Genomic DNA, 70,334 nt, shown 5'->3' on the forward strand with positions numbered 1-70,334 from the left:
TATTTCTACTCTTTATCATTATTATTTATTATCTTATACTTCCAATTACTTTAATTTGACTTTTCTCTATTTATTCTCTATCATTTATTCTAAAAACACTAACTTTGGAAAATAACAAATGAATCGATGCTCTGTTACCTTCTGATGAGCATATGTCACTTTACAGATCAATTCATGAATTAATATTAAAGTAATGACTTGATTTAGATTATTTAATTTAACTGATTTGTGACATTGTGCTGTTTTCACCTTTTGTTTGTATGTTCATATGTATTTGTTGAAATATTCTGTAAAATTAAATAAACAGATTTGTTTAAATTTCATCTCAGAGGGCAGAGAAACGTTTTCAGACTCATTGAACCGTTGCTATTCAAACTGAACCGTAAAACACTGTAGACGTTGTGAGATGTGAATTGTTCTTTTGAAAGTTTGACATAACGGTCGTGTATTCATGTTGGAGGGCCGGTGAAAATACAAGCTGCAGTGTCAAACAGCAGCCTGAGAAATCTGGGCCAAAGATCATCATTCCTCTCAGCTTATGGTAAACTGGAAAAGTGGCAGAAACAAAACGAACTGAGACGGGAAGAAAGTGTGCAGAGGGAAAAAAAAACACACCGTCACGACCAGCAGTTATCAAAGATCTCCTTCATTGTTTTAATAGTAGACATTATGCCACAAAAATGTCATGTCCGCAGCCACAAATCACGTGCCGAGATTACTAATTCCAGCTATTTATCAGGTCATTCACTTCGCTTGCCTCTCTACACAATTTGCAAATCACTTCCTACATTTATGTATAAATATATACAGTTTATAGATTATTCTCGAGCTGGGATGGTGATTTCTTTTCTCTTTCTGTTGTGGTTGTGCTGTTGGTTGAGAAACATTAGCAGAGAAAAACACACGGCTGACGTCACGTCTCCCAATGTAGCACATGCTTATTGTATCATGAACACCAGCAGAGCACACAGAGCCAAATATATATATATACAGGAATGTTAACTGCTATCATACAAAGTGGATTCTTTAAGAAGTCACGACTGTGGGCACATGAGGGGAATACGCCAACAATACAAGAGCACCGAAGGCATAAATATCATGTAAATCTCCTGCCACAAAGGCACTGGCACATCATTTTTAGGGGAGACTCTGAAGTTGGAGCAGGTGACGTTATGGGAGTGTTTCCTGGGCGTAGTTTGGGCAGCTTTCACGGCTGCAGCTGACCACATGCACCACAGGGAGCATGTGGTCAGTTCTAACATGCATGATGCCGGTTTAAGCATGTGCTTCATTTGAAGTGCTAACTAATTGATATATCTGAGGAGATTTGGGCCAAAGTCGTGCTGTCGTCCACGGCTAAATAAAGACAACTTTGTGTTCTTGTTTTTGTTTTTCAGTTTTAGAAAAGTGACTCATTTAACAAACTCAAAGGAAGAGCAGGGCAAACAAAGACAAAACCAAAAAAAAAAAGAAGAAAAGCTGTATACATGTGTTGTCTTTCATTGGTTAACTTCACACACTGTTAAAAATTGTATACATTTTGTTTTTCCAGTATGAGAGTGTTTTGGTAAAGTAAGAAAGAAAGAACCGCCCGGTGTGTTCTGTGGGTATGGATGGGCTTACCGTCCTATTGCTGACTTTGAGAAGGTGGGGTGGGAATCTGGTGTTGTAGCTGCACACACAATTACAAACCGGTCCACTCAAAGTCTTCCTCTTCCTCCTCCTCCTCCTCCTCCCTCTCCCTCTCTCTCTCTTTCTCTCTCTGGTTTTCTTTCCCTGTGGAGCATGGTAACATTGAGACTGGTCGTGGGCTCGGGGGTGGATTCAGGTCGTGGCTATTTTCGGGTCTCAGCAGCAGCCTCCGGACGAGGTGTTGACTGGCTTGCTCTGGATCTTGACGTTGGACTTCTCTGAGGAGCCGGCCGTGGCCCCGGGGCCCATCCTCTTCTTGATCTCGGCCGCCATGGTCATGAAGGCTTGCTCCACGTTGGTGGCGCTCTTGGCGCTGGTCTCCAGGAAGGGGATCCCCAAGTTATCGGCAAATTCCTGGAGCACGAAAGAGAGTACAAGGAGGAGTTACGATAAATTAAACTCAATGACAACAGGGCAAACTCCATCTGCTGAGGAAGACCGTGTGAGAAGACTGAAAGCTCCAGAACTGCTGCTAAATAAACCTTGTGGTGAGACTGTTCTGTCTATTACTATTGTTTCGAAGGTTTTCAATCTAGTTTAAGAGTTAAAAATCTCTGGTGTCCACTTGCTTTTTCCAGAGCTTTCAACCGAATCTCGCAGACTTCTTTAGTGGATGGTGCTGCGCAGTTGTCATGGAGAGCAAACTGAGCTAAACTGGGCGAGAGGAGTTGAAAGCTCAAGAAAAAGGAATAGTTTCCAGTTGTCTTTATGCTAAGCTAAGCTAACTGGCTGTAGCATCATATTTACTGTAATGACATGAGAGTGGTTTCAATCTTAAGAAACTCTCCGCCTGAAAATTGATTTCTTTTTTTTTTAATCAAACTACCGTTTCTAAGTAATGAAAAAACAAAATGGTGGAAAGAAGAACAAAGAGTCTAATTTAATTCATATTTAATATTTAGGAAGAAGTTACCTCAACTTTTCCAACTGGTCAGTCACACGCAATAATTTTAACCCTTTAATGTAGTTTTCCTTAAACTTCAGATCTCCACTGGAAGTTTAAAATAAAGTTCTGTGGGTTTGAACTAGGTTTGGCTTCATGAGTCTGTACTAAGCTACTGGCGGGTGACTGTTTATTATGGTTAATGAAGATATAAAACAAACTAAGGCAAGGTAATCTGAGTATATTTGACGTATAAAATGAACAAAACTGGTCACTATTGAAATTCACGGTAACCAACATGAATTCAAGCTGACAAAGTTTAAGTTCTGTGGGAGGAGATAACTACAAACAAGCAGAGGGTAGAAAGTTTGATCTTTGGGTGAGTATCACTTTATATCAAAACAGAAAATCACTGTCGTTGTCGTTAATTATAGAGTTATAAAGTTATAAAACATGGAGGTTGTGTCTGTGCTTCCTATAAGCAGAGTAGGCAGATGGAGCCTTGCACATCTGCTTAGGACCTGGAGTTTAGATTCTGTGTCCTTTAGAGAAAATACGAATTGAAATGGCTCAGTGTGTCACTTTGAGGAGCCACCTTCACCCCATGCTTTGCCTGGTAAACCAGAGCAGGTGTTGTCACAGTTCAGCCAGCTGTCTGAGCAGCAGCTGGGCGCTCAGTCGATTACAAGTTTATGTTTTGCACACTGACGTCTCGCGGCAGAAGCTCATCAGATTCTTAAGGTGGTGAGCAACAGTAGACTGCTGGCAAAATGCTGCTCAGTCAGCAAACGCTTATTTCATTATCCTGTTAGCTACGGACATTGGGACGACGTGCCGTCCACTTACCTTGGCTGTGGTGTAATCCACAACTTTCTTCGTTGTGAGGTCACACTTGTTGCCTACTAGCAGCTTGTTGACGTTCTCGCTGGCGTAGCGGTCGATCTCCTGTAGCCACTGTTTGACATTATTGAAGGACTCCTGAGGACGGGAAGCAGAAAGACAGCAGCCATAAATACAAACACTGATGTCTGCTTGAATTCAACAATTCACTCACACGATTATCTCACTGACATCCAGTTTGCAACAAAACATAAGAGGTGCCGACAGGGCAGCAATGCCTCTGTGGGCTCCAGCACTTATTTCCTATGAATATATCATAGATGTCCCTGCTGTACTGAGATGAACTGAAACCAGCGGCTGCCTTGAAGGTGTGAAAACGTGTCATGCTCTGAAAGATGCTCGGCAGTAACATTTCCAGGCTTCTAAAACATCCCAAATGTTTTGACTTTTACAGTTTTCTTTGACTGCGGGTAGAAAAATGAAAAGGTACCCCGAAGAGCTTTAGACCACCAGTAGCGCTATGGAGCAATGTTTTTAAGAGCAGGTCCCCATTTTGTTTGTTTCTCATGCATGCACACAAGGAATTCGGCTTTGCAAATGTTTTATGAGGGAGGAAATGCGTTCAACATGTTTGTTAGGTCTCACGGACACAATGAAGGTGAAAAACACTGAATGAAAATATAACCTTTGTTTACAAAAACCTCCACAGGGTGCCTTTAATGTCACTGTGATTTGACAAATTTATTAGAGCCTGATCGATAAATCGACCACCTGATGATGATCAAATGTCAGCTGATCTGAGCACTGATGAGTTTACTTTCACACTGTAAAATGTTACGCTCACTACATGTCACAATTCTTTAATAATCAAATATGAGGAATCCTTAAGATGTTTGTTTACGTAATGATTTAACTCACGAGCCTACGGTATCGCTCAGGATATAATATGTATATACTACACTAATAATACTGACAAACTGACACTCAAAGTTCAGAAATGCTACTTTTCATCCATCATCAGTTGACGATGACAAGAATGTGTCACTTTGATCAGAAATATGAACAAACTGCACTACTGGCTGAATTCTGTTACTGATTCTTTTTATCAACTCAGTTGAATTGTGGTTGAATAATGCACATAAAGCACATTTATGTACACTGGCCCACGACACTGTACTATATACAGCTTTCTTATATTTGTATGTAGGTTTAAATTTGTACTTATGGTGTAGTTAACTATTTCTTGTGCTGCTGTAACACTTAATCTTCCATAAATGAAGTATCTTATCTTATTAAACATATTAAATTATGATTAGCATTACTGTGTGACTGGATGATGACTGGGTGTTGTAGCTTTTCGAGGACCTGGGGAAAGCCAACATTAGAATAAAGAGAAGCACTGACCTGATCCGTCACATCATAAACTACGATAATGCCGTGAGCTCCTCTGTAGTAACTGGATGTGATGGTGCGGAACCGTTCCTGACCAGCCGTGTCCCACTGAGAAGACAAAGCAGAGCTCGTCAGTCCAACACTTTATCACTACTTATCTGTTTACAGCCCTATTACACCACGTTCTCCTTACAATCTGGAGTTTTATGGTCTTTCCGTCCAGCTCGATGGTCCTGATCTTGAAGTCCACACCAATGGTACTAATGTAGCTCTCTGTGTACGTGTCATCCTAGGATAAAACACACACACACACACACACACAGGTGGGTCAGGGCGGTAGATATGATACCTGCAGGGTCATCAACCACCACAGGGCTGTCAGGGAAGAAACATATAAGCCCGTTAAGACACTTACTGCAAACCGGAGAAGGAGACAAGACTTGCCGACACCAGAATCACCGATAAGGAGCAGCTTGAATAAATAGTCACTGTGAGGATAGAGGAGGAAAAAACAAACATCACAACACCTGCAAGACACTAAATCACAAAACACTGATAGACTCTCTGATCCTTCTTCTTTGATCAGATATTGTTTCATATAAATAATCATTTGCTTTATAATAATTCATTTCCTATAATCTGACATTTGGTACAGTTGTTAATTATTGGATTAATAGTTTTGAATTTGCTTCTGATTTATCTGTCATTTGCAGCTTTTCTTTGTTTTCTGTAAATTGCAGATCTTTGGCTGGTCAACACAAGCAGTGTGAGGACGCCTCCTTGGGCTCTGGGAAATTACCATGGGCATTTCTCCCCAACTCTCCTGACATTTCATAGAGTGAACCACTAATCCATTAATAGAAACAATCCACAGAGTGATCCATAATGCGAGTATTCGTTAGTTGCAGCCGTGTAGTGAAGTAACACAGAGACTGGCATTACCTAACTGACTCCACATCAGGAGCAAATGTAGTAACTTCCTGTTTGCGGTGGATCGATTACACAGAAATGACCACTACACCTAACGTTACCCAGATTAGTTGAGACATTAGCTTTGTGACCGTGTCCTGGACTCTGAAACTGTCATTATGTGTCTCACTGAGCAACTATCTCAACAACACAGTCCTCAACAGTGTCAGGTAACGCTACGTAGCAATTCGGTTAGCCTACTAGCTACTAATGCTACTTCCATTTAAGTTACTATAAGTGAGCTAACACACGTTGTCGACGAAACACAGATAATTAGTCGATTTAATCGGTGCCGTGTTGACCGGAAGATGTTGTCAAACACGAGTTTCGTGATAAACATCAACGCTGTCATTTGATAGTGCGTACACCCAACCGCAGCCCGCAGCTCGCTAACTTAGCACCGAAGACAAAGCAGCTGACGTTCATTTTGTACACAGCCTACCGGTCCGCCTGGCTAGCTAACGTTAGCTTAGCTTCCCCGGCTAAGCTGACAGCTCAACCGGACCTGTCAGAATCGACATCAAAATTCCCACTTACTATTCAGGATTCATCGTTGACTACCGGTTATAAACTGTTGTTACTGAGAATGCAGCTGGATTTCGTCGCAGATTAACCTTAAAGCCTCGTAGTGAAGAAAAGACACCGTTTTTTTTTTGTCAGAGACTGGCTAAACTGGTTGTCGCAGCAGGAACAGCATAATCGAATCAAATATGGCTGTCAGCAATACCTACCCGGAAATACCAGCGGAGAGGAATCATGGGGAGTGTAGTCCTGTGGAAATGGGCGTTTACACTGCTCTTAGTTTACAAACTATATGGTTCCTATTGTGAAAGGTGGTAATATGGCTGTCAAACTTGAGATATTAGATACAGAAATAAGGAGTAAACTGTGTTAGAGAGAATTTATATTTTTAAGATTTATCTTTTCTATGCCGTGTGACCAGGTTTACCGCTATGTTACTGTTATAATATGAATTAGTTACTGAGAATTATTGATAAGGGTCAGATAAGATAAGATAAGATACTGTATTGATCCCCAGAAGAGAAATTCACATGTTACAGCAGCACAAGAGACAAGATAAGAGGTGAAAAAAAAAAGACAAATAAAGAGCTTTTTAAATGAAAAAAAAAAGATTAGACTAAAATACATTACATTAAAAGCTACATACATTATATACTTACAGTGTCTCATAATGTATAAATATGCACATAGAGTGCACATAGATTACAAGAATAATTATTTTGGTTATTTTGGGTATCATGGTGATGTAGAAGCAGGTAGCTATAGGCTATGTGCAATATATAATATAAATATAGGTATATAAGCATGAATAATTAATAAATAATATGAAAGAATATCTACAGTAGTGTTATATATTTGTGTAACTAATTAATGATACATGGGTATGTCGTATCTAATGAGCATAATCATCCCATCGAGGTGTGTTTGTGTCCACCTGAGAAAGCTCTGGTTTGGTCTCCACCAACTCTGGAGAAAAATATCTGACTCTTTAACAACTAAATGCTCCACTGTGTTCACCTGTGAGTCTCAAACCGTCTGTCAGCTGTTTCCTGCTGAGCATGTCGTGTACAGTTGGTTAAAAACACCTGCTGCTGGAAACCCTGAGACTGAACCAGACTCTGCAAACAGTCATTTCATCCATTAATATAAATGTATTTATTAGTGGAGATTTAAAGTAGTACACACAAAACAATTCACATCCAAGATTTTCCCATTTGCTTTTATTCCTTTTTTCAAAAGTATAATTAATGTGAGAAACACAGATTGCAAAATTATATTGTACTACACTTGCATTTGTGTCAAAATCCAACATTTGATATTTGACTTATTTTTTACACTGATCAGACACTTCAAAGTACACTGTAAACCCCAATCCATCCACGACACAACATTTTCAACACATTATTAGAGTTGCTGCGTTATGAATACAAAAATGTTTTGCTTTCTTGACATAAAACTGCAGCAGTTTTCTGTGTTTTTACCAACTTCTGATTTTCTAGTACACATAAATTAGTAAACATGAGTCGGAACTATGTCAAATCGAAAGGCTGAGTACACAAAATTTTTTCTTTCTTTACATAAAACTGCAGCAATTTTCTGTGTTTTTAACCAACTTCTTATTTTCTTGTACATAAAATTTAATAAAAATGAGTAGACAGCTTTTTCAGTATTTAGTTTAAAGAGAGACAGTTTAGATTTTCCCCTTAAGAACCTTTAAAGTTCCCACACTGTAAAACACAGCAAGACACATTTCGCAGTTTGCATTTTCTAACACATTATCAAAGCTATAAGAAACTTATACTGAGTGAAATGTGCAAACACAGGACCCCATGATTTGTGACAGTGAGCAACAGTGGGATACATGAAAAATCAAATAATTAGTCTACTTATTGCGATTGATAGGATTGATGATCAGAGGGGCGGAGTTTTTACCTCCATCATTAGGACAAGGACCAAAGTACAGGAAGAGTTTCTCAGTGAAGGAGCAGCCAGTAAAGGAGTAGATAAGAGCTGCAGCATCTACGTCATAAAAGGAGACCAGACCCTCCTCGTAATCCACAAACACCCCCACCTTCTGAGGCCGAGACTTCAGTGAGAGACGGACTGGAGGGTCACCAAGAGCTTTGTACTCATTTCCATTTCTCAAACATACAGTCCAGTAGCCATCCTCGGGGCTCGGTGAGATGTTCTCTTTCCTGTTAATCGACTCTCTGGCCACTCCTAAAGTCCATTTAGTTTTCCCTTCAACTTGAACCTCGTAGTAAAATCTGCCTGAAGAGAAACTCTGCTTTCCTAAAACACAGACACAATTAGAAAATCTCTGTGTGTTGTCTGGGAGATTCTTCTTTACATCACAATGATTGACTTGTTTCCCATCATCAGACAGGATGAGGCTGGGATGTGCTGTATCAGGATCAAGAGTCACAATTATGGTATACTGTTGGATTCTCTTCAGCTCTGCTTCAAGCAGCTTCTTCATCTCTTTACTGAGTGTCTCCTCCAGCTGAGACACAGCTCTCACCACAGTCCCCTCATATGATGGTGGAGGGACGCTGACCTCTGTCCAGTCCTTCGCTGTTGGAGCAGCTTGCAGGGACGGGAAGCTTTGGAGAAGATGGAGATGGTCGTCAGAGAGTGAGAGCTGCTCCACCTCAGTCCTGCTCTTCATCAGCTCGGAGATTTCCTGTTCCAGCTCTTTGATAAAGTCTTCAGCCTGTTTCTCTATCATACTCTGGTTCTCTTCAACTATATCAATGAGCTCGTTCATGCCTCTCTCAACAGACTTCATCAGAGTTGTGAAGATCCGAACACCTTCTGCTATCTCTCTGTCTGCATTTTCCTTGCTGAAGTTGACCGACCGATTGATCTCCTGAATCTTCAGTCGTCTCTTCTGGATCATCTGCTGGATTTCAGCCTCTGTCTTCCCCAGCTCGGCCTTCTTTCCTTCATATTCTTCCTTCAGAGGAACAACATCATGCATCTTGTGGTCTAAAACAGGGCAGAGCATGCAGACACACGTCTGGTCGGTCTTACAGAACAGCTCCAGAGGTTTATCGTGCTTCGTACACATCCTGCCTTCCAGGTTCTCCACAGGGTCGATCAGCTGATGTCTTTTCAGGCGTGAAGCCGTCAGATGAGGCTCCAGGTGAGTCTCACAGTAGGAGACCAGACAGTCCAGGCAGGACTTCAGGGCCTTCAGTTTGGTTCCAGTGCAGACGTCACAGGGAACTTCTCCTGGTTTGGACGCTTGTCGATCTGAGCTGCTGCTGCTGGCTTTCTGTTGAGCTGACTGTCTGAACTGAGCGACCATGAAAGTGTTGACGTGCAGCTCAGGTCTTGTGATAAAAACCTCTTTACACATGGGACACAGGTACTGGTCGTTAGTATCCCAGTGTACAGTGATGCAGTTTTTGCAGAAGTTGTGTCCACATGGTGCGCTGACAGGATCAGTGAACACATCCAGACAGATGGAGCACAGAAACTGATCCTCAGACAGCAGATAGTTTGCATCAGCCATATCTACACTGAGAACAAAAGTGAAAGTGTGAGTGAGAAAAAAAACAACAAAAACTTTAACGCATGAAAGTTTTATTTATTGTACTGTGCTGTTTTTGAAAAAAAGTAATTTAGGATTATTTATATAGTCATATTTAACATAACTGGTGTGTCTTATTTACATTATTTATAGTGTCAAGCCCCCCGCAACTTCATCTGTATTCCATCAAGATCTGTCATATTTTTGTGTCTTTACACATGCCTCAAATCGATGCAAATTCTCATGAACAGATGTAGAGAAGTTCTCCTTCCCTGAAGAGTTAATATTTTCATCTATGTGACTAACAGTTGTGTTTGCATGTGTTTACAGATGTTGGTATACAGATGTTGTCTAACTCCCTGCAGAGTGAGTCAATGTGATCACTGACTTTCCCCTCCCCCCGCAAGCTCTCTGTGCCTGCTGACAGTTTTAGAAAAGTCTGTTTCTTTAACAGAGACCTTTTTATTAGACATATAAAAACTTACGGGTCAAGCAAAAATGAACACAGTCCGCTTTTTATCTTTCCTTTATTGTTTCACTTGTACAAGTATAAAGTATGTATCTTGTAATGTGTTTCTCAAACTTGCCTCAGCATCATGTAGCAAAAGAAAGACTAAATTAAATTTCAACAAGAAATATGCCTGTTCCTCCTAAACTTTAAGTGCTGGGTAATTTGAATACACACTGGTGAAACCATGTCTGTCTTGCTGAGAGAAATGTCTCAGAAATCCAAACTTTTATGTGATTCCACAAGAACCAAGAGATGTGTAAATGCAAATGTTTTCATTTATGAACAAAACCGCCAAATTGTAGTACAATCACATATTAAAGGCTTTTTTCAGGACAACACATAGCAAGTGCAGCTGAAATTACCAATACACAAATCAAATAATGCAGAGAAACGCTCTATCAGGAAAAGACACTGTGCAACAAAGGCTAGTGGTGCATGAAGCTATAAAGAAAGGTACCTAGTTCACAATAATTAGCTGATTAGCAATACAGAATATTAATTTATGAACAATATTCTCCTAATGTTAATAACCACAGTTAAATATTGACCTTTCTCATTGATGACATTTTGACTTTTGACAGGTGGTGGTACAAAGGCCTTGGACAGGTACAAACTGGCTCACTGGTATCAGTATGACTTGCTGATAGTTAAAAGGAATGAAGCCATCATTGATGCCCAACACCTGTGATTTTCTTTCTATGACAAGTCAAAATGTCTGCTGGAACATAAATGATAATAACAAATCATGCCATGAAGTTACAATGATTCATTCAAAATTGACACAGACCCTAAGTGTGCCAACAGGTTGGCCAAAAATGTCCTGAATATCTTCTCTGCCTCTTGTGCTGTTGGTCCGGCTAAGAATCTTCTTCTTTTAGCTTGGGAAGGGGAAGTCTTTCAACACAGAAGGCTAATTTCAAAGTGAAGTCACGGGACATTGGATGGATTTCGTCAAGTTGAGTATGAAATCATCAAACCCATGACTTGATCTTGAGTCCAAGTTATGTGCCAATAGTCCACACCCATGTTTGCTATCTTACATAATACTGAATATTTTTATAGACAATAAATGTATTAGTCTACTTAGTGTGATTGACACAAGAGATTATTAGAGGGGCAGAGTTTTTACCATCATCATTAAGCCCAGGGTTGAAGTATGGGAAGAGTTTCTCAGTGAAGGAGCAGCCAGTAAAGGAGTAGATAAGAGCTGCAGCATCTACATCATAGAACGAGACCAGACCCTCCTCATAATCCACAAACACCCCCACCTTCTGAGGCCAAGACTTCAGAGAGAGACGGACATCAGGGTCATCAAGAGCTTTGTACTCATTTCCATTTCTTAACCATATAGACCAGAAACCATCCTCAGGGCTCAGTGTGATTAGTCCCTTCCTGTTGATCGACTCTCTGGCCACTCCTAAATTCCAATCAGTGTTTCCTGTAACTTGAACCTCGTAGTAAAACCTGCCTGAAGAGAAACTCTGCTTTCCTAAAACACAGACACAATGAGAAAATCTCTCTGGGTTGTTCGGAAGCGTCTTCATAACATCACCATGTTTCACTCGTTTGTCTTCATCAGACAGGATGAGTTCAGGATGTGCTGTATCAGGATCAAGAGTCACATCCTCTGCATACTGCTGGACCCTCTTCAGCTCTGCTTCAAGCAGCTTCTTCATCTCTTTACTGAGTGTCTCCTCCAGCTGAGACACAGCTCTCACCACAGTCCCCTCATATGATGGTGGAGGGATGCTGACCTCTGTCCAGTCCTTCGCTGTTGGAGCAGCTTGCAGGGACGGGAAGCTTTGGAGAAGATGGAGATGGTCGTCAGAGAGTGAGAGCTGCTCCACCTCAGTCCTGCTCTTCATCAGCTCGGAGATTTCCTGTTCCAGCTCTTTGATAAAGTCTTCAGCCTGTTTCTCTATCATACTCTGGTTCTCTTCAACTATATCAATGAGCTCGTTCATGCCTCTCTCAACAGACTTCATCAGAGTTGTGAAGATCCGAACACCTTCTGCTATCCCTCTGTCTGCATTTTCCTTGCTGAAGTTGACCGACCGATTGATCTCCTGAATCTTCAGTCGTCTCTTCTGGATCATCTGCTGAATTTCAGCCTCTGTCTTCCCCAGCTCGGCCTTCTTTCCTTCATATTCTTCCTTCAGAGGAACAAACTCATGCATCTTGTGGTCTAAAACAGGGCAGAGCATGCAGACACACGTCTGGTCGGTCTTACAGAACAGCTCCAGAGGTTTATCGTGCTTCGTACACATCCTGCCTTCCAGGTTCTCCACAGGGTCGATCAGCTGATGTCTTTTCAGGCGTGAAGCCGTCAGATGAGGCTCCAGGTGAGTCTCACAGTAGGAGACCAGACAGTCCAGGCAGGACTTCAGGGCCTTCAGTTTGGTTCCAGTGCAGACGTCACAGGGAACTTCTCCTGGTTTGGACGCTTGTCGCTCTGAGCTGCTGCTGCTGGCTTTCTGTTGAGCTGACTGTCTGAACTGAGCGACCATCTCAGAGATGAAAGTGTTGACGTGCAGCTCAGGTCTTGTGTTGAAACGCTTTTTACACATGGGACACAGGTACTGGTCGTTAGTATCCCAGTGTACAGTGATGCAGTTTTTGCAGAAGTTGTGTCCACATGGTGTGCTGACAGGATCAGTGAACACATCCAGACAGATGGAGCACAGAAACTGATCCTCAGACAGCAGACTGCTAGCACAAGCCATATCTACACACTGAGAACAAAGTGAAAGTGTGAAAAGACAACATTTTTATTGCAGAATAAAATGTTGAAAAATGAATACTAACTTCATTATCAAATAATTTCATTAGCCTACTAGCTAGGGCAGTAAAATAAAAAAAAGTGCTTTTTACTCTTTGAACACAGTAATTATTGAGCAATTAAATTGTATAAGGCTGTAAAATTGAGCAATACTCTTTTTCTACTGTGCAAACAAAGGTATGCAGGAAGCAAACTGGTGGTTGGCTTGTTTGGTTTTTGGTCACAGCAGTAAAAACAGTTAAAAACAAGGCTGCACCCCAGACAGTACAATCTTCATATCAATCTGGCTAATAAAACAGTACACACAATGACCCATAAGCCCTTTGATAACCTTGCTGTTATGATTGTATTTGGTGATATCAGGCCAAGAAATCATAATTTACCGAGCTGGGACAATCTTAACAGCTCTCGTCTTGTCTATAAGATTCGGCATGACCTGCAAAAGGCAACCCAGTATATCTTCTTTTGTTTCGCTGTAACACCACTTATGCAGCCCTTAATTACACTTCCTCATAATTCACAATCTGTTACCACATTTATTCCCAGACTTCTTGTTTTCTTCTCCAACATTTACATTATTGAAATAAAAAATATGGAAGTTTCTGAGTAGAGGAAAGAAAGAAAAGAGAGTTGTTGTTACTGTTGTTGTTAGAACAGTAATGATTATCAGCTTTACTTACCAGTGTTGACTCTGGTCTGTTGCTGAGAGAGTCTTGATAAACTTTATTTTTTCAGACAGAAAAAGAGACAGTCTTACTTGCAGCTCTGCTTTTGCTCTGACAAACTTACAGTTTCATTTTAGGATCGTGACGTTTCTAGTGTTGCCTTGCCTTTGGTTTCTTTGGCCATGACTCATAAATTAATCTTGTGGCCAAAACACAGAAACAGAAAGTGAGTCATTTCTCAGCATGTTCTTGTGATCATTAAAGACACGATGTGTGATTTAAATGTAAAAAATAAAGATTTCATACTACTTGATTTGAACCTGCTATCAGGTTTTTCTTGAGGGACAAACTAACAACTAAATATGTTATTTATGTGACAAAACAATTCCAACTTGCATTATCTCACTAGATTTTTCCAGAGCTGATGGACTCACATGTCAACAGATCCAGCCCCTTAAACTGGGCGAACTCCATCTGCGGACAAGGATAGAGTGAGAGGATAAAGTCTCGATAAAAAAGCTTGTCAGTGAACTTTGTGTGTGGATTGTTTTGTCAAACTAGTATTTCCAAGATCAAAAATTAGTTTTCTCTTGCTGAGTGTTCTTCTGTGGGTTGCTTCCCCATCAGACTTTCTCCCAAACTGATGAACACAAACAACTCTGTGGCTTAGAAAGTGACTATCGGCCCTACATTAGGTTCAAGACTTAACTTTTATATCAGCTATTATAGCATGATACAATATTTTACTAATATTTACTAATGTATTAATTGCATGTAGTGCAAAATATTTGTCAGTGTCAGGCGTTGCGGTGATGATGTTTGACCCCCTCCCCTCTGGCAGGAGGCTGCGGTCCATCAGGACCAAAACCTCCCGCCACAAAAACAGTTTCTTCCCCTCTGCAGTCAACCTGACGTACACGGCCAAAGTCTTGCACTGACCCCCCCACCCCCCCCCCACACACACACAAACACTAGTTATACGTTATATTAACCTACACCACCCTGTCCCCCCTGCGTTACATTGACGCACGCACCCCCTACTGGTCAATACTGGACACTTTACATGGACACTTTATTTTGGTCACTGCACTGTTTGTTATTTATCTTATCTTATTCTTTTATCTTTTACCGTTATATTTTTACATGCTTGTTGTCAGTCAGATTATATGTTATATGTTAAAAAAAAACCCAAAGTGTAGCACCATCAGACCACGGCAAATTCCTTGTAATGTATGTTACTTGGTAATAAATAGTTTTCTGATTCTGATTCTGATGCCTTTATTCTGAAGGAGTCACACCTGAAGTGTTAGGTGTGTTGCTTCCGGTGGGTTGGTTAGCTTGACGTTAGCTTGTGTGCAGGCAGAGGGAGGCTTCTGCCGGATTCAGGGAACAAAAATGGACAGCCAAGGGAGAAAAGTCGTGGTTTGTGACAATGGAACCGGGGTAAGTTTGAGAACAGGCGGCGCTGTTGAATCTCACCCCGTGTCGCTCTCGGTACTCCGGCGGTGCAGTTTGATAAGAAAATGGAGACAACTGGAAACAGGAAGTAACAGCGCTAACAGGCTAAAGCGTTAGCTTGTCTGGGTGGGTTGTGTTAGGAATGTGTCTGTCAGCTGGATTCACCTCATTCATCTGCAGCAGGGCCACAGATGACATTCACCGGGAGATTTTTGCCCAGCCCCTGTTTATGTTTAGCGTTATCACACTCTCGTGTAGCCAAGAAAGTCTCTGACAAAGAGACTTGTTGGACCGTGTAGCTAACTCAGATTGGTTAGTAACTTTGACAGTGTAACGGTATGCACTGACAGTTAGCTTCTGCACAGTTAGACCGGACCAAATAAAATCCGCCTATTCAAGTGAACACACCGCATTGAAACACCATTTCTGAGTAGTCTAATTTTTTAGGTCATGACGCAAACTAAACAGACTTTCGAACCTGTGGTGGTAGCGTTACATTCCCAGGTAACGTTAGCCACGTTAGCTAGCTTCGTGTTAGCTTTGTTTATGAAATATTCATAGTTTGAAGCAAAACCACCAGACACAAGCTGAAGGACGAGTTAGAGTTAAACAGATTGATCATTTTCCCACATCGGAGTCACCATTTTCCGTGCTTCCTTTATTTTTTCAGCTAATTAGGTTAACGTTAGCTCAGCAGCCAATTCAAACGGCCCCGCCCTCGTTAAAAAGGGCAGCAGTCACCTCACCCCTCTCAGCAGGGCAGCATCTGATCACACACATACCATACAGTTGCAAGCATGTCTTTAACGTGTCGTAAATGCTTATGGTCTGGTACATTTAGATGTGTAAAATGAATTCAAACAAATCGCCCAGTAAAAGTGAAGTAAACCAGTGCGCATGCGTGAGACATTGGTTGCGGAAGTTGAGACAGTTCTTCCATGTAAGGAAACTTGTCAGATCTGCTGCAGCTCTCACCAGACTGAACACATCCCCGGTCTGAGTGGACATTTATACAGCTCTATGGATCATGTTGTACCTTTAATGCATATAATGACACATCTGATTAATTTTCAGGGGAAAAAAACATTACACAACTGGGCTAAAATACTGACTGCCATCTCCTTTTAATAACATGCACTGATTTATTTATTACCTTATTAAGCTTGCAGGCATTGGCCAGATGTAACTGATTCCACATTAAATACAGTGTTCTGTTCTGCTGAGCTCATTTGCTCAACTGGAGACAAAAATAAACGCTGCAGGGAGCTATGTTGTTTGATAGGCTGGGTTTGGTTCGTGAGGAAAAGATGGAGCCATGTACAAGGCATCAATTCATAAACCTTCGAAACAATATGATTCAATTATTTACGAGCCTTATAGGGATGTTCACCATTTATAGTCAAGAATTGATGTTTAGTTTCAGCCTCATATAACCTTGAACATGGAAGAATGATCTTAAGTAGCTGCACAAAGAGAGAGTTCACTGCTTTTAAATTTGGGACTAAAACGTTCACTAGTCTGGGATTGGTGTTCAGTGTTGGCAAATACCCTGACTTTCTGTATCGAAATCGATACTGTGGAAGAAACAGTTGAAGAGTTTCATCCCTATTGAGTGTGTTCTTTACCATGTTTTCAAGTGTTTTCCCTTCTTTTCTTCTTTCAATCCCGTCCTAGTTTGTGAAGTGCGGCTATGCAGGCTCCAACTTCCCCGAACACATTTTTCCAGCGCTGGTTGGCCGGCCAATCATCCGCTCCACAGCTAAAGTTGGCAACATTGAAATCAAGGTAATGTTGCCTGCCTGAGTCTGTTTTCATTCATGGTGCGTTTCTCACAGTGCAGCTCCACCTTGTAACCACACGTACTTCTCTGGATGTATCAGGACGGCCGGTGGAAAGTAGAAAAAAATGATATATCAGAGACTGTTGGCCATGTTATATGGAGTCCTAAGATTTAGCAAGTTTAGATCTTAACCAAACACTGCAGCAGCTAATTTCGATGATTTACTTCTCTTTAGTCAGACAGGAGGGAAATAATTTGATAAATCAGCTTCTGAAATGAAAACAAAAAGTGGCTGTGAGCTCCTGTTAGAGAGGAACTTCAGGCAAACATAGTGAAGAAAAGCGGCAGGTAAAGAGTTAACGTCCGCTGGTCCAAAGTATTTCTCTCAGTCTGCTGAACTGTTGACCTTCGACCTCGCGCAGGACCTGATGGTGGGGGATGAGGCCAGCGAGCTGCGCTCCATGTTGGAGGTGAACTACCCCATGGAGAACGGCATCGTCAGGAACTGGGACGACATGAAGCACCTGTGGGACTACACCTTCGGCCCTGAGAAACTCAACATCAACTCGCGGGACTGCAAGATCCTTTTGACCGAGCCGCCCATGAACCCCACCAAGAACAGAGAAAAGATTATAGAGGTGGGCTGTGGCAGAATCAAATGCAGCATTCCAGATGTTTAATTTTGTCCTGAGAGTCTGGGGCAGCGTGTCCCTAACTGTAAGGACAGGGATCCTAATTCATTATAAAACTACCCATGAATATCACAAAGACATAAATCTGAGTTGTGCTTTTGTCTTCTTATGGAATAGTTAACTGATACTGTCTGTTTTTCTCCTGCCAGGTGATGTTTGAAACATACCAGTTCACAGGAGTTTATATCGCCATCCAGGCCGTCCTCACGCTCTACGCTCAAGGTGCGTAACGCTGCTCATCACTGCTAAACTAGAACTAGAAAAATCTGAATTCTCTGAACAAAATCCATGCATGTGTGCTATTTTAGCAAAAGCCACTAGCTGAATGCTAATAATAGGGTGTAGCTACATAGCTGCTATGACGTTCTTGGGTTATTACTAAGGTCGATAGCAAGGTGTCTCCTGCCTTCACTATACAGCGAGTTAAACACACCTGCAATGAAGGTTTTGAAGTTTTTCACTGGAAGCAATTCTGAAATGTATCTGAAAATACAACAAATCCAATGATAGTTATTACTTATCAGAAAAATATGAGACACTATTAATAAGAGCTAGTTAGTACAAGAAACTGTACTCTTAAAGTACAACACAGTAATCCTTTAAACACAAGAGTAAAAAGAGTAAAATACATCCCAGTTAGCCCAACAGTAAACTAACCATTACTGCAACACATCAGCCTCAGGAAGCTGCTTTATGGCTAATTATTAAGTGTGGTTGTCTCAGATCTGACTACAGGCTCCGTCTAACAGCGTCAGTGGGATCAGAAGCTATATTGACTGCAGATGGCAAAACTGCCCTGACATTTGCACTATTGATGCTCCACAGAGTATGAACCATTTCTGATTATGAGCCAGTGACCTTTCCTCTAGTGCCACCCCCAAGATACAAATTTACAGTCTCTCTAAGAATAACGCTTGAGCTTCTCATGGAAGGCATGCTGGGAGATGTTGGCATTGAACAAGCCTGTCTGAGATGTATGTAGGATGTTGAACCCAGTGTACCCCTTGTCATCTCCCTTCACACACAGCTGTAGTTCATACACATCTCTGCTAAACCTCAGACTTAAAGGCACCCTGGGGGGGGGGGGGGGGGGGGGGGGGGGGGCTTTTGACCACTAGTGGCGCTGTAGAGCAGTGTTGATGAGCAGTTGTAACTGTGTGTCCTTTTTTTTTTGTTTGTTTTAGGACTTCTGACGGGAGTGGTGGTCGACTCCGGTGACGGCGTCACTCACATCTGTCCAGTGTACGAGGGCTTCTCCCTGCCCCACCTGACCCGACGCCTCGACATCGCGGGGAGGGACATAACACGCTACCTCATCAAGGTACCGGCAGCACCACGCAGTGTGGACTCACTGCTGCATTTGCTTCTGACATTCGGTGGATATGTGGGAAATACGGTGTGGTGGGATTTTGATACACTGTGTGACCAAAAGTATGTGTTTAATATTTTATCTTTAATGCAAAATATGTAATTTTTCAGTGAAAGTTAACTTTTAATAGTAAAACACTAAGTAGACATGAATCATTTGACATGACATGATCTTGTTACAAGGTAAAGTAACATACAGGTTTTTATCAGAAGGACTGTTAGCAGTCGAGGTGTGTCAGCGAGTCCTGGACACGTCTGACATATTACTGTCCATCTTCCACCGCATGATTTTATTTATTTTATTTCTAATTCAGTTTTAGAAGTTGTGAAAGTGTGAAGATTGCAGACTGTCCTCCCCAACAGTTTCACTGTTGAGTGTTTCTCAGTGAATTGGTCCAGTTGATATTAAAGGTGCCGGCGTGTTCCAGCTTCAGTTAAAATAGATGAAATTTAACGTCTTGTGTCAGTAAATGAACAGCCACATGTTTTTTAATGTAGTTATGAATCAACATGAAATGTACCAGACCTCTTGTCTGCGGAGTGATACGATCAGACATGAAACAGCATCTGGTGTTGAAATGATTCCTGTTGTCCAATCAGCATTCGGTATTTATTTATCATTTCAAACTTATTTTATGATCTTTATCATCTAGTTTTCTTTTTGGGCTCATGTTCATATATAAAAGTGGTGTAAAAGTTTTGTCAGTTTCTGGTTATTTTCCACAGATGCTTATTCTTTGTTAAATGAATCTATTTATATTACATGATACTGACACCATCACATCCACCCTGTCTGTCCACCAGCTGCTGCTGCTGCGAGGTTACGCCTTCAACCATTCGGCGGACTTTGAGACGGTGAGGATGATGAAGGAGAAGCTCTGCTACGTCGGTTATAACATTGAGCAGGAGCAGAAGCTGGCGCTGGAGACGACGGTGCTGGTCGAGTCGTACACGGTCAGTCATGCTCACATTAATAAACTATACACACATATACATCTACATATCTGTCTATATACATATCTATAAATGTATATGTATATATATATGTGTGTATATATATGTTTTCAACACACACACAGAGTGTATATAAATCTGTTCCTTCACTGATGATGAGACAGCAGTTGTGCGTGTCCTCAGCTCCCGGACGGCAGGGTGATCAAGGTGGGAGGTGAGAGGTTCGAAGCCCCCGAGGCTCTGTTTCAACCTCACCTCATCAACGTGGAGGGGGTGGGCGTGGCCGAGCTGCTCTTCAACACCATCCAGGCCGCAGATATCGACACCAGGTGAGCTGGCAGGGACCGCTCGTCCTTTTCTAGTGGATGGAAACAGTCTGATGTGTGTTGAGAACACTTACAAATTCTGACATCGCAGTACAAGTCGTCCTGGAACAATATTGAACCTCTGAGTCATGATTGACTGTGAAATATTTAGTAATCCCTCTGTAGAAACACACTCAGGAAGATGATGATGATGAACACGTTTACACACACTTTGTCAAGATTAAGACTTCTAACAGCCAGCCAGGTGGAGTGACGTAATAAAACATAGATTATACATTTGTCACACATCATTGCGTTCCTCTGATCAGGTCTGAGTTCTACAAGCACATCGTCCTGTCTGGAGGCTCCACCATGTATCCCGGCCTGCCGTCCCGCCTGGAGCGCGAACTGAAGCAGCTGTACTTGGAGCGAGTGCTGAAGGGAGACGTCGACAAGCTATCGGTGAGTAACGGTGTCTGAGAACCAAAGCACCAGAAACACGAGGCCTCCAGGGAAGACGGGACTGATCACCCCAACAGATCAGCGGCTGCCTGCAAAGTCACGTTTGCCACCTCCGAATCAAATGACTAAGAGTTATGTGAAAGAGTTGTCAGCATCACATTGTGATGAAGTGTTCTTATAGAGTAGTGTAGATGTAGTGGCTGGTGAAGCTGCAGCATCAGGCCCTGTTGATAAGCACTCAGACGTGCCATGTTATTAGCATTTATTGCTAATAATAACTCATAAAATGTCATCATTAGCTTGCGTACAGTTGATTACTTAACATTTCAATGCAGTTGTAAATGTAATGAGAGAGAATGGAGCACCATGTGTTCAACCTTGATTTTATTTTAGACGTAAACGTTCACCTGATCTGGTGAATCAGTGACAGAAATGCGGTGAAGGAGTGAATATCGCTCCTCCTTCCCCACAGCTTTCTTATGCAGTACATGTATTTGCCACTAGGGGGTACTGAAGCCACAGTCTAGTTGATCCCTTCAACACGTCAGAAACGTCTCTCTCTCTGTCATGGTCCTGTGATGACAAGGTGAAAATATAACATCTCATTGTTCGTACGTCTCTCCTGCAGCCGCTCAGGGAAATCCTCCAGCCTCTAATTAAAAGACAGTCTTCTCCTTCAGTCTATTTTATGGGCCTCACAGGGCGGCGGGGGTTTCAACACTTCATTATCTCCTCCTTTTCTCTGTTAACACTCTCTGCTCTTTGACCGCAGAAATTCAAGATCAGGATAGAGGACCCCCCTCGGCGTAAACACATGGTGTTCCTGGGTGGCGCCGTGCTGGCTGACATCATGAAGGACAAGGACAACTTCTGGATGACGCGGGAGGAGTACCTGGAGAAAGGGACGCGAGTGCTGGAGAAGCTCGGAGTCACCGTCAGATAAAACACAAACAAAACAAAAACACTTCCCGCTTCCCCCCACCGTCCCTCCATCTACCCCCGTCAGCTGACATCCGTGCATCACTTAGCTTGATGTGTCTGGACGGTCACGCCGTGTCTTCGATTCACGCTCATTTTGACAAGCAAAGAGGGAAGGATGGATGGAAGGAGGGAGGAAGGGAAAGAGGGATGAAGGATGTGGAGTTTTGGGGTAAGACGTCTCATGGCGAGGGCGACGAATAACCAGAGTGCTTGAATATTACAAAAAATACTGAGAATTATGTTTTGAGATGCCGAGGTATTGCCATGAAGTGCTGTCTGTAAATATTTACCGTACAGACACGAGAGTGGTGTCAGTCTTATCATCTAAGCATCTTTTTCCCAAAATGTCAAACTATTCTTTAAAGATGAAATCATTATCGATGGCATTAAGAAGGACGTTCAAACTCAAACTCTCCGAGAAGAAGTGGAGATATTCAAATATTTTTTTTTTTAAGGCGGCTCATCTGCGAGTATTTTGGGTCGTCTGCCTTCCACACGAGGCCCGAATGAGCTCCTGGCTGTTTTGAAGTTGAAGACGACGACGATGATGGTTATTATTATTATTATTAGTGATGCATTTAAGTTCCATTTCCAAAACGAGACCTCTGCCATGTGAAAAATGTGTCACCTAATCTGTCAAAACAGATGCAGGCATTAAAAATAATGCTCACAGAGTGGAGCATTACAGAGATTAGATATCTGATCAAATAGATCATTACATACCGTGTCTTTTAAAATACTGATCATCAGATAACACACACACACACACACACACACACTTCCTGTTGAATGTTTTGGAATGACTCTGTGCTGGAGGTGCAGCAGGGCAGGCAGCCATTTTGAACGCGGCACCTCGTCTGTCTGTCTGTCTGTCTTTGCGTCGTCTCGTCGTTGGGACATTTGCTTGCTTCTTGAGCGCTTCATGTTTATCGCACGTCTTGTGAAAGATACGAAGACGTGACACGAATACGTGGACAAAACCTGAAGGAAAGTCTCAAGTTTTTGGGTCTGTGGGTTTTCTTTCCCTCTTCTCGCATCGCCGTGTTGGAAAGTTTGATTAGTGGTGGATTTAGATTTGGAAACAGGCCATTTGGAGCTTTTAATGGGTTTGATTGGTCTCCAGTTTACCAACAAATCAAGGAGAGAATGGTGTCCATTCCTTAACGATTACAAAGTCATTCCTTAGTCTTGATCCAGGACTGTCAAACTACACATCAACGTCCTGCATCAACACTGATGCTCACTGAGCAGCTCTTAAAATGTGTTACAGGAAAAATGAATGACAGGTATGAACTTTTTCTTGACCCATAAGGTGAGAAAACGATTTACCCTGAAAGGTCTCTTCTGTTACCGTCCATACCAACCTGTAAAATCAGTCGGCTGCTTCCTTCAGTAATATTGTAGTTTCTCTTTATTTAATTGTAATTTAGCTTCCAGCCACCGGTGGCAGCACCGAGCGGAGGGCCAATTTACCAAATCTGCAACATACAAGCTGTGATTTGAGCATGACATCATTTCCTCTTGTGCTAATTCTGACACGTTTAGTTGAGCCTGTGAAAGCCTTGTCGGACTCAAATGTACAGATTAGTGATTTAATCGATTAGTTAACTGAAAGAAAAAAAACTGGCAACTTATTTTGATTAAATTCATTAGTTGCCATATTTTACTTTTCCTTGTATCAACTTTGTGGGGGGTTTTTTTCCCAGTTTTTCTTTGTATTGTGTGGAAATAAACTGAATATCTTTGAGTTTTGAACGAGGCATTTGAAGACATCACCAAACCATTATTTGATTTTCCGAGGCAATGATCTGCAGGATTAATCGATTATAGAGACTGTTGTTAGTTGCAGACCTACACATTTATCTGTAGTTTGCGAGTTTTGTGTTTTGTGAAGCGAGACGCTGCCACCCTCTGTGATGTGTAATCTATGTCTGTCTCGACGGTAATGGACGAGATCTTTCTTGGTCAGACGAATTCATGTGTTTTGTTACTTGACTCTCGCTTAACACCGTTTTTTCCCGCCTTATTGGTCGCCAAGAAGACTGCCTGCCAGTCGAAGAGTTGATGCTCTTTATATTCCTTCTTTTCATACGTTTTGAACCTGAAGCTCAGTGACTGAAATGTGTCGGAGATACTGGGCTGTGATGCTGTGATAGTCCTGGATCATGGCTGGTCTCTTGTGAGCATGCTTTCACTTCCACTGAGGCTTCTTTTTGTTTTTTACTTCTGTTTCTTTTCTCTTCATGTGCTTTTTGTTTCAGAGGAGGCCGGGCTCCGCCTCTCCTCTGAGGGACTGTTGCATATCTGATTGTACAGCTGTTTGTTGACCTGCATCATTCCCAGTGTCCACTGAGGGTCACAGTGAAGCGTTCTGCCCTTAACAGCTGATCTGAGTTCAGCCAACGCTGTCAAACTGCAATGTTTAAGTGTGGTGAGCAAATAAATTCGCTGGTCCTGGGTCAGATGTTGGGGGCAAAATGAAACCTGTCCTGTTTTTAAGAGGAAATAATTCCATGTCTTGTCTAGAAGGAGAAAAGGAGGTGAGGAGTCAAACGGTGTGAGTTGATGATGCAAACATTTATGGAACTATAAACGATCTCATTGGTTGAGATAAATCTCGGTGGGCGGGGCAAAATACATTGATTTTTTTTTGTCAAGTGACATAGAAACTCGATAAGGAAAGAGAAGGAGAGGAGAGACCAGAAAGCTAATGGTATGAACTAGTATCCTGCCGTACCATGCTAGCTGTTAGCTTGTTAGTTTAGCTAGTAGCCATACTAGCGTGTTGCTGTCACAGTCAGCTTGTTACTGACACTGCTGACCTTCTAACATCATGAACGGCATCCATATGAAAATATAAAAAATGTCATTACAATTTCTATAATGCTTGCTACTGTATTTAAGCTCACTGGTTAGCTAACGTGTCGCTGCAGTGAAGGCTGTGGTTCTTAAGGACGATAGTCATCACTGGTTTGGCTGCTCGTTGGCTAACACCAGAGCTAACACCAGAGCTAACACCAGAGCTAACACCAGAGCTAACACCAGAGCTAACACCAGAGCTGTCGAGACCAACGCCTGACCGATACTGTTGAACTGTTTAAGGTTAATATTGATATTAAAGAGTTTTGAAAAAGGTAATAACAATAATATTGGCGGATCAGCCGGGATCACTGTGTTGTTGCAGTCAGGACGTACCTGTGTAACTGATATACAGTTGAACCCTGAACTTGTTCTGTTCAACCAATGAGATCATTCTGGGATGTTTCTGCATCAAAAACACAGAATCTGCTCCCTGGTGGATATTTAGAGAACGTAAGCGTGTAGTCTGCATTCCACTGATCATCTTTTCCTCATGACCACACTTCCTCCTCCTCTTCCTCCTCCTCCTCCTCGGTCTTGGCTGTACTGACGGTAAATTTGTGGGTTTGGGAATTACAGGAGAAGGTGATTTGTGTGGGTCACTGAAATGTTATTTGTAATATTAATATGAATCTGGAAGAGTCAGGAACTGGAGACCACGTAGAAGCTGGTATTTGTGGTTTCCTTCTCGGTTCTGTTGTGTATATTGGAGGCACTTGGCTCACATATATAAATATAAATGTATAATTTCCTCTTGACAACACGGTCATCAAGTGCCAAGTACAGTTATTCTTGCTGGATATTATTTTTGGTCGTCCTTTTTATGTTTTGTTTATAGCATAACTGCCAACCGCTGATTTAAATAAAGCCAAGTGATTTATAGACGTCTGGCGTTGCCGTGTCTTCATATCTGTTGTCTTAAATAGCGATGACACCGTCCTCTGCTGCGGACAGCAAGGTGGGATTAAAGGGAAGATTCAGAAAGAAGCAGCTCTTCTCTTCACGTGTGGTTTTAAGGATTTCCGGAGCCGACGTTGGAGGAGGAAACCTGCTGCTTTAGAGGGTCACTGTTGCACCACCAAACTCCAGACACCGGCAGCTTTGGATGTGGGACAGTTTCCGAGACGCTGACCGAGGAATTCCCACACACTGTGGTCTCCATGGTAACGAGATTCAAACACCAGAGCGACTCCAGCTCACCTCGATGCATCACATCGCCTCCATGTGTTCAGGAGGAGGATCCGTCTGATATTCTATGTTTTTACATGTTGTCAGAAATTATTAAAACACATCAGTTCATCACCATGGACACACACACTGTAGTTTATCTGGACTCAGTCCCACACACACCGTCCTGCTGCCACAAATACTCACTAGAGCGCCACATGTGGATTCATCCGCCGCTGAAAATAGTCCCCAACAAATGCACTATTTCCTGCTGTTAGTTTGATAGATTGATATTACTACTTTTACTGAAGTAAACGATCTTAGCACTTCTTCCACCGCTGCAGACTGAACTGTCGAGCACGCGTGGAATGAAAAAGATGAGTCCGACAGTGTTCTAGACGTTTATCTTTCTTGACTTTGGAAACAGCAGTTGACAAAATAATCTCATCACCTGTATTTGCTGATGAAGATCATGTGATATGATTGAAAGCTCCACAATAGCTACTGAACGTGGAGCGTCATGAGATTAATATCAGTCTTCTCATATCAAATAAATGAGGTAAAAGACACCGATTGTTATTGATTAGAAAACAGCAGAATAAGCATCAGATCAGGTTTAATGATAATCTGTCAGGTGGCAGAAAACGGCACACACACACACACACACGTGGCTGTGTTTCAGAGCAGGATGGGATGGGAGGGGGGGGGTGTTGGTGGGGTTGGTGGTCTATCGCAGTCACATTTGTTTCAGATTTCATCCGAGTAAACAAAGCAAGGCAGGCAGACTCGCTGGGGCCTCGGTAAATCAGGCCCAGGCGGGCGTCCCGGGCTGCTGGATTCCTCCTCTGCTCTGCTGGGGAGGCCCAACACACACACACACACGCACGCACACACACGCACACACACGCACACGCACACACACACACACACACACACACACACACACACACACACACACACACTTGTCTATGGGGTTTTCTCGGGTGAATCTTAAACTCAACAGAAACGCTGCAGGAACACACTCCAGTTTAGTTTGGGCACTGGATGTGTGTGTTGGTTGATAGATGATAACAAGAAGTACTCAGACCTTTTACTTTAGTAAAAGTATAAATACCACTGTTGGACTGGGATGGACAGTTTTGAAAAAATAAATGGATCAAGGGTATCGTCATTTTTATTCCATGCATTCTTCTTCTTTGTCAAATCCTGGTGCCTACAGTACCCACAATGCAACTCGACCGCCGTCAGTTTAGTCGGCAGTGGTGGAAGAAGTACTCAGATACTTCATTTAAGTAAAAGTAGGAATACCACTCTGTAAAAATACTCTGTTACCAGTAAAAGTCCTGCATTCAAAATTTCAAAGTATTACCTGCAAAATGTACTAAATGTATCAAAAGTAAAAGTACACACACAGGTGCAGAGTAGCCCCACTGAGAGTGATCGTATTATTAGAATATTATTAGTGATGCATTTTAATATCACAGCTAATTTAAACTTTACACTTAAGTCAGTTAAGTCTTGCAGCTCATATCAATCCTCCCATTTAATAAATAATAAACCCCACACAGTCAGAGTCACAGACACAGTCACAGACACAGTCAGAGACACAGACACAGTCAGAGTCACAGACACAGACGCAGTCAGAGACACAGGCACAGTAACAGACACAGTCACAGACACAGGCACAGTAACAGACACAGTCAGAGACACAGACACGGACACAGTCACATACACAGACAGACTCAGTCACAGACACAGTCACAGACACAGTCACAGACAGAGACACAGTCACACAGTCACGGACACAGTCACAGACACAGTCAGAGGCACAGTAACAGACACAGTCACAGACACAGGCACAGTAACAGACACAGTCAGAGACACAGACACGGACACAGTCACATACACAGACAGACTCAGTCACAGACACAGTCACAGACAGAGACACAGTCACACAGTCACGGACACAGTCACAGACACAGTCAGAGGCACAGTAACAGACACAGTCAGAGACACAGTCACAGACACAGGCACAGTCACAGACACAGTCAGAGGCACAGTAACAGACACAGTCACAGACACAGTCACAGACACAGGCACAGTAACAGACACAGTCAGAGGCACAGTAACAGACACAGTCAGAGACACAGACACAGTCACAGGCACAGTAACAGACACAGTAACAGACACAGTCAGAGACACAGTCACAGTCAGAGACACAGTCACAGTAACAGACACAGTCAGAGACAGAGACACAGTCACACAGTCACGGACACAGTCACAGACACAGTCACAGACACAGTCACAGACACAGGCACAGTAACAGACACAGTCAGAGACACAGTAACAGACACAGACGAGCTGGTGAAGAATGTGGAACATCCAGCAGCTAAAGAAGCAGACAGTTCTCTCAGGAGCTACTTCTAACAATTTGAAATATTGATCGTATATCCTAGTGGTCAAAAACTCTTAATTCAGCTGCAAAGTGCTTTTACTACCTGTCAGGGTTTGTCCACAGTTCAGTCCATCGGTCCTGTCAGTTATTAAACTACAGACTGTACGAAGAGGCCTTGAGTCCAGATCAGATGTTAGCGTGAGGACCTGCTGTCGTTTTGGCACCAACTCACTGTTTGTGGCTCGGGGCTACCAGATATTTAGATCATAAACAAACACGGACCTGCAGCAGACAATTGTACCACCGCCCCTCCCCACCCAACACACACACACACACATACAGGACGTCTGTTTGTCCACAGGCATTGTGGGAAACGGCCTCTCCCTCCGGCTGTCACAGGATGCAGTCTCTCTCTCTCTTTCTGTTATACGAGCACAATAACATCCTGATTCGTGTCCTGCAAAAGTGGAGCTGGAGCCTCCTGGCTGGCAGGGGCCTGGAGCCAGGGGCCTGCAGCCAGGGGCCCCGCCTGCAGCCAGGGGCCCGCCTGCAGCCAGGGGCCCGACCACCATCATCCAGCCAGGAGCTCAGAGAGAAACCTGTAATTTATGGTGTCACTTGAATGTAAAATCAGCAGTTTATTCCAATAAAAGGGTCTCCGCCCTGCAGTAACCCCTGTGTTCCCACCCTCTCCATCACCTGACCTCCCCCGCCCACCTGTTCCCACCTTCCCATTGGAATTGCAGTACATATGCCGGTTCATTCCCATTCATTCTCCACCAGGTTGCCTTTCCGTTCCAGCCTTCATCTCTGCCGGCATGACCCCTGCCTGCTTCTTGGACTTACTGGATACTTACTGGTCCCTAACTGGATAAGTTTGCCTCTGTCCCAAAGTTTGTTGTAGTTTCCTTAAATCCCAAAATGTAACACAGTTCCACCAAAACCCCATAAATGTATATATTCCCAAATTAAACCCCATCAGGGCCCCCTGACCCCTCTCACAGCAGAGACATGACAAAGCTCCTTATGAACTCGCTGACATACTGATCCTGTAAAGTAAACCGTGTCCTCCAGTGCTCTTAGTGACTCATAACATCTCCCAGAATGCCTTTCAGCAGCTCCCGGAGGTAATACTGGCTGTTCACCAGCTGCGACAGCATGTGGCTGCTGTTGTTTTCACCTTGTGAGTCTGTGTGTGTGTGTGTGTGTGTGTGATGCAGTAATGATTGTAGAGTACTCATGTATTAATGTAGTAATGACCGCTGAGTACTCATGTCATATCGTGGTAGTACTGAGTGGAGTCAGGAATACAGAGGACATGTTTTAGGACCTTTTGTTTAAAATGATTGTATGGTCATCTCACACACACACACACACACACACACACACACACACACACACACACACACACAGTGTAAATGTTACCACCAGGCTGTTTCTTTAGTTTCCAGATGATGTATTTGTATTTGTACATGTCTCATTGTCTCTTTTTCTGTTAGAAGAGATTTACATCCATCATATTAGAAACAATAAAAAAATAGAACTGAAAATGTACATCATACACTTGATACATATACATATATATATATATATATATATATATATATATATATATATATATTCTGTTTTTTACATAGGTAAAAATGTGAATTATATAAAAAAGACAAACCAATGAATTCAACCTTTGATTTTTCTTTTACACAGTTATTATTTTCTGAAATATACATCAGGACATAAATGAAGAGGAGGCTTCAGGCACTTTCCTTTAATAGCTGAAGTGAGCGCAGGCCGAAGACGCTGCGTCCAACAAACAAACTGCTTTTGGTTCACTTTCCTCGCCACATGTAGAAAAGTAAACGTGGGAATCTTCTCTACGACGAATGGCAGCAGTGTCATGACGCTTGATTGACAGGAAACACAGCAGAAAGAGGAGAGAGAGGTGAGACAGACAGAGACAGACAGACAGGACGACAGCTTTATAACAGAGGCCTTCGCTCCTGATTGCTGCTCCACTGAGCCTCAAGTCTCTTTTTTTGCATCAAATGTGCTCCATGTAGCGTTTAAGTAGCGTACTGGTGCTTTTATACGTTGTCTATTTGTTTTACATCACTGCCAAACATCCAAATCAGACCATTATATTTAAAACTGATTTCACACCTTTCAGGCAGCCGTTGGTTTGAACCTGAAATTTCTATGAAAATAAAAGAGACTTGTTACAGAAAGATAATCCCAGTCGACACGATTATTCTGAAGTCTTCCTCTTGTGCGTTTAAAGGACCTTTACTTTACTTTACAGATAACTGACAAACATCTTCTGTGTTTTAGAAAAGTTAATGTATATTTTCTACAACTCCAGGCAGCCACTCGTTTCCATTTATTTATTAACTATACAACAAGGCTGAAAGTCACTGAGTCCAACGGTAGCCTGACATGTTATCAACGGGCGCACGCCAAAATGTCTCTGGACGCGACAACCGATCAGAGCAACGAAACGTGTAGCGTAGCCGTAGGTTGCTAGGCTAGGTAGCTACATCCAACATCCAACTCATATATCGTCTAGTTCAACATAACACAGAGACGTTTGTCAGGACATGATTTAGAAGCCAACATGAACTAACGTCCAGTTCGTTTCATACTGTTCAGGAAACAGTTCACGAAAACGCCTCAACGGCCTTTAAACCGATCTGCCAGAGCAAAGAAAACATGAGGACGCAGATTTGTCCGGTTCCCAGGCTAGCACAACGGTGCTTTGAGCTAAATGCTAACGTCTGCATGCTAACATGCTCGCATTAACAATGCTAACATGCTGATGTTTAGCAGATATAATGTTTACCCTGTTCACCATCTCAGTTTAGCGTGTTAGCATGCTAACATTAGCTACTTAGCACTAAACACAAAGTACAGCTGAGGCCGATGGGGATGTCGTACGCAGCGGCGGCTAAAGCACTTAGCAGACTCTTGACAGTTGTTATAATCCATCACAGTCAACTTCAAGTCAACATTCATTGTTTGACCAAACAATCTGCACTCAAACTGAATTACCATTCATGTAGATTTTATGTTCACTGTGAATGACTCCAAAACTCAAGGGAGATTTCTCCATTAGATTTTCATCTTGTACAGAAATGACTGGAAACCGATAGACGTCTGGAAAACTCAAAAAGCTCAAACTCGGCTTAAACTCTGACACATGGGGTTTGTGAGTTGGATGAAAAAGAGAAAAACTTCTTTTATGTAAGAAACCACAGATTTCCCCTCATTCTCATGACAGCCATGTTTACGTCATGTTTTCCTCCTGAATTTCGCGGACGACACCACCCTCATCGGACTCATCTCTGGAGAGGATGAGTCTGCCTACAGGTGGGAGATTGACCATCTGGTGACCTGGTGCAACAGCAACAACCTGGAGCTTAACGCTTCAAAGACAGTGGAGATGGTTGTTGACTTCAGGAAGAGCGCAGCCCCACCCGCCCCCATCACCCTGTGTGACTCTGCAGTGGACACTGTGGAGTCCTTCCGTTTCCTGGGCTCCATCATCAGCCAGGACCTCCGGTGGGAGCTGAACATCAGCTCCGTCATCAAGAAAGCCCAACAGAGGATGTACTTCCTGAGGCAGCTGAGGAAGTTTAACCTGCCACAAAAAATGCTGGTTCACTTCTACACTGCCATCATAGAGTCCATCCTCACCTCCTCCATCACCGTCTGGTACGCTGCTGCCTCCACCAAGGACAGACGCAGACTGCAGCGTATCATCCGCTCTGCAGAGAGGGTGATCGGCTGCAACCTTCCATCTCTTCTGGACCTGTACTCCTCCAGGACCCTGAGGAGAGCAGGGAAGATCGCTGCCGACCCCTCCCACCCCGGACACCATCTGTTCGACCCCCTCCCCTCTGGCAGGAGGCTGCGGTCCATCAGGACCAAAACCTCCCGCCACAAAAACAGTTTCTTCCCCTCTGCAGTCAACCTGACAAACTCTCACTGACCCCCCCCCAGAACACAAACACAAGCTATACGTTATATTAACGTACATCACCCCTGTCCCCACTGCGTTACATTAACGCACCCACCCCCTACTGGACACTTTATCTGGACACTTTACTTTATTCTGGTCACTGCACTGTTGTTATTTATCTTATCTAATTTTTTTTTATTTTTATTTTTATTCTTATTCTTATTTTAGCTTTTATATTCTACTTATTTGTTATCAAAACAATAGCACCTTCAGACCACAGCAAATTCCTTGTAATGTATGTTACTTGGCAATAAACAGTTTCTGATTCTGATTCTGATTCTGATTCTGAATTTGATTTCATCCATTCATTCCCAGTCATTCTCAGACTTGAAAAACTGCAGAGCAACGTGATGATTATCGTGCTAAAATAAAGATCCACGATCCAAAGCAAGTTCCGAGTCTCTGCTCGATGATTTTCATGAAGCTGAACTGAAACCAAAGGCTGCCTCGGAGGAAGGAAATCAAACTGAGAGCTGATGCTATCGTTTGGAAAATGTTCAGCAGCTTTAAGACATAAACTGTAGTTACAGGAGGCACCTGCAGACAAACTGTGGGACAGAAAGAAAGAAGAAAACACCGAAGAGGTCACGTCTCCCGCCTGCACGACGAGGACAATAAATCATTTAGCTTCGCACTTGCTGAAGTTTGTTCTTCTGTGTCGTGAGGAAGACTGAGGTCTGTCCGCACACAGAACTGCTGCAGCTTATTCACTAGTTTTAGCTTTGGGAGAATCACCACCGCTCAGTGTTCAGGCCTCTCACTCACACGTTTCCGTGAAATGAGCACAAAGTCTATCATAATTATGAGATCTGAATCTTGTAAATATGAAATAAAAGTAAACGTGGTTATAAATCATTGCAGCGGCTGACAGCAAGTTAAGTTTAGCCCAGCTGTTCCCGTAGCAACGTAATCCAATGAAACCGACTGGTGCAGATGTGGTGCCTGATGTGTTTAACATCCTGCTGACAAAAGACAACAGACGTTACGAAGCTATTCCACCATCCGACACTCCCGATCATCATTATGAGAAATAAAAGTCTCTAATATTAAAGTCTTCTTCTTTTTAAAATACAACGTTCTTCTTCAGATTAAACGTTGAGGTTAAAGTTTAAAGTTCAAATATGCTGCCGTCATGATTTTAATAGTTGTGTCTCTTCCACCCCCAGTTTTTATTTCCTGTTTCCAAAATGCATTTCATGTCACACTTTGTGCTCATTTCGTAAAAAAGTTGTGGGATGGACTTGTTCCCTCCAGGCTCAGGCCTCACCAACAAGAACTTCTGTTTACTAATAAATCCTTTTCATGTAAATGAATAAAGAAACTAATTTAAAGACAGACCAGTATGACCAGTATGACCAGTATGCAGGAGATGAGTCAGTGAGTTAGAAGCTTTCAGATTCAGATTTAAATCCAACACGCTGAGGTGCAGTTCTGCAAATGTTACCTTTGTGTTTCTGGATTATTCAGCACTGGGAGCTGCCGTCTTACTCGTCAGCCAAACTGGTTTGGCGGTTCAGTTTGCTGGGAGGTGAGCAGAGCAGCTTTCAGACCAGTCAAGAGCCTCTGCTGAACGTCAGGGAACCAGAGCTGCCGGCACGGTGCAAAACATTCACGTGGACAGCAGCAGTGACTGTGAGCGGAAGTTCAAGGTCGCTTAAAGTGAAAAAAAACAAACTGCCGTTGGTGAGAAAAACGAGATTTGTTGCTGAGAAGATCGATAATCTCATGTTAACACACACACACACACACACACACACACACACACACACGAGACTGATATCCAGCTGCTGAACTAACCCTTTAAGGGTCACCTCATTTGATTTTTTTTCTCTGAAATGATTATGAGCGTTTTGCATTGTGTCAGTGAGCTGCAGTTCCCCACAAACACTGAAGAAATGACATGTTCAAGCCTTTACAACACATGAGTGTAAAAATATAAAGTACCTGTTTATTATTCATATATATCTATATATATCTATATATCTATATATATAGATATATATATAATTCTTTATAGAAATTAATATTCTTTGTTCAGTCTTTGTGAGAATTGGAAGCCTTTTGATCCCAAATGTCACAAAAGACAAAAAAAACAAAAGACAAGAGGGAACTTTTTTTTCCATCTGTTGAGACAAAGTTCTTCTTCTTCTTCTCCTTCTGGAAATCGGAGACGAGACAAACAACAACAACAAAAAAACAACGGCCTCCGTTTCCCCGCCTCCTCCCATGAGTCCTGGCTGTCTCTCTGAGGGGGGCGGGGCCTGCGACGCCTCAGCCCACAGCTTTGTGTTTGCCGCCGCAGCAGTGACAGGCTACGCCGCAGCGGTAGCACGCCCTGAGGGGGGCGTAGCAGCACATGCAGGGGGCCAGCAGCGACAGACCCACCAGCGCCGCCCAGCGCAGGCAGAAGCGCTCGTCGCTGGTGTCACAGGAGCATGGGTCCGAGTAATCCCCCTCCGGGTCCGACATGCAGTGATACAGCAGGCTGTCCGCGCACCACATGAAGCTGACCCGCCTGATGCAGGTCTGAATGGGGTCAGGTGCTTCCTGGCAGCGGCCCCGCCAGTTGTCTTCGTGGTTGAACATGTCCTGACAGTAAACGCAGCGCGAACGCTCACCGTCCTCCTTCCGCCTCTTGCCTTTGGGCTGCAGAGCTCGCGGCTGCACCGTCACCACCGCTCTGTGGCCGCTGCCCAGCTCCAGGCAACCGGGTTTGCCGTCGCAGCCTCGCTGCACGTCGCAGCTCAGCGGGTAAGGGTAGGTGTAGTCGTGTTTGGGCGGCTCGCTCTTGGCGAAGTGTACGTAGGCGTCCAGGTTGTCGGGCTGGGTGAGTTTGTCGCGGCGGTAGTCCTCGTAGCCGGTGAGCCAGGTGCGCTCGCGGGGGTTGATGCGAACGATCTCTTCCTCCTCCACCTGGAAGCTGACGTGACGAGGGAACATGTGCACCGCCTGCAGAGACACAGAGGAGATGGAAACCGTTTAATAAGTTAGTCCTCCAGGGGGACATGAGGTCAGCAGACAAGGGGGAACACAGCTGCGAGCAGCAGCAGCCCCCTGTTTTCCTGGCAAGGCCTTGTGGGTTATTGACTCTTTCTGGTTAGTTGATTTAAATGAGTGTGTGTTCCACAAGTAAATCTCAGCAAACCTACACGTGGCTCTGCAGATGTGCAACATTTAAAATAATCCTGCAACCTGGATGCTCAGTTTAACTTTCCATGCAGATTTTTTCCTTTAGCTTTTTGTTAAATGAAAGGTTCCCTGTGGACGTAGGATTGTCTTCTAGTAGCTGAGACACACATGCGCTGACGTGATACACAATGGTTCCACACTTTTCCACGGATCTACAGGTGGCGGTAATGGAAGAAGAAGACTGAGAGAAAGTACACATGGATGTAAAATACTTACAATGCAAATTAGCTTCAAGTCAAAGGAGATCCAAACCAAAAACCAGAGGTATTGTGGGTCATAGATCTGTACTTCTATGTATGTGTACTTTATATTTGGAGTCCTTCTTATAGCGCCCTCTTTGGACCAATTGTTATCATTGTTTGTGTCACCAGGATTATCATTGAACATGATGCTAACACAGTGTTCGATTTAAATAAACGATCATCTGATTACAGACTGACTGACTGAGGTTCACATATATTGTCACGTCAGTTATGTCAAACTCGGTGGTCCTGATGCTGAGTTCTTCCTCACTTCTAGATGTGATGTCTAATGTGCATTGATAAACTCTGAGGAATGACATGAAACTTCTACTATCTGCTCCCACTCTGACTCTCCTCACCTGGTCCAGGAAGTAGTGATCAGAGGGCCGGTGCTGCTCGTAGAAATGTCCCAGGATGCAGTGGTGCCGACGGGCCTCGCAGAAGTTGGGCGGGGCCAGTGTGTGCATCGTCGGCTCCCTCTTCTGGGACGAGTTGGACGAGCTGTCGGTGGCCGTCTGGAGGAAACAGAGGAGACAGTGTGAACACGGCTCAGCCTGCAGGAAGGTCAAAGAGTCACTCAGTCAGCTGCTCCGCTCTTCATGATCTCGAACACTCAGGTGTGTTGCACCTCTGGCCACGCCCCCAATCAGTGATGTCACAGCAGGTGCTTTGATAGCTGATTGAAAACACCTGCTGTGAGCAAGAAAGGACTTGTAGATGTTAAAACTTCAATTTTTATGAGCGCTTGAAGGCAGAAGTAGATCATGTGATCTGATCAAAAGCTCCAGGACAGCTACTAAATAGACTTCCTGATGAGATATACTGTTAGCCCAGAGTTTGCAGTCTGGTTAGCCCAGACCTGAATATCGACTAAACATGGGGCTAAAAGGTGCCAGTGTGAAAAGGGCCTAAGTTAGCCCAGGAGGAGGAAAACTGTTCTGAAACAACTGTAATGCTAACTGCCAACATCTGCTAACAAAACAAAGTTCCTCTTGACTGATGACTCCGTGTCTCCACCTCCACCTGAGAAGTTAACACATCAAACACTGAAGAAGAGCTTGGTTTAATCTGTGAATTGTTCTGTGACACCTGAGCTTCACTTCGATGTGTTCTGACCCTCCACCAGACTTCTGTGTGCAATTAGTCAAGAACAAGCGGGGAAATAAAAGACCTCCAGAACCAAAGGAGGATAAAGTCTTTGTGTTTTTATTGGATCTGTGCTAAATGAATCCCAGGCCGGCCTCGCGGCCTCGCGGCCCTGTGAGCGCTCAGTGTGTCGGGTTGCGTCACCTTCAGGGTCGACGCGAGCTGGAGCTTTCATGTGGCCCGCTCGGGTCGCACAAGAAGACTTCCTGAAACACCAGAAAACCGAGGACCTGAAGAACCTGCCGGACTTCACAGCAAAGTGAATAAACTGCCTCCTCACATTTCTGGGTTAGTTTTGGCTGCACGGAGCACCGACTGCAGCAGCATGAATGTTGATTTGTGGGGATTGGAGGAGAGACTGTCTGAAAGTGTTATCTGTACGAGTCCCTGCGCCTCACTCGCTCTCTATGACGGCAGGTTTTTCAAGCGTAGACACTGAAAGACACTTCAGACACATTCAGTTGGGTGTTCAACTCTTCAGGTTGTCCAAAACGTCTGAGGACCATGAAAATCAACAGCCAATTTCATTTCAGTCTGGGCAGCAGGTGTCGAGATATTTCATTACCTCAAAAGTTTTAGTCGACCACAGCTGCCGTCCTCAGTTAACTAGTCCTGATTGGGTGGATGGCCACCACATGTCAGCTTTAGTGTATGAGAACACATTGAATTGCATGAAATAGATAAAATGACAGAATAATACCTTCATTTAAAACTATGTAGCATGGCAAATTCTGTGTACAAATATTGTCACATTGCTGTAGTTCAGCGCTCAAAACCTCCATAGTTACACAACTACATCATTTATACTCCCACTGTCTTCCGACAGTTCGTCCAGATCCCCTCCGTTATTCAGGGGCCTCCAGAGGAAGCGCTGCATCATGACAGGGAGGGGTTTATTTACTCCTCATCCTCATTGTCCTCCGAGCCTCCTCAGCGCCTCAGACCCGCGTCCTCTTCCTCCTCCTCAGGACTTCAGACATGCAGACAGGACGGATGGGAATGATCTGCAGCCTCCGTCAGCCCGGCTCTCCTCTAAATGAGGCCAGCTATGTAAACAGGCAGCTCAGTGATGGATTGCTGACAGGTCAGACTCTCCTCTCCAGCACTGGACATCCTGCAGAAACAATACACCCTTTTTCTTTGAAACCACTGGGAAGATGGAAAAACTCGACTGAAAAGGGAAGCAGAGAGCAGGACCTGGACCTGGTCCCTTCATCAGACTGAGGATGGAGGTGGAGGGGACAGAATCTTTTAATGCACTACATGCAGCATAAAGAAGGGAGTCATCTGACAAAGATATATTAGCTTTTTGAACTCCTCCAGAGTCAGGCTAGCTGTTTCCCTCTGCTTCCAGTCTTTATGCTAAGCTAAGCTAACCTCGACCTGACTCCAGCTCGTACTTAACAAAGACATGAGACTGACGTCCGTCATCTCCTCTCATGAATAACTGTATTTGTCAAAACTTTCAATTAAGGCTGGAACGTGCCAGCAAACATGCATGGGTGTGTGTGTGTGTGTGTGTGTGTGTGTGTGTGTGTGTGACAAAACCAAACCCTAAACAGGACGGCGACATGTGTCTGCTCAAAAACACCACAGGATACCAAACCCCTCCTGTCCTTCATGCTTCCTGTCTGACACTCCCCAAAGCCCAACACACACACACACACACACACACACACACACACACACACACACACACACACACACACACACACACACACAGCATCTCCCGTCTGAACCCAAAGCAACACAGACCAGCCCCTCCCTGTTCTCCTCATGATACAAAACAGACTATCAAACGATCCAGGAATGTGAATCCTATAAAATCCCACATATGTAAACATTCGTCCTGTTAAAGCGACATGCAGGAGCGGCAGCAGATCCTGGTCATGAGTTTCTCACCGTGAAGACGTCATCATCGCCGAGCTCCGCCTCATTCTGCAGCGTTGATGAGGACGTGGTCGACCCTGGAGAACACACAGGAGGATCAGACTGAGGCGACTTCTTTTAACGCAAAAATATGGCTGTGGGTTGGGTCTTAAATACCAGTTCAGGTTAGTTGGTCCTGGCTTTAGAGATGCAGGTTCGGGTCTCGGTTTTGGCCCGTGCAGAGCTCTAATGCTACCCGACTCTTTGCAACAAGGTGGTCATCTTAAAGGACATAAGCTTGTTTCTTGTCTTTCATCTATAGTACAGAGATAGGTCCAGGACGTGTTTAGCCTAGCTTAGCACAATGACTGGAAGCAGGGGGAAACTGTTAGCTTCACCCAAGGGGAAAAACAATCCACCTTCCTTCCAACAACTTCAAAGTTGACCCAGTGACATGTTGTATCTTGTTAGCTAACAAGCTAACACAAGCTAACACATCCAGGAGTCAGCTGGGGTTTGTTCGAAGCCAGAAGCTTCATGATAAGGATTCAGTTTGTCTGACAAACAATGAATTGGCTGAATCCTCTCTGAGCTCTGAGCTCATATTATCATATTAATTTAATTCTGTAGTTTGCAGTAGCGTGTGTAAACAAACACAACATCGTTTTATACTTTTCTGTAAGCAGGAGTGAGTTTTAGCTTCTAAATTGGTCCTTTAGAGCCTTTTTCAGGATAAATGGGTTCCTCCAAACCCTTTAGGACCGTCAGCTGTGAGACGTCGTGACCTCTCAGCTACAGCAGGCGTACCTTCTGTCAGGTCCTCCAAGGCCTTCCTCACCCCGCGGTCGAAGGCTCTGGCGTCGGCCGGACTCTGGAAGGTCAGACCACACTTTCTGTTGTCCACCTTCCAGTGGTGGAAAGTCGGCGTGGCCTTCGTGTAGACCAGATCCTTCTTTAAGAAACACTCCAGAATCACCTGGAAAGAGTCACATCAGACAAACGAGGTGATACAGTAGAAACAGACATTGACCTGTGAATCCAGAAATTAATTATATGTCAGATTAATACACTTTTAGACCTTGAACAGTGTTCTAAAAGCCTCGAAGGTACTCACTTTGAATGTTATGTGCTGATGTTTATGTGGTGTTGAAATGTCTCGTTCTTTCTCACGAGCTGTGCAGGCGACATCATATCTGGTATTTATTGGCTTTATATGTATTTCCAAAACTCACCAAACTGCTCCTGATGGTGGTTTTTAGGTAAAGTCAAAAGCTTGAGACTGGACCAATGTCTCTTTGGGGTAACGTAGCTCTTTTGATAATAAACTGAGCTCATGGTTTCACATGAAGAACGCATTAACAGGACACAGCTCTTATTACATGCAGCACACGAGAGAACTGATGATATGTTGGTGTTTCTGAAACATTTGATTTATTCACGCTTTCATTAAGTGAATGTGTGCAGTTTATCATTCATTATATCTATATACATATATAATATCAGTTTCTTCAGGTTGAACGATCTTATTTATACTTTTCGGGGACTTTCATCAAACACACAGTTAGTTTTGTGGCTGGATTTCTTCTGAGGAAATTCCAAAAAACATTTGGAACACATTTTTGAAATTGTGGTAAAACACGTTGTTAATATGCGTTGTGATTAGTTTAGTGGACTTTTTCTGAGTTCCTCATCCTCAACTAATTAACAGTGATTACTGATACACTTGCTTTGTATGTGTGTAAGATATGTGGCTGCAATAAGCAGCGACAGCCAGCAACAGGAAAGACAAAGAAAGAATCCCTCCCAAACTCTTTGATTGACAGGTGATATCTGGACAGCACCGAGCCGCCAAGGAAACAGGTTATTCTCTTTATTGACATGAAGAGCTGCCGGGCCGACCTGCTTGTCTTTGAGCCGTTCTCCGTGGATGAGGAAGGTGTTGCGTCCCAGCAGCTCGGTCGACAGCAGCCTGCACACGCCCACTCTGCTCAGGCAGCCGTCCTGCGCCAACCAGCCGCCGCTCGAATCGTCTCTGGTCATCACCACCGCTTTGACGCGCACAATGTAGCTGTCACTGCAGCAGAGCAGAGGGAGACAATCAGTTAGGAGGAGGAGGTACAACACGCTGTTATACCACAGTTTCTGGGATGAAGACAAAGCTCTAAACAGCAGCATAGCATCATAATAATAAGTTTGATCAAGACACAAAACGTTGTTCAGAAAGGTTCAAACGCACAAAGAAATGGTCACGACAAACAGTAAGCTCCAGGAGAGCACTGCTGCAGAAGGAAGAGCAAATATTGACTAATGTAGGAAGGATACAAGTGTTAAACAACGCAGACGGTTCGTTTTTAAATCATATTTCTGCAATAACTGACAGGCAACTGACGCTGAAGCTATAAACCCTCCAACGCCTCAAACTAAGAGCTGCACGTGCAGTTTAGGATGAAGACGCATCGCCTGCTTTCATTCTGCAGCTACCTGTTGTATCATAACAGCTGGTGGTAAAAAAAAAAAACAATGTTTAAACAGCAAAGACAGATGGAGAGGTCATTCACTCAGACACCGTCATCACACTTTAACGTTGTCACAAGCTTTGATTCAGATTCAGGCCATATTTGTAAAATCATAGTGAATGTGGTCACTTGAATAAACTGGACGTCCTGCAGAGACGAAGAGGCAGTCGGATGAATCCATGTAAAACACATCGGAGCTCTGTGACGCTTTTTAAAACCTGATCAGCACACACTCGACTCCAAACATACAGTCAAGGTTCATGGTAGTTTGATTGAAGAACTCAAGGGCCGCTTTCTCGCTTTGGAGTTAGTAAGTTCATCTCATGTCTACGAGAAACTGAAAGCTCTGGAAACAAGCCTGTAAGTGGACCTTGAGTTCAGATTATTTGGTAAAACCACTGAAAGTCCAACAGTGAGCAGGAGCGTCCTGTTTGTTATCCAACAAGACTTTTCTTCACATGTATTCCACCAAAGGTTTGTTTTATTTCACAGATTTCCCTCCAACATGAGCTGCTGAAACAGGACGCCGATAAGATAATTAGATTAAATTTGCTCTTCTTAAACTACAGAACCAGGCTCAGAGCATCAACATGTGGAGTTCCTTACCAACAGAACTCAAACTGGATCCTGACTGGGATCCTTTTAAACACAAACAAACAGTTTTTGAAGAGGGACCAGTCCTGTAGTCATGAGGGATCTGGATCTGGTGCTTCTTGTTTTATGGTGTTTTACTGTATTAGTTTGTTTTGTCTATACTTTTTTGTTGAGTTCTGTGTTTTTAATGTACGTCCCTGTACTAACGTATTGTCTCTTGTGTACGTGTTGTTGAGTCGTATGTATTTCCAGGGACGGGCAATGCTAATTAGCTTAGTCTACACATGCTGTGGTGTGTGGCATTGATTTATGCTACACACTCGTCCCCATACAAATAAACAGCAAATAAACTGACTGTAGACAACACGTATTGTATGTGTGATTTAAATAAATATACAAAATACCATCTGCAAACATCTAATGAATAACATTTCAGTTAGCAGCAGAAACTATAACAGAACACACCTTCACACCAGCCTCCTGGTTAAATTGAGCTAAATTAAAGAGCTTAATTATTACACTGTAATAACATTAACAGCTTGATAATACGTTGGACGAGTCGGAGATACGAGTTTGAATCTGTGAGCCAAGACTTATTGACATCTCTGAGGTTGACACATGACAATTTTGGGACCTTAAAATGGCGCCACAGGTGGGAAATGATGGAGAAACCCCGGACTGGACCGACCAGTGGTGAGCAGGTTCATGTCAGTGGTGTCGTCCAATGAGAATGCGTCGCACTGATAACACCAGCAGCATCTGCAGCCCGCAAATCAGTGTTCTTTACTGAACACACACACACACACACACACACACACACACACACACAGAAAACCAAAACAAAACCAGTCCATCGCCCGTCTGAGACTGAGTCTTCACATGATGAAGCACGGCAGCGTCGAGGCAAAATACAAAAAGAAAAAAGAAAATGAAGGCTGAGATTAAAAAATAAAAATAAACAAAAACACTCTCTCTCTCTCTCCGTCTTGCCTTTTGTGCTCCGACATCTCTCCAACATCCTGTTTCCACGGTCACAGTGTCACGGCGGTCTCCGTTGACGACAGGTTGTCGAGCTGTGCTGCCGCGCGCCGACGACGACGACGAGGCCACATCCTAACGGGCCGGAGAGGCGGGAGATGCTGCCTGCCTCGTCTCCAGCCTCACACACACACACACACACACACACACACACACACACACACACACACACACTGCTTCCCTCTGCCGTGTGATTCAGCCTGCCTGTCAAACAGATGGTGCTTGTGTGTGTGTGTGTGTGTGTGTGTGTGTGTGTGTGTGTCTCTAGCATGAGTCATCACTGCATTTGCCGGCAGCGTGCAGTGACACACACACACACACACACACACACACACACACACACACACACACAGAAGGGACTATATACTGAGTTTGGTTCCAAAATGAGAGATCCTCCATTTGCAAACAGTGACACCTTCACTTACAAAATGACTGATGATGTGAAATGAAACATTTCCTGTTTGGTCACAGTTTCTCAGTCTTTCTGCAGTCGGCGTCTTTGGATCGGCGGCTCCGGTCAGTCGGTTGGTGAGATCATCTCTGCAGCTACTGGCCACGAAATCGGGTCTTGGGTCTTTGTTCTTTTGTACTTTTGTCCAGCGTTTCTGTCCTTTATTATTCTGATATTATATATTGAATTTAGGTGGTGCCTATAGGCCAGATAACGGATATCTGGGTAAAGACTTCCTCTAATCACAGTTCAGTCAGAATCTCTGGTTCTGAGATTGCATTTCGGCCAAAGCATTCAGCCTCTTTAGCTCTCAACACAGACTGGTTACCTGCACGCGACCAAAGCCCTCTCAAACGTGGTCAAAACTACAAAAACAGAAACCAGAACGCTTCTGGTAGCGACTTCTTGTCCCTTGCCTACAGACTCTGCATACGTCTGTTCATGGAGATTAAGGTGGCCTAAAGTCAGTGGACACGGACACACATCAGTGGTTCGATGATGAGACAACGTGAACGTGAAAATGTTTTGATCTGAGTGAAAAGTTTCAAGCTGCCTCAGCTAAACATGCAGAGAGAGTTCCTGGAGATCACAGCTGTTTCTAGCTAGCTAATAGCTAACAGGCTAACATCCGTACAGTTCAGCTTCACCTTCAACCTGAGTGCCGGTCCACACTTTACTGTTTGACACTTTGGACTGTTTCATTTTGTTGTGACGTCTCACTGAAAGAGTTGACCGATCATCCAGCAAACACCGACTGAAACTGAAGGGAGAACGTGACGATCAGCCAGAGGACAGAGAGTCTCTGTGAGGCTGTCCTTAGACGTAGCTTTGAGCTAAATGCTAACATCCACATGCTGATGCAGGTACCATATTCACAATCTTACTTTAGCACGCTAACATAATTAGCACTAAGCACAAAGTACAGCTGAGGCTGATGGGAATGCCATTAGCTTTACAGGATATTTGGTCAAAATCCACACACGACACGACAACATGCGTCCGCTAGGAGACGTCGCACACGAGTATCAGCGCTATAGACTACAGACGCTAGCATGAATAAAAACATACGTCCGACCAACCGTCCAAAACTACAAGATGTTCACTTTGAGATGTTACAAAATGGAAAAGCATCAGATCCTCATATTGAAAAAGAGCTGGAAGATTCTGATTTCTGATCTTTCTGCATAAAATACAAGCGACTGTAATGTGTGTAAAAGCTGCAGTGAGGACATGTTCCTGACGTCTTATCCCAGGCAATGTTATATAATATCACAACACACACATCACATCCTCCTGAAGGTCTTTCCAGGTTAGAAAATGTAGGTTGAAAGTTAGTGGGAGGACTTCTCTTATCAGGAGTGTGTGTGTGTGTGTGTGTGTGTGTGTGTGTGTGTGTGTTCCAGGTGTGTCCGTGCTGTCAGGCTCATAAAGAGAAGGTCAAAGGTTTATAATGCTCAACGCCCACCTCCACCCGGGCAGCTGTGGTGATGTCATCCATCCATCCATCTCTCTCCAGTCCAGTCTCATCTCTGAAACAAACACTGATGATGATGATGATGATGATGATGATGATGATGATGATGACAGGAGTTTGAACAGGTTTCCTGACACACAGGTTCATGTTTGCTGTATAATCGTATATTTCTGATATCAAACCAAGTGACTCAGACATTCAGTCTCTGGAGGTTTCTGGAAGCCAAGTAAGAAATGCATTAAGACTAGCGATGTCAGTTTTGGTTAATTTTGCAGCCGACACCCATTAACCGGTAACTAACCGGTAACTAACCGCCTCATCGTGACGCAGACGAGGTCGTCTCTGAGTGAGCAGCACGCTGGACTGGAGGCGGCAGCTAACTGTCATGTGACGTTAGCTTTCCGGAGCTGTTCAGGAGGTGGCGGTCAGAGCTAGCTTGTCCGCCTTGGCTAGCTTGGCTTTTTCGCTCATCCTTCATCTCCTCAAAGTGTTTTTTCAATGCGTTTAGTCACCGTAGCTCCCGATGGACTAACGTTAGCTCTTTCTGCCACACTGACCGGCAGCATGTCGGTCGCAGTCACTCTGCACACGTGCATCACACTTTCTCCCCCCGGCTAGTAGCGACGTGATCTTTGGCTGCGAGCGCTTGTTCTTAATGTGGTACATTAGCATAGCGTTAGTATACTACTAAAATGAAGAGTAGCATCACACAATTTACATTTGACCTTGTTGCCCTTCCGGAGGAAACGGTCCCACGCCAAGCTTCGTTTGTGCCGTTTAATTTTAACTTCAGGCTGCTAGCTAGCCAAGCTGTTAGCTGAGTGTGTATGAAATTAACCTACAGGCCGACAGACCGTTGACATCCCTGATTAAGACATTTTCAATATTCTGACCAACATCCAACATCACTAATGAAAGCTGCCATTAGCTCGGGACGGCTCCCCCTGCAGGCCAGAGAATAACACTAATATAATTCTACCTTTTTAAATCATCTCTGTTAAATTTATTTTTTTCATCAGTTTCATTTGAAGTGCTTGTGGAGGCATCATTCTGTTGCGGTTCAAGTGGTTGTTAGGTGTTGCCTTAGGGGTGTTGGTTGCTAGGGCATTGCAGATGCTGTTGCTAGGATATTCCAGGTATCTGCAAATGTGCTCCAGGCAGCTACCCATTTGTTACTAGGTGGTTGCTATGGTAATTTTAAGCGTTTGCGAGGGGATAATGGTGTTTTTTAGTAACAGTGGTAGCACCATTAGTACTAGTAGCAGCTGTAGTTATGGAGGGACTTGTGAAGCTGGAATAAAATAACTGTCTTACTGTCCTTCTATGTGTTGCAGCAGTCTGGACAAATAAAGCACCCAGAAAGAAAACAGTGTGTTGATTTTGAAATGAACTGTAAATTCATTGACTGTGGGACGATCTGGCAGTCTGGACGTTTGCATGAAGGGTAACGCTCTTTGAGCCACTGTCAAACAGTTACAGACGGAGTGATGCTGCGGTAAACTTTAAGGTGAAACGCTTCTTTTATTGATCAGACGGAAAGCAGATAAACGAGCAGTCGGATATCGGTACAGTCAGCCTTACAGTAACTCCTCTGTCCATCAGACACCAGCTTGTTTTTATGTGCCAGATGTTTCCTCACACTGACTGACAGGAAGAGAAAGTCGCTGACTAACAGCTTCAGATCAGAAATGCACCAAAGAGCTGCGCTGGCAATTCAAGGAAACGACAAGACAGTGTTTCTGAAGGCGTCCGTCCTCCGACTGACGAGCACAAACACTGACCTGCGTTCTGATCACTGTGTGGATATGAAATTATGGGATGTCTGAACTAAACTGAACTAAACTGACCTAAACTGAACTAAACTGAACTAAACTGACCTAAACTGAACCCCGTTCACACTGGAACTGTGTCCGCTGATTCACTGTGATGTGAAGGCAAATTCCACCTTTGTGGACAATAAAGATTATTATTATTACTACAATGATATTATATGATACCAAAGGTTGAGGTAACAGCCGTGATAATACAGTGACTAACACTGTTAGGTAACATCTGGATGATCTGGTTAAAACCAGCGTTTTTAGACACGTTAACAGACTCTCAATGACTATTTTAACGTGTAGTTATGACCTGCGTGATTAATAACAGCAGCTAGTTTTGAATAGCATGAAACCCGTCCACTCGGCCGCAATGATATAAATAAAGGGAAAATAAAAACGTCAGAACTTAAACAATCGTGTGCGTTCGGTTGAGATGAGAAGCTGCAGATGAAACAGGATCATTTAGATAAAACAGCTCTGAGATCAGCTCTTCAAACTAGCTGCGATAAGACCGACTTAATCACACCTGAGTCATTCAGGCCAACACACATGAACTCAAAGCCTGCTAGCACACACACGCATGACCCATGTTGACCCACCCACTCATACCTGCGCACACACACACGCACACACACACACACACACACACGCACACGCACACACACACACACACACACACACGCACACACACACACACACACAGATGATATCATTCACATAATAATTGTTTTAATTTCCAACAAAATGCTTCATGAATGCGACAGGTTTCAGTTGCTGACTCAGCTGCTTTGCAAGGCACCTCCACCAACCACCAACCACCTCCACCAACCACCACCCGACTTTGACAAAAGAGATGGAGACAATCTGACGCTGACTGTGGTGAATTATTTGTCTCCAGCAGTTTCCAGTCTCTGCGAGTTGGTTTTCATAGAAACAAAAAAACTGAAAGTGAAACCAGCGGCTGCCTGGAAGCTTCAGCGGCGATGGCTGCCGGATGACTCAGATTTCAGGAGGAGGGGGGGGGGGGGGGGGGGTCAGTGATCTGACAGGACCAGAGCTGCAGGAGCAAGAAACTAAAGAGACACAGGAACTAAACTGGGGACACTTTAAGATTTGGACCGTTAATGGATCAAATGAATCTGAAGTCATCACCTGCCCGTCTCTCTCTCGCAACTGACATCACAAGAGATGTCCAAACGTCTTTCTAACACTGACTCCAGTGAGTTTAAAGCAGCCTGACGTCCAGCGCCGCAAACTCCACCCCGGTAGTTCCTGGCCCATCAGAGACTACTGCCCCCACAGCAGGGACTAAATTAAGTTCCTGGTTCCTCCAGTTAAGGTTCCTGAGAGCCTAAAGACGTTTCCTTGGTTCCCGCGGTGGAAACAGGCTTCACATAGTCGGACATCCCTGCCCTCAAACAGCCTCGTCCTCAGAGGACACAGTAATGAAATGGCTGCTTAGAGCACTTTAACAACAGTGTGTGGATGCACTTAAACAAACAGCATGACACACACACACACACACACACACATCTGTGGGAGCTGACCAGAGATGCAGATAACAGCCTCTGGTGGTCTGTTTGCTCCATCATCAAGAAAGACAAACACACACACACACACTACACATAATGCTCCCACAGGATCACACGTGTTGTCAATCACACACACAGTCCGTCCGGGCTCATGACATCATCATCATCATCATCACCATCATCAGCGTGGAGGTCTGGATCAGCAGAGAGCAGCAGCAGACGGCGTTTGGCTCGCTCTCTGCCGAACTTCTCCATGTCTTCCCTCCCTCGCTCGCCCCTCACGAAGACGTACTGTACGTTCACCACGTCGACCGTGGCGCCCTCGCTGACCTCCAGCTGGCTGGTGTTTTAAGGTTTTAGAGGTTTTTGGTCACCGGATGTGTAAAACGTGAGCGGCGGTGAAGTCGATCCGCAGGCTCAACAGAATCGACCCTAAAGGAAATCCATCGTCCATTAGTCGCGTCACGCTGTCGGACGCTGTGACGGTGACATGAAACTTCCAGGCGAAGGTGGAGTTCAGCGGCTCGGTTAATCCCAGAAGAGTTTGGAGGAGTGCAGCGATCAGACACGTGTGGGATGCTAAAATAATCCCAGCAAGTACTGATTTGTAGGTCAAAAACATCTGGATGATTTGGTTAAAACCAGGTTAAATCTGGTTGAAAAGAGCGTTTTTAGACACTTTAACATCACGTCAACCTGCTTTACACTGATATAAAGTCATTGAGATGTTGTTCACACGTAACAAACACGTACAAAGAACTGTTAGGTAAAGGTCAGTTTCTTCTGCAAACTAAGAAACGATATATTCTGTGTACACAGATCAGGAGGTAAAACACATATTAATGTTTACAACTCATAAACAGTCGCGTCGATGTGTCAAACGAGGAGAAAGTCACAAAACTGTCATCAAAAACAGTTTGATTTTTCTTAAGGACAAAGATTATGTAATATACTGCACTGTCCTACTGCAGCTGTGGGTATTCACTTCTGACAGTGTCCTGGACAGGTCAAACACAGGGTTTTAGTATGAAATGGCACCTGTCAGACAATGTCGGGGGCTGGTTTTACACGTTGTCAGGTGCTGGGCTTCCCCTGATTTCTCCGCCACTAAAACAAGACTGAACGAAGAGTCTTTCAGTTAAACACGTGAGAGAGTCGTCAGTACTTCGGCTCCGTGAAGCCTTCGAGGAGAAGCTAACGTTAGCTTGAGCAGCTACGGTGCAGGTCTGTGACCAGCAGGTTCCATGAGCTGATGAAGCTGCTGTAACATCTGTCTGCAAGTCTGCACCTTTGATGAATAGTTTAAATTGACTTTGACTTGTGGACCACTGATCAGACAGAACTCCTGTTGAACTGAAACTTTAATAACTCATTTTATTTGTGTTTAATCGCAGCAGAAAGAAGGTAAACGATAACGCTGACTTATCGTCCAGCCCTGTTTGTACGACCGCCGGAGCCGCCTCAGCTGGACTCGCTGGGCACCAGCAGCTCAGATGGAGGTCAGCACTGATATAAAATCGATGTAGTCCTGTGGGTGGGGCCGGAGAACCGGGGACACTGCTGCCTGCTGACCTTTCCTCAATGTCATTTTCAACCCCCTCCCCTCTGGCATTATCGACAGCTCTCTGTTGGCTAGTTCGGGGGCATCGGTTTGCCCGATCAATAGAAAACAACCCCCACAAAAACACCTCTGGAGAGGAGCAGGGGAGAGTTTCAGTCCCTCACAGACCGATGAAACCCAGAATCCTCCACCGTAAACAGTGAAAACTACAGCGCAGGGGGGTCAGAGCAGGGGGCCCGCTGGTGAAGCCTCAGAGCTGCTGCTGCTGTTCTGGGTTCAGTTCTCAAACTTCGAGGACTTTACGCTATTCACAGATACAGTCCAAAGAGTCTCTCGTCTCTCTCTGCGACATTTTCACTTCTTTTATTCAGGTACTTTTGTGTGTTTGCAGTACTTTTACATATCTGACCGGAGTAGAAAACAGCTCCCGTTTCATTACAGAATCATAAAGAGGATGGTTTTTTTTGCGTCGTGTGAATTTGACTGCTGGACCGTTTGACCAGTCCAGAGCGTGTTCGCCTGAAGTGACGGACAGTGAAAGCCACAGTAGAGGAAGGAGAAGCCTTGGCTGGGGGGTTAGAGAAGCATCGAGAGATAGACAGAGAGCATATTAGCAAACACAAGGAAGGTTTTTAGAAGACGTTAGATCCAGAAAGCGCACTGCGTTCATGGTATCCTGCCCCCGAGGCTCCAGCTCCTAAAGCGAGGCTCAAGGTTTGGTTGTATGAGTGGTCGGACAGAACAAATGTTTATTTTAGAGCCCATGTTAGCTTATTACGAACGTAACGGTATCTGCAAATACATCGGCCGAAAAAATGACAAGAAAGCGCAGTGCAGAAATGCCACAGACGTGTTTGAATTTAAAAGCGGCTGTTGCCGACGCAGATGAGCGCGTCGACCTTTTAATCGAGTCCGAGCGTCTCTCGTCAGGATCTTATCAGCCGGACAGTTCAGAGAGATTTCAGTGACGCTGTAAAAGTGGGAAGAACAAAAACAGGATGTTAATAAGTGACCCCGGTGGAGATGACACCCGCCTGCTGCCGGCTTCCCTCTGCAGCCTGGTGCGGTTTGAGTAAACATTTCACAGGCTGAGCCGATTATCTGGCTGCACGCCGCCGTGTGACTCATGTGTTTACCTGCAGGGGTGTGCACAGCATGAGGCAGTCAAAAGAAAAGGTAGCCTGCTTCGTCAGGTTACCTGCCGCCTACGCTCTCCGCCCGGGACAAAGGATCTGATTTGCTGAGGACTTTGTGGGTGCATTCAAAGCCAACATGTTCTGAGCGGTTTATTCAAACTCTGCAGCTTTTCCATCTTTGTCACAACCGAGAAACAGAATCAAGACGCCTGAAAAAGACCCCGAGTTCAGACAATGAACACGTGACATAGATCCTTCATGATCATGACGTGTGCTTAAACCTACAGAGCGCTGCTCACCTGAGAGCTATAACCCTCCCTGAGTCACTTCATGAGGGCCGTGTCGGATCAGTGAAAACCTAAAGGTCTCACTATGCTTCAAAGAAACTGGCTCATTGGCTCTGAATGGAGACGCTGGAGGTGGAAGCCAGAAGGAGGTCAGGCCTCCTCCTCACTGCCTCCCTGAACAACTCTGTGTCTTTGTCGTCTGGACGCCAAGGATTGTGGAAAAGGAGATAACGGTGGACACTTTCACGCCGTCCCCCCTGGAAGACTTTCTCGGTCTTGCACTCGTTTGTTCAGTTGAGAGCTCCAGAGCCGGCGCTGCAGCGATCAGCTCGTGGTCGTGGAGCTCTGGAGCTCCGACGTCGGGTTGCGTTTCTCTAAAAGTTGAATCTGTCTCAAGGTTTCGCCCCCGCAGTTACCCCCCCCGCAGACTAAACTGACGGCCCACATTCAAAATGAATGGGAAGCGTTTTCACCACAACGCTGGATTTGGTCCGAATGTAGAGAGAAAAAGTCCAAAGTCTCCATGTTGGTACCACTGCACCCCCCCCCCCCCCCCCCCCACCAATCACTGCGCGAAGTGGCCGTGATCTACGGACTGGTGGTTATGGAAACTTACAAATGCTGTCGGACGCCGACAAGCGCGTCATTTGAAGCATGCTGAGGCCTTGAGGCCACGTTCAGACCAGACAGCAGCTCGATGAGACCACTCGACAACTTTCTAGGAATCGTTGCTCCTTAAGTTTTTGTATCGCTGTGTGAGTTATTCATCGTTCGGTCTCTTCACGCTGTACAATATGTATCGAGCATCGTTTTATTGTACATTTCTGTTTTAGGTTACTTGTATTTTCTCCTACTTTGTGTATTTTGACTGTTTTGCACCTCAACACCGAAGCAAATTTCTTGATGGATGATTGTTATTTTCTGGACGGAACCTGAAGCATTTTGGATCAGTTTTCCTTTCGGGGGCCTCTTATGAGAAGGAACAATCACCCTTTGGATGAGGCGGTCACAACCTGTAGACTAATGCACCCCAATGATGAGTCACAACACACAGCGGCCTCATTTTAAGGGGTCATGAGCCAGTGCTGTGTCCCGGTGGAGGAGCCGGCCCCCGCTCTTTGGTCTTTGCTCGTGGAAACAGAGAAACGGTGTGATGGTGCATGTCAGCCCCTGCAGAACCTCCTCTGTCTGCTCTGTCGACTCCATCATGATGCAGACCCCCCCCCCCGTCTCCTCTCTGTTGTGACTGTATCACCGCTGCAGGAGGCTGCACACGTTTCTCCTTCCTGTGAAATCTGTCCGACCTAAACCAACCTCTCCATGAGGAGGAGGATGAGGAGGAGGATGAGGAGGAGGATGAGGAGGGCCCCTGCACCCCCCCCCCCCCCCCATACTCACATGAGCCCATAACAACATATCACCACCGATCCGTATCCATGAGATCAATGCACAAACCTCAGCGGCAGCGCGCCAAACCAGCCGATCACAATCAATACAGAATAATATTGATGAGGTGGTTATTACTGTGGGGGGGGGTACTCACTCGTCTGGGCGCGTGTCCTCGCTCATTTTTTTCCGCTTCACCTCCGGTAATAATAAGCTCCCGCCGCGGCTGCACAGCGCGGTGTCTTCATGTTTCCTCGCCCCTCAGCGGCAGCGGCGGCGGCAGCGGCAAACGCGGCGGCGGATCCGGTTCTCTCACGCTCTCCGCTCGCTTCTTGAATCCCGATGTGCGTTGTGTATTCTCGGGTCCCCGTCTCTCCCCCTCTTCCTCCAACACCTCCTCCTCCTCCTCCTCCTCCTCCTCTTCTTCTGCTCCTTTCACTCCTCAGCTACTGGAGCGCAACCGAAGAGGCGCATCCGATCTCCTCCGCCTCCTCCTACGCCTTTTCTTCCTCCTCCTCCGCCGCCTCCTCTACCTCCTCCCCCGCCGGACCGGACTGGAATGCGGTGACCGAAAATGGTGCGCTGGTATCGGTGAGGATGGCCCCGGACGAGCCCCATCTCCTCCTTACTCCATGTTGGATTCAGTGAGCGCAGGCAGAGCGGAGCGGACTGAGGAAGAGGAGGAAGAGGAGGAGGAGGGGGGCGGGTGACGTCAGACCCGAAGGACTGCAGAGTCACGTGCTATTACCATATAATAACATTAGTAATAATACTAATAATAATAATGTAAAGAAGCTATTGGCCTGCTGCTTTACAACACGATGACGTCACCGATTACAGGTGACAAATACACTTGATTGGCTGATAACTATTATCGATATTAGTAATAATAATCATTAATTAGTTAAACTAGCAGGCAGTATTAGTAACAGCAGTGATGAGAGTAGTAGAAGTTGTAGTAGTAGTATGAGTGATAGTACTAGATGGAATAGTGATGTAGTAGTATTAGTACAGTAGTAGTGGAAGTAGCATCAGTACTAATAGTAATAACAATAGTAGTAGTAGTAGTAGTGACACTAATAGTTGTAGTAGTGTAGTGGTATTTGCAATAGTAGTAGTAGTAGTTGTGGTTGTAATAGTAGTACTGTAGCAGTAGTGGCACTAACAGTGGTGGAATAAAAGTAAGTACATTTATGCAAGTACTGTACTTAAGTGCAGTTTTGTGGTACTATTCTACTTTATACTTCTGGAGTTGGAGTGATAGATACTCTGTAGACTACAGTTTTCATAGTAAATGTATGAGCAGCTTATAAAGCAGTTATATTGACCCAATAATACAGATAATAATTCAATGAGTACTCTTTTTGGCTCTAATATATATATTTTTTTTAATAGGACTTTTACTTGCAGTATATTTACCTTGTAGTATTGCTACATTTACTTAAATTAATGATCTGAATACTTCTTCCACCATGGGTAGTAGTAGCAGTTGTGTAGTGGTGACAGTAGTACTAGTAGTACTACTAGTAGTAGTAGTAGTAGTAGTACAGTCCAGTTGTTCTCATGGAGATCAAACCTGTGAACTTGTGAGTTACTTTCTGACGACAACTGTAAATATTCTATGATACTTTACTCTGTTATAGTACTTCACTCTCAGGTCTGATACTTCACTCTCTACTGCAAACTATTCTTCAAAATAAGAGCCCCAGTTTATATTTCCCCCTCTGTTTGTGAGCAGCTGACTGCTCTTCTTCTGTCACAGCCACATTTATAACTCACTGTGTTTTAGTGACACCTGGTGGCCAAGACATGCTACTGCAGCCGTGTCTTCACATCTGCCCCACAGCTGTTCTCACTACAATAATGCACAGCGCCTGATGTTTATTTGGTGAACAAATGGCAGACGCGACTCTTTACCTGTGATTCTGTGTCTTTATTTGGACAGTCGGTGCAGATACTCCACGTCCTGATTTTAATGTGTCCGTAATAAAGTCTACTGAGCGATCTGAGCCGTGGATACACAGCATGTCTGACTACAGGTGTTGATCATTAGTATCATTAGATGTGACTGTTTCAGGGGACATTAAAAGAGATTCTCCACTAGATTTACATTCCAAGCCGTGCAGAAGACTTTAGTTCAGAGAGACGAGATGAACCGAAAATATAATTGAACCTTTAAATGAATCAATAAAATGTGACATGTTTCGATTTTTATAATATAAAGGTTTTATTCAACGTGTTTCTCATGTGGGTGGAGAAGAATACCTGTAGAACAAAACCCGAAGAACTGCCATGAATATATTATTATTAAAAGACATACATATGTACTTTTATTTTGAAGTTTCTGTGTTGCAGTTGCAACATCCTTAAGAGGCGGGACAACTGTGTGTCTGCTTCTCATTGGATAATTGACAAAGAGTCGGCCATCTTGTGGTGTATATAAAGGCTGACCTGACGAAGAGTCGCAGCTCAGACGTGTTGAAGAAGATGATGGTGTTCTCTGTAACTCGAGCCTGCTGAAGTCGTGACGTCACGCTCCTCCTTAACGTCGCTTTGTGGCGCCGCGATGAAGAAACTGAGCACCTGAGGCAGGTTTGTGACCCGCGGCCCCCTCCTCATGTTTCACTCTTTGTGTCGGAGCTGCTGCTTTCAGTTTGACAGAAGAAGAAGAAGAAGAAGAAGAAGAAGAAGAAACTGAGCGACTGTTAACTGTTGTAACAAACACTGCTGCCTGTAGGGGGCGCTCCGTTGCTTCAGGTGAAGCTCCTTTTAAAGGTGGTGCAGCAGAGATTACAATAAGAGGCGGAGGTCGGTCTTTAGGTCATCAGTGGTCCGTTTTTACAACCTGTGAGAACAACCAGTTGCTCTTATTAATGACTTGCAACTAATTTATAAATCATTAGTAAATTGTTTATAAACTCTTAATGAAGTCATTAGTTGAAACGTATAAACTCTTTATAAAGAGGTGAGACAGTGGAACCAGACATGCTTTTAAAAAGTCCCTCAACTTTAGGATTATTATTATTATTATTATTATTATTATTATTGTTGTTGTTGTTATTATTATTAATATTATTATTATCCATAGGTTACAGGTGTGATCAGCTCACGTTTGGTAAATACTCAGTCTGATGTTGATTCTTTCAGATTCACTGTACTTATTAGCTGCAGTAATGATCAGTAATAAATGAGAGAGCTGTGTTAACACTGTACAAACACTAGAGGGCGCTGGTGTCCAACACAAAGTCAATGAACTTCAGTTTATTTCATCTTCCACATTTAAACTTTGACATGATTTCTTTTTAAAAACACATATTTCTTTGTCTTTATTTAGAATAACTGTAGTTATTATTATTATTATTATTATTATTATTATTATTATTATATTGTTGTTATTATATTATTACTATTTATTGATCTGTCAATAAAGTTTTCATAAAAACGTGTGAGAGCTAATGACAGCAGTAACGAGCTGACAGAGTGACGATTAAAAGGAGTCATGGAGTTATTATAGACTTTAGGCTTCATCTCTACATGAATATATAAATAAATAAAACACAGTTCAAATGCTATTATTAATTTGACCCCCCCCCCCCCCCCTGACGTGGGTAATTAGTAATTAGTTTGTGGTCATTTGACTGAGTTCAGATTTATTTGGTAAAATGCAGCATATGAGCACAATATAAGCGAAACTACACAGATTTGAACTCGGGGCCCCTCAGGTGTCTCGGGGGCCCTCAGGTGTCTCGGGGCCCCTCAGGTGTCTCGGGGCCCTCAGGTGTCTCGGGGGCCCTCAGGTGTCTCGGGGGCCCTCAGGTGTCTCGGGGGCCCTCAGGTGTCTCGGGGCCCCTCTCACTTCACTTTACATTCTGCTTTAGTGGTTCAGTATTAACTAACACATTTGCAGTTAATCAAATTACCACAAACTAAGTGCCACATAAACCTGCAGCCTTCGGCCCCTGAAGGTCTGGGGGGGGGGGGGGGGGGGGGGGGGGGTTTAAGGACTTGAGGAGTTTCACCTTAAAATACAGACTTGATGTATCGACACCAGAATCTTTCCTGCAACGAGTTCCTAGATTATGAAAAATATTTGTCTCCTCGCTGCCCCCCCCACCCCCCCCCCCCCCCCCCCCCCCCCACCCAGTGCCGCTCGCGGCGGCGCGCCTTCGCACGTTTTGTGGAAGCCGCGGGGACGCGCAGGCAGTCTCTGCTCCTTTAAGTGAGAGAAGAAACCATTCCTACCCCCCCTACCCCCCTCCCTCCCTCCCTCCCCTACACCCGGACGGCCTGCTCTGAGGGAGGAGGAAGCCGCTCCGCCGGAGCTGCGATGGGGATTTGAACGCACCTCCGCGCAGAAGACAGCGCCGCACGGCCCGGCTCAGAGCGCAGCGGGCGGGTCCGCGTCACTTTAACCCCCCGGTTTGGATGTAACCTGATCGGAGTCGGCCTGCTGACTGAGCGCTCGGTTTGGGTGTGTGGTTGTTGCTTGGAGCTGGAGGCCGGGAGCAGGACAGCGTCTGCCCGGGCTGGTGCTGCTGTTGGCGGAGCGTCGCCGTCGGTCGGTTCCCGTGGAGAGCGGGAGCGGAGCCTGCAGAGACCCGCTGCTGCAGCTCTCTGCGTGTTCGTGCGTTTGTCGTCGCGGCCGGACTCACACTCGTTACACACGGGATTAAGTGCTTAACGCTCCGGTACCGGGGAGTTGGATGTGTGTTTTGCCCCGCAGGAGTCACCTGGAGTCCGGGCGCAGAGACGGGGCCGATGGCGCAACGGGTGCGTAAAAATCAACTTTTATTGGAGCGCGGAGACACGATGAGTGTGAGAGGACGGTTTGTTTCCAGCTTTGACTTCAGAGGTCGATGTTCAGAAAGTGGAAACTGAACCACTTTCCTTCAAACTGAGCCGAAGCTGAGAGGAAACCGGATTTCAACTCTAAACTAACGAATACATGAAGATTTATTCTGAAATATCATTGGTTTTATTAATATTAACGTTCCTTCTTATCATGAATATTTACCATTTTAATTTCGACACAAACCTTCTGCCGTGACTTTTTACTGGAAACATTCAAACTTCACTTTTCTTCGCTTTAAAGTATTTTTTATTGCAAACAATTTGTATTCACATTAACATATTTAAATAAACAGAATAATAACTGCAGCAGCTTTAATATTATTATTATTATATTATATTATATCCACACACACTAACTGCCGCAGGTCTTCAGTTCAACATGAAGAAGAACTGAATCATTCGATCATTTGATGAAAGTTGCTGCTTCATTTTGAACTTTAGGCCTTCAAGTTTTTTTTATTTTAATTTAGTTTAATATTTATGACAAAAATCTTCAGTCAGAAATAATGAAATCAAAAAACATTTTCTTCCACCAACAAAAGTCGCTGCATGTTTTTTTTTATTTTTTATGAACTTTGTAAACTTTTAAACTTTTAAACTAAAATGAAGTTTAACAGCTGACACTCAGATAAACACGTGTGTGTGTGTGTGTGTGTGTGTGTGTGTGTGTGTGTGTGTGTTCACGGCTGATCGACACACAAACACTTTCTTTAAAGCATCAAATGAAACTTTTCCAACGTTAAAACATTTTGTTCGCGCTCGCGGTCAAAGTTTAAACTGCGTTTTATTGATTACTTATCAGTGATCAGTCTAATACACACACACACACACACACAGAGCTAATGAGCCGCTAATGAAAGCTTCTTTAAAACTCTGGAACATAAATATGTGACATATTACAGGTTTTGGTCGTTTCAGCTGGAAAACTAGAAACAAGCACTCCAACAGAAAAAGGCCGAATTAAAGCAAAGAACAAAATATAACCAACTAATAATAAATTATTATTTAAATAAAGATAGAATTGATTTTTGCTCACAAACCACTTGTTTAGTTTTTATTAATGTAGCTGGAAGAATAAAGAAGCTTAAACTATTTTTAAAAAAAGCATCTTTATAGATTATAAATCTATCAACTACAATTCAGTTCTAAAAGAAATACAACAGATTTCTGCTCACAGGTTTTCTTGTTTCTGTGGAGTTTAAATATTCACAGTTTAAGTTTTAACTGTATATTTGAAATGAGGTGAAATAAAAGCAGCAACACGAAAAAACAAAACGCTTCAACTGAAAAACAAACTTCTTATTTCTTTATGTTCACAGATCGCAGCATAAAAGTTTAAACTTGTGTTGACAGACTGTAAATACTTTATGTATATTTATACATATATATATATATATATATTTATATATAATGCCAGAAATCCTACAGATGAAGACGTGGAAATACTAAATAATAATATTCTGTAAATGCACAAACATTCCTGTCTGATTTCTGCTCAGTTTGTTTCGTTCATACTTGTTTTCATTCCAGAGTGAAGTCAAAGTGTTTGAGAGGATTTGAGAAAATGTCAGAGAATTTATTATTATTATTATTATTATTATTATTATATATTTGAGAGCTGAAGTGAATCGAAGGAACGTGTGATTCGTGAGATGAACGACGTCTCGTTTTAACTCATTTGGCTGAAGTGTTCGTGTTATTTTGTCCAGCAGACCTCGGCCGCTTTAAGTCTCGTGGTTTTATCTGAAAAAGGAATTTAGTTTTGCTTTTAGATCGTTTTTGTCTTTAAAAGTAGTTTTTTTTTCATGTTAGAGAAAATAAACAGGGGGTGGACATAATAATAGGAACACCTGCAGTCTGATTCAACAGTCTTCATCCCACTGTGCTGTCAGATGTTCCTGTTATTTTGTCCACCCCCCCGTCTTTAACATGAGGATCATTCTGCTGTTTTTAACGTACTTCTATTAAGTACTTTATTTTTTATCTGGACTTAATAATTAGTGGTCAGACGTCTTTGTGAGAATAAGATTTTTAAACTCAGACTGCGTGTTTCAACATTTAAAACTTGTTATTATTTCATGCCAGTATTTGTCATGTTAGAGAAGATAAAGAGGGGGTGGCTCTTCTCTCCGGTGGTTTCAGACATTTCTTTCTATTGTTTTCATTGTATTCTCGTGTGTTAGAGGTGTTGTTCTGTGTTTACGCAGTATTACACACCTCGTTCTGCTTTAAAGGAGAGTCGGCGTCTTTTTGATTTAAATTAAAGTCAAGTTTAAGTCAAGTCTGTTAAACCTGAAGATAAAACCCTGAACACAGTTTGTTTTTATTTATCGTTCACATTTTGAAACGTTTTCACCTCCGCTGAGCTCAGCGAACAGCTCGAGAGGTCAAAGGTCACGCATCTCTTATCCAGTGGTGGAAAGTATTTACTCAAGTACTTTACTTAAGTACACATTTGAGGTACTTGTACTTGATTATTTTCTACTCACTTTTTATTCCTGCTCCATCACGTTTACCTGACAGCTTTAGTTTCTTTTAGATTTTTAGGCAAAAAACCTGTGAGGAGGTTATAAAATATGATGTTTTGTTAAATTCCCCAACAGTTTATACGTTATTTAGTACTGAAACGATTAATCGATCGACAGAAAATTAATTGGCAACTATCTCAGATGCAGATGTGCTGCTTTCCCTCTGAATGCTGTTAATAACTGTAATGTCTTTGTGAAGGCGTCACTTTGGGCTCTGGGTCATTGTGACCAAACAATCGATCCATTAATGGAGAAAATAATCAGCTGATTCATCCACAGTGAACTAATAATCATTAGCTGATGGTTCAGAATGAGCTCCACCTCAACTCCAACAGCAACATCCTGCTTCACATTAATGAGGAGGAATAATCCTCTAATGACAGAATCTAGAACAGGAGGACAGACACAGGAGGACAGACACAGGAGGACAGTCACAGGAGGACAGACACAGGGGGACAGTTACAGGGGGACAGACACAGGAGGACAGACACAGGAGGACAGACACAGGGGGACAGACACAGGAGGACAGACACAGGAGGACAGACACAGGAGGACAGGAGGACAGACACAGGAGGACAGACACAGGAGGACAGACACAGGAGGACAGTTACAGGAGGACAGACACAGGAGGACAGACACAGGAGGACAGACACGGGGACAGACACAGGGGGACAGACACAGGGGGACAGACACAGGGGACATCTGACTGCTGGAATACTTTAAGGACATTTTACTGATTATACTCAGACTTTTACTGGAACAGAGTATTTGTACAGTGTGGTATTAGTACTTTTACTGCAATAAAGTATCTGATTACTCCCCCCCCCCTCTTATCTCTGTGTTTCAGTATGAAGACCTGGCCCACTACGGGCTGGAGGGGGTGGGGGGGGTGTATGGAGACCCACACCACCATCACCACCACGCCGCCGCTGCCCGCTCTCTGCAGGCCGCGCACCTGGCCGCTGCCGCCGCTGCTGGTCCATACCCTCCACACCAGTACGCCCAGTCCACCCACACCAGCAGCAGCATGGCCGCCACAGCCGGGGACGTTGTCAAGAGGGACAGAGACGCCATTTATGGGTATGACGAGTTCACTGACCCTGTAGGAAAAAAAAAAGACAGGACGGATGAGGACAAAAAGCTGTTTGAGAACAGTTTTCTTCTTCTGTAAAAACACTTCCTTTGTGTAATTTCATGTTTGATTTATCTGTTTAGCTTCTCGCTGTTTGGGACTGAGATACGAGCTGTTCCAGTCCAGGCCGAGCTGAGCCAGACCAGCATTATCTGTATGTTAGTGTGATGAAGTGAAGCCTGCTGCTGGTTCACCAGGAGGTGAAAACAGAAACAGACTGTTTAACAGTGCTGTATATTCAGATCCTTCACTTAAGTAAAAGTACCAATACATCAATGTAAAAATACTGCATTCACTTGAGCAGCAAAATGCACTCAAAGTATCAAAAGTAAAAGTACTTATTGTCATCATTGTATTATTAAAAGCGTTTTATTTTTGTAGCTCAACCCGCAGCAATGCATTGTATTTTACATGCTCATTATTATTATTTCTTATATAACTTTATCTGCTGTATATAAGTAACTGTAACTACAGCTGTTAAATAGATTTAATGGAGTAAAAAGAAGAACATAAAGTAAAGTACGAGTGCTAAGCTTGTACTTAAATACAGTAACTGAGTAAAAGTTCAGCAGCTTCAGTGTTCAGAGCAAAGACCAAAGAAGAAGCTTCCTTTTGTTCTCTCTAATAAGATTTATTATGTCCAACCTCGGTCAGCTCCTGTCCTAAACGTCTAATAGATTACTCCTTTTTTACCTTTTTGACTAAAATTAAAAACATTAACAGCAACAAACACTAGTTTTGGTTATTTGTTGACTGTCAGCAGCAGCAGGATCCACTGCACTGTAAAAACTTTGACAAATCAGCCTTTAATCACTTCATAACTGATTCATTTGCAGATTATTTTCTCAATGAATTGTTTTTTTTCCTGTAAAATGTCAGAAAAACGTGAAAAATGCAAGCCGAAAGATATTCAGTTTATTATCATATAAAATAGAGAAAAGCAGAAAATCCTCACATTTGAGAGGCAAATGTTTGACATTTTAGCCTAAAAAACAACTGAAATGTTTATTAAAATAGTTACCAATAACATTTCTGTTTCAGCTCCACATGTTTACATGAGAACAATAATCAGATAACGATATAACTCCGGTTAAGATGTTGCCTGGTGGGTTTCCTGTGCCATGTCACGGCCGGATCCTGTGTCTGGAGTCCCTCAGGGTTCGATTCTGGAGTCTTTTGTGTTTCCTCTATATAGACTTCGCCTTGACATTATCGTTATTTACAGTGCGTCGTGGCATCTCTTTTAGTTGTAATACTAGTGACAGCGTCACCACAGGACTGCCTGGTGGATATAAATCTGGAAGTCAAATAACTTTCTTCAGTTAAATTGACTGCATGTCTCTGAATGGGCTCCCTGTTATTCCACATTAAAATAGAAGCAGCGAATCATAACATTCAATCCAAGCTTGGATTTGTTGTGACACTAAGCTACTTGAGTGTTGTTTCTATGAACTGTAAGGATGTCGAAGTCCTTCAAGTATAATACATGCTGTCTAGATTACTGCAGTGTTGTTTTTCATAGAGATCTCTTGTCTCTTCAGTCCAGTCTGTTCAAAATACCAAAGGAGATCTGGAGTCAGCGTCACCTTCTAAATCTCTAAACGTACTTTATTCAGAAATTTAACTTCTTCTTCTTCTTCTTCTTTTTAACTCGTCCTTATGTGTGTTTTTCTTGTTTTTAATAACGTAGCCACAATAAATAATAAAGTTTTTCGTTTTTTTTTTTAACCGTGTGTCTTGATTTTTTGGTGGGAATATATTCCCTTTCTTGTGGACAGCATGATGCCTACCTGGGCTTCAGGAGCACTTGCTTTGTGTTTCATCACATCAAGAACTCCTTCCACCCTGTTTTTTTTTATTGTTTGCGTTCTTCCTCACGTCCCTCCGGTGCCATGCAGATAGTTTGGGTTTTATTTACTTTCTACTGAAGAAATAGTCCCTGTGAAAACTAAACTGTGGATTATGTGAGGACGCTCCTTTAATTCTGTCTTTAGACTGTAAAGTCCTTTTTCATTCATGAAAGTGCTGCAAAGATGATTATTCTAAATGTGAGAGCCACTTGAACGTTTCTCATTGATTTTTAAGACAGTTTGAAACTTGTGTTACAGTCTGAGCTGATCCCTCCTCCTCCTCCTCCTCCTCCTCCTCCCCCGTCTCTCCTTCTCCTGCAGACATCCTTTATTCCCTCTGCTCGCACTGATTTTTGAAAAATGTGAATTGGCGACCTGCACGCCGAGAGAGAGCGGCGTGGCCGGAGGAGACGTCTGCTCCTCGGACTCCTTCAACGAGGACATCGCCGTCTTCTCCAAACAGGTACAGAAACACATATTTCATCCACGTGTCGGTGTTAATACAGAACAGATCAGCAGGATCATGAAGGGCCAGGGCCGGATTAATCCTCTAAGGGGCCTCTGGGGGCAGAAATGAGGCCCCTACTGCCCCCCCCCCCCATTTATTCCACTCTCTGTGCATTGTGTGCTCATTAGTCCGTGATGATGACATATTCAAACTCTTAACAAAAAGTAGAAATATATAGAAATATAAAAATACTAATAATAACTAATAAATACAAATAAAAAGTCCTGCATTCAAAAAAATGTGTTAAAAGCATTAGCAGGAAAATGTACTATCAGAAGTAAAAGTATTCTCTGTGCCGAATATATGATTGAATTATAGTCATGTAAGCAGTATTTGAAGGTTGTAGCTGGTTGAGATATATATACATATATGTATATATGTATATATATGCATGTATATGTATATATGTGTGTGTGTATATATGTAGTATATATATGCATGTATATGTATATATATGTATATATGTGTGTGTATATATGTATGTATATGTATGTGTGTGTGTATATGTGTATTTGTGTGTATATATGTATATACGTGTATAAATGTGTGTATATATGTATATATATGCATGTATATGTATATATATGTATATATGTGTGTGTGTATATGTGTATTTGTGTATATATATGCATGTATATGTATATATGTATACATGTGTGTGTGTATATGTGTATATATGTATATACGTGTATAAATATGTGTGTATATGTGTATATATATGTGTGTATATGTATATATATGTATATTCTGTTATTATTAACAGTATATAAACTGTTACTGTTTACATGGACCTGTTAGCTTTAGCTTATATGTATATATATGTATATGTATATATGTAGAAATCGAAGGCATATTTCCGGCTCCGTTCGTAGCGGTTCTTCAGCCGGCTCACGGAGCTAACGCTAGCTGAATTAGCCGGCAGGCTACAGCTGATGAAATCTATGAGCAGATGACGGCAGCTGTTTGTTGTTTAATAATTGTAATATTCTGTGTCTAGATTCGATCAGAGAGGCCTTTATTTTCATCAAACCCAGAGCTGGATAATTTGGTGAGTGATCATTATGCTGTTATTATTCTAAATATATTATAAATAAAAGAGTTTCGTCTCTCTTATTATCATTTGTTTTATTTGTAGATGGTCCAGGCGATACAAGTGCTGCGCTTCCACCTCCTGGAGCTGGAGAAGGTCAGAAAAAAACAGATTCATCTCAGTGACCTTTGAACTTTTATCGATCAGACTTTCATTTCATCAGCATCTGCTGTTTAATGTAAAGTAATCAGACTGAAGCAAAGACGTCCGCTGTGCTGCTAATCCAAGCTTAATTCTGATCCCAATAATATCACTGTTACATATGTTGTGTTTTATATCTACACGTATATATTTTGTATCATCGTATTAGTTTGCAGTGATCATTAAAAAAACATTTTGGTCTCTTATGAAACTAGCAGTACTAGTACTCCTGTATCCTATCATTTTAAAGTACTGTGACTGTGTTACGATGTTTTTTATATATATATATATATATATTTATTTCATTTCCAGGTTCATGAGCTTTGTGATAACTTCTGTCATCGATACATCAGCTGTCTGAAAGGGAAAATGCCGATCGATCTGGTTATAGACGACAGAGATGGAAACAAATCGGACAGCGAGGACTTCATCAGGTCGTCAGGGAACAACATGGATCAGGTGAGCTCATAGTTTTACCTTGAATATGGCCCAGACATGCAGTTGAAAGCTCCAGAAAAAAAGGTAGTAAGAGGGTCTTGAGTTAAGATTATTTTGTCGAACTACATTATTCCATTGTCGGCTGCATTCCAACCAGCTCTGCAGGGTTTATTAAACAGAATACGAGCAGATAGATTTGATCATCCAGCTGCAGGAGTCACATCTGCTGTTTTAAACTGCTGTGGGTTCATCTGTCTGACCAGTGATCACACACACACACACACACACACACACACACACTCACACACACACACACACACACACACACACACACTCACGGATCTCTTTTCTCTACTTGTCTTGGACTCGTGAAGACGTCTCTCTCTTTTCCCAGAGAAGCTAAAATAATAGAGGTGAAAAGTCAGGTTGTGTGTGTTTTCCGAGCCCGTCGAGCAGGTTTTAAATCAGCCCTCAGCAGCCGCTTGTCAGGCCTTTAACCCTTTAATCACCTAGAAGTGTGAACTCCAGCAGCTTAGTGTCGGATGACCAGCGGCTCGAAAGCTCTGGTTTCATTTTCAAATGCGTCCTTTTGGTCGGATGATACACTGATAATCCTCCTCCTTGTTTTTTAGTCTCATCTCTGAGCGCTCACAGGTGAGGTGTTTCTGCATTCATCACCTGCCAATCAAACAGAGTGGGTGGGACAATGATGCCCTTTTATTTCTCTTCGGGATGACTTTCTGTAGGAGTCTGAGCCCCAAAGACATCAACTTAGATTATGATTTACAGGATATTTTGAAGGGAATCAGCCTTTCAGAAATATATTTCAAATGAGTCGTTCAGTGATTTTGGCAGTGGAGGAGTTTCAGCCGTGTCCCTGTCAGTTAGCACTGAAAGACCTGAGGAAAATATCTATATAGTATACAGTATATAATAGTATACAGTACAAACGTTAAATAAATGGTTCATGGCACACTTTAATGTAATATTAAGGAGCAACTATAACTTCTCCTGTGGACACCCACTAATGGAGGCTGCTGTTTAAACACATAATGAATTACAATAGTTATAACTGCTGTAAACACTTAAAAATGACGCTTAAAATGATCCACCTAACTGCTCATAACTATAAGCCATTTATTACATTTTTATATACATGTTTATAAATGCTAAATTGGGGGACTTAAAGTGAAGTGTTGCCCGATTTTACACAAGTTAGAACCAAACTGTGTGATTAGTGTATAAAATGTCTATTATTTGAAGGAGATAACAAATAATCAAACTGCACAAATGTCTGATTAGCGCGACACTGCAAATTGTATTGATCGCTCTGTTGTAGCATTTCGAGATCAGGACTTTTCCTGAAGGAGCATCCAACTTTTTGTTCGTCTTATAACTCATTATGAAAACAGTTAAAGTGAAAGACGAGCCCAGAATCTGTCCCCCATATGGAGGAGAGTCTTTGGCTCTGACATGAACTGGATCTATGAGATGAAATGAGCGAATGAATGATGTGATTCATGTGTGGAAGCGAGAGATAGAGATCAGCCTTCCCTTCACTATTCATTCATTAACCTGAATGAAGCTCTGTTGTATTACACTTGATGTCATTGATCTGTGTCTCATTGGCTGTCCTCCTGTGTCCTCCCCCCCTGCAGATGTCATGGAGCAGAGATCATGACGACGCAGCATCGATCCGATCGGCCGGGACGCCGGGACCGTCCAGCGGTGGACACACGTCTCATAGCGGTGACAACAGCAGCGAACAAGGTGAGAGTGATGGAAACACACTGAGCATGCTTGTTGGCCCGTGTACATTTCTGCATGTACTGAGTGTATCTACGGTAGTACATTTCAGTATGTGTGTATTTTTATTAAAGTGAGGAGTGTGTGCGATCGACCCATTGAGCGCAGCAGGGGGACTAACGATTAGCTAGCCCCGATTTATCTGGTGACCCTTTGGAGGGGCCCGACCCCTAGGTTAGGAACCGGACTAAACTAGCTAACTTTATATAAAGTTGTATAAAGTAGTTAAACAAGCTAACTTTATATAAAGTAGTTAAAACAAGCTAGCTGTATATAAAGTAGTTAAAACAAGCTAACTGTATATAAAGTTGTTAAAACAAGCTAACTGTATATAAAGCAGTTAAAACAAGCTAACTGCATATAAAGCAGTTAAAACTAACTAACTGTATATAAAGCAGTTAAAACAAGCTAACTGTATATAAAGTTGTTAAAACAAGCTAACTGTATATAAAGCAGTTAAAACTAGCTAACTGTATATAAAGTAGTTAAAACAAGCTAGCTGTATATAAAGTAGTTAAAACAAGCTAACTGTATATAAAGTTGTTAAAACAAGCCAACTGTATATAAAGCAGTTAAAACTAGCTAACTGTATATAAAGCAGTTAAAACAAGCTAACTGCATATAAAGCAGTTAAAACTAGCTAACTGTATATAAAGCAGTTAAAACAAGCTAACTGTATATAAAGGTGTTAAAACAAGCTAACTATATAAAGCAGTTAAAACAAGCTAACTGTATATAAAGTAGTTAAAACAAGCTAACTGTATATAAAGCAGTTAAAACAAGCTAACTGTATATAAAGCTGTTAAAACAAGCTAACTATATAAAGCAGTTAAAACAAGCTAACTGTATATAAAGCAGTTAAAACAAGCTAACTATATAAAGCAGTTAAAACAAGCTAACTGTATATAAAGCAGTTAAAACAAGCTAACTGTATATAAAGTTGTTAAAACTAGCTAACTGTATATAAAGCAGTTAAAACAAGCTAACTGTATATAAAGCAGTTAAAACTAGCTAACTGTACGTAAAGTAGTTAAAACAAGCTAACTGTATATAACGTAGTTAAAACAAGCTAACTGTATATAAAGCAGTTAAAACTAGCTAACTGTATGTAAAGTAGTTAAAACAAGCTAACTGTATATAACGTAGTTAAAACAAGCTAACTGTATATAAAGCAGTTAAAACTAGCTAACTGTATATAAAGCAGTTAAAACAAGCTAACTGTATATAAAGCAGTTAAAACAAGCTAACTGTATATAAAGTAGTTAAAACAAGCTAACTGTATATAAAGCAGTTAAAACAAGCTAACTGTACGTAAAGTAGTTAAAACAAGCTAACTGTATATAACGTAGTTAAAACAAGCTAACTGTATATAAAGCAGTTAAAACTAGCTAACTGTACGTAAAGTAGTTAAAACAAGCTAACTGTATATAACGTAGTTAAAACAAGCTAACTGTATATAAAGCAGTTAAAACTAGCTAACTGTACGTAAAGTAGTTAAAACAAGCTAACTGTATATAACGTAGTTAAAACAAGCTAACTGTATATAAAGCAGTTAAAACTAGCTAACTGTATGTAAAGTAGTTAAAACAAGCTAACTGTATATAACGTAGTTAAAACAAGCTAACTGTATATAAAGCAGTTAAAACAAGCTAACTGTATATAAAGTTGTTAAAAGTAGTTAGTGTGTGTGTGTGTGTGTGTGTGTGTGTGTGTGTGAGGGTTTATGAAGGGTGGTTTTCCGACTTGATGTGAGTTTGAAAATAAAGGGAGACGGTAGAGAAAAAGAGGGAGTGAGAGAGTGATGAAGGCTGACAGACGACATGAGCTACGAGCGGAGCTGGAAGAAAGAGAGCTTTATATCCCAGAACACACACACACTAACACACACTAACACACACACACTAACACACACTAACACACACGTGGAAATAGAAATAACCCAGCGTGCAGCGCGCACACTCACACTGAAACATGCTTTAACAGAATTAATATACGTTCGTATTTTAAACAGATAGAAATACACAAAAAGTACACACACATAAAGGATAATTGCAGTGTTTTTGAACCTTGGTCCTCACCTCGGCCTGCAGCCGAGAACGGGCTGCAATGGCTGCAACGTAATCCTTTTACAGCCAAACGATCATTTTATTCATTAACCAAGAAAATGGTTGGTAGATTAATCGATAAAGAAAATAATGACGAGTGGCAGCCATACTTTAAATACACATAAACATGCCACATACACACACAGATAATCACATAACATCAGAAAGTACCGATGATATAATAAACACACACTAATGCAGTTCCACTTTAAAACACACACACACACACACACACGGGTCCAGCAGCTCTGGCTTCATGCTGCTGGTCTCAGTCCAGCCGGTTCTGTTAGCATGCGTCTGTTAGCGGGCCAACTGAAACAGGCCCTGTGGTTTCTCTATCTGCTGCCCACATTTACAGTTTTACACCACGGTGGGGGGACCGCTGCTGGGTTCACCTGCGAGTCTGACCTTCAAAGAAAGGAGCAACCAGCTTGATATACCGAGAGATTTGTTCATCAAGCAAATATAATCTCTACACATCAGCCGTAATCCTGTGATGTCGTCTTTTTTTCAAGCTAGTTTCTGTTTCACAAGCCTCAGCCAGACGATGTCTTTTTCTCATTACGGGTTTCTTTCATCTGAGTTTCTGGAAAACCAACATGTTCCTGTGGTTTTCTGCTTGTTCTATGATTAATGAGTATTTACTGCTGTACTGGACAATAACGTCTAAGCACCATTTCAACCAAAGACTACAGTTATTTTGTGAACTTTCAGCAACTCTGTTGGGGCTTCGACAGCAAGCCTGTTGCTCTAATGGGAGCTGCAGTTGTTGAATGCTAATATGATCATTGTTTTTAGCCACACTAGCGGCTTGAGGGATGTCTGCTGGTCGGTCTGCTGGTCGGTCTGCTAGTTGGCCTTTTGGTCAGTCTGCTGGTCGGTCTGCTGGTCGGTCTGCTAGTTGGCCTTTTGGTCGGTCTGCTGGTCAGTCTGTTGGTCGGTCTGCTGGTTGGTCTGCTGGTCGGTCTGCTAGTTGGCCTTTTGGTCGGTCTGCTGGTCGGTCTGCTGGTCAGTCTGCTGGTCGGTCTGCTGGTCGGTCTGCTAGTTGGCCTTTTGGTCGGTCTGCTGGTCGGTCTGCTGGTCAGTCTGTTGGTCGGTCTGCTGGTCAGTCTGCTGGTCGGTCTGCTGGTCGGTCTGCTAGTTGGCCTTTTGGTCAGTCTGCTGGTCGGTCTGCTGGTCGGTCGGTTGGTCAGTCGGCTGGTCGGTCTGCTGGTCAGTCTGCTGGTCAGTCTGTTGGTCAGTCTGCTGGTCGGTCTGCTAGTTGGCCTTTTGGTCGGTCTGCTGGTCGGTCTGCTGGTCAGTCTGCTGGTCGGTCTGCTGGTCGGTCTGCTAGTTGGCCTTTTGGTCGGTCTGCTGGTCGGTCTGCTGGTTGGTCGGTTGGTCAGTCGGCTGGTCGGTCTGCTGGTCAGTCTGCTGGTCGGTC

General features: G+C 43.2%; 6 protein-coding genes across 12 annotated transcripts in view; 2 read left to right on the forward strand and 4 right to left on the reverse strand.

Annotated features, from left to right (window-relative positions):
- Nucleotides 1–630: 630 nt before the first annotated feature.
- On the reverse strand, nucleotides 631–6,449 carry LOC139301883 (ras-related protein ORAB-1). 2 transcript variants are annotated; one of them, XM_070925378.1, is made up of 6 exons: nucleotides 6,314–6,449; nucleotides 5,223–5,295; nucleotides 5,001–5,096; nucleotides 4,820–4,915; nucleotides 3,422–3,553; nucleotides 631–2,046 (listed from the first exon to the last, which is right to left on the reverse strand). In XM_070925378.1, the coding sequence occupies exons 1-6, from the start codon at nucleotides 6,325–6,327 to the stop codon at nucleotides 1,849–1,851; spliced, it is 609 nt and encodes a 202-aa protein (XP_070781479.1). In that variant the 5' UTR covers nucleotides 6,328–6,449; the 3' UTR covers nucleotides 631–1,848. The 2 variants fall into 2 exon arrangements, with proteins under 2 accessions (XP_070781479.1, XP_070781487.1); XM_070925386.1 differs by lacking the exons at nucleotides 3,422–3,553; nucleotides 4,820–4,915 and having other exon boundaries at nucleotides 6,314–6,327.
- A 1,731-nt stretch (nucleotides 6,450–8,180) lies between these two features.
- Nucleotides 8,181–9,815, reverse strand: LOC139290499 (E3 ubiquitin-protein ligase TRIM39-like). Of its 2 annotated transcripts, XM_070912304.1 has the most exons (2): nucleotides 9,157–9,815; nucleotides 8,181–9,027 (listed from the first exon to the last, which is right to left on the reverse strand). In XM_070912304.1, the coding sequence occupies exons 1-2, from the start codon at nucleotides 9,813–9,815 to the stop codon at nucleotides 8,181–8,183; spliced, it is 1,506 nt and encodes a 501-aa protein (XP_070768405.1). The 2 variants fall into 2 exon arrangements, with proteins under 2 accessions (XP_070768405.1, XP_070768397.1); XM_070912296.1 differs by having other exon boundaries at nucleotides 8,181–9,815.
- Nucleotides 9,816–11,423: 1,608 nt separating this feature from the next.
- Nucleotides 11,424–15,444, reverse strand: LOC139291335 (nuclear factor 7, ovary-like). 4 transcript variants are annotated; one of them, XM_070913344.1, is made up of 2 exons: nucleotides 15,425–15,444; nucleotides 11,424–13,053 (listed from the first exon to the last, which is right to left on the reverse strand). In XM_070913344.1, exons 1-2 carry the CDS (start codon nucleotides 15,442–15,444, stop codon nucleotides 11,424–11,426), a joined length of 1,650 nt encoding a protein of 549 aa, XP_070769445.1. The 4 variants fall into 4 exon arrangements, with proteins under 4 accessions (XP_070769445.1, XP_070769454.1, XP_070769462.1 ...); XM_070913353.1 differs by lacking the exon at nucleotides 15,425–15,444 and having other exon boundaries at nucleotides 11,424–12,804; nucleotides 12,841–13,067; XM_070913361.1 differs by lacking the exon at nucleotides 15,425–15,444 and having other exon boundaries at nucleotides 11,424–12,270; nucleotides 12,400–13,067.
- LOC139291363 (actin-related protein 2-B) lies at nucleotides 15,146–22,035 on the forward strand. The gene is made up of 9 exons (XM_070913380.1): nucleotides 15,146–15,231; nucleotides 16,921–17,031; nucleotides 17,449–17,664; nucleotides 17,868–17,940; nucleotides 18,903–19,039; nucleotides 19,891–20,040; nucleotides 20,224–20,369; nucleotides 20,675–20,807; nucleotides 21,580–22,035. Exons 1-9 carry the CDS (start codon nucleotides 15,184–15,186, stop codon nucleotides 21,748–21,750), a joined length of 1,185 nt encoding a protein of 394 aa, XP_070769481.1. The 5' UTR covers nucleotides 15,146–15,183; the 3' UTR covers nucleotides 21,751–22,035.
- Nucleotides 22,036–34,379: 12,344 nt separating this feature from the next.
- On the reverse strand, nucleotides 34,380–48,347 carry spred2a (sprouty related EVH1 domain containing 2a). The gene is made up of 8 exons (XM_070915379.1): nucleotides 48,229–48,347; nucleotides 44,732–44,870; nucleotides 43,377–43,435; nucleotides 40,567–40,744; nucleotides 39,475–39,643; nucleotides 38,701–38,765; nucleotides 36,012–36,167; nucleotides 34,380–35,170 (listed from the first exon to the last, which is right to left on the reverse strand). Exons 1-8 carry the CDS (start codon nucleotides 48,345–48,347, stop codon nucleotides 34,493–34,495), a joined length of 1,563 nt encoding a protein of 520 aa, XP_070771480.1. The 3' UTR covers nucleotides 34,380–34,492.
- An 8,873-nt stretch (nucleotides 48,348–57,220) lies between these two features.
- Nucleotides 57,221–70,334, forward strand: part of meis1a (Meis homeobox 1 a) — a 35,024-nt gene continuing 21,910 nt past the window's right edge. Inside the window, exons 1-7 of one of the 2 annotated variants that reach the window (XM_070914265.1) lie at nucleotides 57,221–57,232; nucleotides 60,689–60,921; nucleotides 63,145–63,286; nucleotides 64,329–64,379; nucleotides 64,467–64,517; nucleotides 64,875–65,032; nucleotides 66,670–66,770. In XM_070914265.1, the coding sequence (XP_070770366.1) occupies nucleotides 57,221–57,232; nucleotides 60,689–60,921; nucleotides 63,145–63,286; nucleotides 64,329–64,379; nucleotides 64,467–64,517; nucleotides 64,875–65,032; nucleotides 66,670–66,770 (748 nt within the window). Of the gene's footprint in view, nucleotides 57,233–60,688; nucleotides 60,922–63,144; nucleotides 63,287–64,328; nucleotides 64,380–64,466; nucleotides 64,518–64,874; nucleotides 65,033–66,658; nucleotides 66,771–70,334 lie in introns of both variants that reach the window. The other variant, XM_070914257.1, reaches the window with a different exon arrangement.

The sequence above is a fragment of the Enoplosus armatus genome, chromosome 2, assembly GCF_043641665.1.
Source record: "Enoplosus armatus isolate fEnoArm2 chromosome 2, fEnoArm2.hap1, whole genome shotgun sequence".
NCBI lineage: Eukaryota > Metazoa > Chordata > Actinopteri > Centrarchiformes > Enoplosidae > Enoplosus > Enoplosus armatus.

Excerpts from the sequence above, each read along its gene's own strand:
- LOC139301883 (XM_070925378.1), bottom strand. Across the intron at positions 3,554-4,819 it reads TTTATGATGTGACGGATCAG|GAGTCCTTCAATAATGTCAA; the intron begins GTCAGTGCTTCT and ends TCCCGTCCTCAG. Across the intron at positions 2,047-3,421 it reads TGGATTACACCACAGCCAAG|GAATTTGCCGATAACTTGGG; the intron begins GTAAGTGGACGG and ends TTCGTGCTCCAG.
- LOC139290499 (XM_070912296.1), bottom strand. The coding sequence starts at position 9,815 with ATGGCTGATGCAAACTATCTGCTGTCTGAGGATCAGTTTCTGTGCTCC.
- LOC139291363 (XM_070913380.1), top strand. The coding sequence starts at position 15,184 with ATGGACAGCCAAGGGAGAAAAGTCGTGGTTTGTGACAATGGAACCGGG. Across the intron at positions 15,232-16,920 it reads TTTGTGACAATGGAACCGGG|TTTGTGAAGTGCGGCTATGC; the intron begins GTAAGTTTGAGA and ends ATCCCGTCCTAG. Across the intron at positions 20,041-20,223 it reads TGCTGGTCGAGTCGTACACG|CTCCCGGACGGCAGGGTGAT; the intron begins GTCAGTCATGCT and ends GCGTGTCCTCAG.
- LOC139291335 (XM_070913344.1), bottom strand. The coding sequence starts at position 15,444 with ATGTCATCTGTGGCCCTGCT. Across the intron at positions 13,054-15,424 it reads ATGTCATCTGTGGCCCTGCT|CAGTCTGCTGTCTGAGGATC; the intron begins GCAGATGAATGA and ends GGCTTGTGCTAG.
- spred2a (XM_070915379.1), bottom strand. The coding sequence starts at position 48,347 with ATGGAGAAGTTCGGCAGAGAGCGAGCCAAACGCCGTCTGCTGCTGCTC. Across the intron at positions 40,745-43,376 it reads AACAAAGACCCAAGACCCGA|CAGTGACAGCTACATTGTGC; the intron begins TTTCGTGGCCAG and ends TCTGCTCTGCTG. Across the intron at positions 35,171-36,011 it reads ATCACTACTTCCTGGACCAG|GCGGTGCACATGTTCCCTCG; the intron begins GTGAGGAGAGTC and ends GTGTCTCTGCAG.